The sequence below is a fragment of the Aegilops tauschii genome, chromosome 7 (assembly GCF_002575655.3).
Source record: "Aegilops tauschii subsp. strangulata cultivar AL8/78 chromosome 7, Aet v6.0, whole genome shotgun sequence".
NCBI classification, from domain to species: Eukaryota; Viridiplantae; Streptophyta; class Magnoliopsida; order Poales; family Poaceae; genus Aegilops; species Aegilops tauschii.
This window is the reverse complement of record NC_053041.3, coordinates 492,581,850-492,653,678: the sequence shown is the minus strand read 5'-3', so window position 1 is coordinate 492,653,678 and position 71,829 is coordinate 492,581,850. Positions and strand designations below refer to the sequence as shown.

The 71,829-nt window shown below is 47.5% G+C and overlaps 2 protein-coding genes across 2 annotated transcripts; both read right to left on the bottom strand.

The window, feature by feature from the left end:
* Positions 1–47,905: 47,905 nt before the first annotated feature.
* Positions 47,906–54,916, bottom strand: LOC109778986 (C2 and GRAM domain-containing protein At1g03370). Its single transcript, XM_020337567.4, has 10 exons — positions 54,292–54,916; positions 52,722–54,086; positions 51,493–51,675; positions 51,072–51,349; positions 50,877–50,993; positions 50,405–50,664; positions 49,523–49,688; positions 49,156–49,428; positions 48,752–48,944; positions 47,906–48,328 (listed from the first exon to the last, which is right to left on the bottom strand). Exons 1-10 carry the CDS (start codon positions 54,719–54,721, stop codon positions 48,318–48,320), a joined length of 3,276 nt encoding a protein of 1,091 aa, XP_020193156.1. The 5' UTR covers positions 54,722–54,916; the 3' UTR covers positions 47,906–48,317.
* A 954-nt stretch (positions 54,917–55,870) lies between these two features.
* Positions 55,871–60,507, bottom strand: LOC109778985 (26S proteasome regulatory subunit S10B homolog B). The gene is made up of 10 exons (XM_020337566.2): positions 60,242–60,507; positions 58,638–58,757; positions 58,277–58,413; positions 58,008–58,169; positions 57,806–57,892; positions 57,619–57,705; positions 57,093–57,230; positions 56,477–56,668; positions 56,296–56,394; positions 55,871–56,208 (listed from the first exon to the last, which is right to left on the bottom strand). Exons 1-10 carry the CDS (start codon positions 60,345–60,347, stop codon positions 56,134–56,136), a joined length of 1,203 nt encoding a protein of 400 aa, XP_020193155.1. The 5' UTR covers positions 60,348–60,507; the 3' UTR covers positions 55,871–56,133.
* Between the last annotated feature and the right edge of the window lie 11,322 nt (positions 60,508–71,829).

The following is a 71,829-nucleotide window of genomic DNA, read 5'->3' as shown; positions in this document are numbered from 1 at the left end:
CTGTAGAACTTATTGGAGACTTAATATCTCTCAATCCTGGCATTTTCTTGAAATATTAACTTCAACTCCTGGAACATCTCATATGCTCCATGACGTTCAAAATGTCGTTGAAATCCCGGTTCTAAGTCGTAAAGCATGGCACACTGAACTATCGAGTGGTCATCAGCTTTGCTCAGCCAGACGTTCATAACATCTGGAGTTGCTCCTGCAGCGGGTCTTGCTCTTGCACCTAGTGGTGCTTCCAGGACGTAATTCTTCTGTGCAGCAATGAGGATAATCCTCAAGTTAGAACCCAGTCCGTGTAGTTGCTACCATCATCTTTCAACTTAGCTTTCTCTAGGAACGCATTAAAATTCAAAGGAACAGTAGTACAGGCCATTGATCTACTATATGATTCGCGCTCGACCTTTCGGTCCTAGTGTTCCGAGGCCATATCTGCATATACTAGGCTCGTCAAGTTTAACCCGAGTATGCTACGCGTGCAAAACTGGCTTGCACCCGTTGTATGTGAACGTAGAGCTTATCACACCCAATCATCACGTGGTGTCTCGGCACGACGAACTGTAGCAACGGTGCATACTCAGGGAGAACACTTATACCTTGAAATTTAGTGAGAGATCATCTTATAATGCTACCACCGTACTAAGCAAGATAAGATGCATAAAGGATGAACATCACATGCAATCAAATAAGTGATATGATATGGCCATCATCATCTTGTGCCTTTGATCTCCATATCCAAAGCACCGTCATGATCACCATCGTCACCGGCTTGACACCTTGATCTCCATCGTAGCATCGTTGTCGTCTCGCAACCTATTGCTTCTATGACTATCACTACCGCTTAGTGATAAAGTAAAGCAATTACATGGCGATTGCATTTCATACAATAAAGCGACAACCATAAGGCTCCTGCCAGTTGCCGATAACTTTTACAAAACATGATCATCTCATACAACAATTTATATATCATCAGGTCTTGACCATATCACATCACAGCAAGCCCTGCAAAAACAAGTTAGACGTTCTCTACTTTGTTGTTGCAAGTTTCACGTGGCTGCTACGGGCTTCTAGCAAGAACTGTTCTTACCTACGCATCAAAACCACAACGATTTTTCGTCAGGTGTGCTATTTTAACCTTCAACAAGGACCGGGCGTAGTCAAACTTGATTCAACTAAAGTTGGAGACACAGACACCCACTAGCCACCTGTGTGCGAAGCACGTCGGTAGAACCAGTCTCATGAACGCGGTCATGTAATGTCGGTCTGGGCCGCTTCATCCAACAATGCTGCCAAATCAAAGTAAGGCGTTGCTGGTAAGCAGTATGACTATTATCGCCCACAACTCATTGTGTTCTACTCGTGCATCCAACATCTACGCATAGACCTGGCTCGGATTCCACTGTTGGGGAACGTAGTATTTTAAAAAAAATCCTACGATCACTCAAGATATATCTAGGAGAAGCATAGCGACGAGTGGGGAGAGTGTGTCCACATACCCTCGTAGACCAAAAGCAGAAGCGTTTAGTAATGCGGTTGATGTAGTCGAACGTCTTCGCGATCCAACCGATCCAAGCACCGAACGTACGGCACCTCCGCCTTCAGCACACGTTTAGCTCGATGACGTCCCTCGAACTCTTGATCCAGTTGAGACCGAGGGTGAGTTCCGTCAGCATGACGGCGTGGCAACAGTGATGATGAAGTTGCCGGCACTGGGCTTCGCCTAAGCACTACGATGATATGACCGAGGTGTGTAACTGTGGAGGGGGGCACCGCACACGGTTAAGAGGAACTTGTGTGTTCTAGGGTGCCCCCTGCCCCCGTATATAAAGGAGGGGAGGGGAGGCCGGCCAGCCCTCCTAGGGCGTGCCAGGAGAGGGGAATCCTACTAGGACTCGAAGTCCGAGTAGGTTTCCACCAAAGGAAGAGGGGGAGAATGAAGGAAGAGGGGGAAGGGAAGGAAAGGGGGTGCCGCCCCTGTAACACCCCGCATGTAACTTTCCATATTTGTAACTCCGACTCTTGCCATTTTCGGCTATGTGTTATGATATTCCCTCCGTGGTCGGGTTTTTTCTTTCGTTTTGCTTTTTGTCCATGTCATGCATTTCATATCATGTCATCATGTGCATTGCATATGCTTACGTGTTCGTCTCTTGCATCCGAACATTTTCCCCGTTGTCCGTTTTGCAATCCGGCGCTCCTATCTCCTCCGGTGCACCCCTCTTGTTTTCTTTCGTGAGCGGGTGTCAAACATTCTCGGAATGGACCGAGGCTTGTCAAGTGGCCTTAATATACCACCGGTAGGCCACCGGTCAAGTTTCGTTCCATTTCGAGGTCGTTTGGTACTCCAACGGTTAACCGGGTATCCGCAAAGTCCATTTGTGTGTTGCAGCAAAACCCCCTCAAAAACCAGCCCAAAACCCACCAAACTCTTTTCCATGCTCTAGGTCGTTCGATCACGATCATGCGGGCGAAAACCGCACCTCATTTGGAGCCTCCTAGCTCTCTCTAGCTATAAAAGAGCATCCCCTCCCGAAACGAAACGCAGACAAACCCTAGCAACTTCCCTCGCGCCGCGCCGGACGTGTCCGTTCGCACCGTACACATCTCCACCGACGGTCGCAGCGAATCCGGCGCCGCCACGTGGCAGCCCGGGCGCCCGCCGCCGCCCGTATCGCGTCGGCCCGCCGGGCCCGTGGCCGGCCCCCTCGACCCGCTCCCCGCCCGCGGCTCCGCCCGCCGGCGTGCCTCTCCCCGCCGCGCCGCCTCGCCGCACCACCGCATCACCGCCATTGCGCGCCGCCACTCCGCCGCGTCTCCTCCACCGCGCCGGCGTGCCCTCCGGCCCTCCTCGTCCCCGCCGTCCTCTCCCTCCTCCGCCGCCTCCCCGTACTCCGGCGGCCGAGCCGGCGAACTCCCTCGAGGACAGCCCCGATCCAGATCTGGTACTGTAGCACGTTGACCTTCTCCCCCCCCCCCCCCCCCCGAAACTGCTGTCTGATATTTCTACAGCATATGCTCATGTTCAACAATGCATAACTCCTTGCATGTAGCTCCATTTTGCGCGTGTAATATGTCAAATTGTTCGTCTTGTGATGCTCTACATTTTGTTCAATTGCACCATGTTCATTAGAGGTCATCTTGATGCCCAAATATCTGTTGCAAGAGTGCTAGTTGTTTTTATCTGCTGGTTATCAGAACTTGGAGATTTGTCATTTTTGTATCATTTAATCTGTGCATCCTATGGGCATGAGCTCTACATGTGTTTTGTTGTATGCCATGCCATCTTTCCGGTGGTGTATGCCATGTATTTTTGTGATCTTGGTGGTGACTAGCACAAGCATGCAAACTAGGCCCCGTAATGTTTCTGATTTCAGGGACGGTGATTTCTCTGTCTTTGTCTGCTGTTATTTTGTTGTCATGTAAACTTGATGCTACAGAGAGATCCATGCATATTTTGGAGATGTTCAGTAAGGATGTTTTGTAGCTGTAGTTGTAATTGATCCATTACTGCCCTTTTTTGCAATTATGGAGTAACATAGCATGACTCAATCTTGCTCTACTTTTGCTATAAAATATTTCTGGCTGATTCTTAACATGATGTTCATTTTTGCCAAGCTTATTGTAGTTGAGCCATACATGCTATGCATTTGTTCTTGCCATGATTAGCTTCATAAACATGCCATTTTGCTGTAGGTATGCTATTTTTGTCATTAATTGCCTTGTGGTGAGTGCATCAAGCTCACAAACATGCCTTCATATTATTGTTTCTGCCATACTGTTTTTCTACCAAGTCTGAAACCTAATAACGAAACTTGCTATGTTCACATGCTTGCCATCATATCTTCTAGACCTTTTTGGCTTATGGTCAGTAAGGGACTTTTGTTATATGCATTTAGTAGAATATTGCCATGCCCTGTTTTTCTATGCTAAGTTCTTGTAGCATGTTGTTTTCGTGCTCTGAACATTGCTACCTGATGCTGTTTTCTGCCATGTCCAGTAATTTCACAAAGTCTGTGATCCTGTTATCTTTTGCACTTTTGCCATGCTTGTTTGAGCTTGATAGGTTGTGATCTAGCCGTAGCTCAGTGTTCATCTTTTGTCAAGCATCTCCTGTAGATTACTGTCATATGTTTGTTTGCTATGTTGAAGTGCTGTAGCATCATTGTTTGTTGCATTTTAAGTGCTATCATACTGTTAATCGCAGATCCGTGTCATTCTTGTTTTGCTTGCCATTTGCAAACCGTGCATCCGTTTCCGGTGATCTTTATATCGATTTCGACCGAAATCATCTCATCTTTCCAGTGGCATGCTTGGTTTGCCAAGTTACTGCCTTGTTCATCATTTTCCTTCCGGAGCACGCATATGCATCGCATATCATATCTCGCATATCATACATGTTTTGCATCATGTTGCTTGTGCATTTCTCGTGGTTGATTGTGGTTCCATTGCTTGTGTTCTTGTCTTGGGTAGAGCCGGGAGACGATTTCGTGAATGAGGAACCTGTTGAGTACGCTTACGAGGATCAAGCTTTCGACAACTCTGAGAACCTTGCAGGCAAGATGACCACCCCTCGAAATCACTTCTATCTTTGCTTTGCTAGTTGTTCGCTCTATTGCCATGCCGCGCTTCCTATCACTTGCTATATTATGTCTCCCATATTGCCATGTCAGCCTCTAACCATCCTTTCCTAGCAAACCGTTGTTTGGCTAAGTTACCGCTTTTGCTCAGCCCTTCTTATAGCGTTGCTAGTTGCAGGTGAAGTTGAAGTTTGTTCCATGTTGGAACATGGATATGTTGGGATATCACAATATCTCTTATTTAATTAATGCATATATATACTTGGTAAAGGGTGGAAGGCTCGGCCTTATGCCTGGTGTTTTGTTCCACTCTTGCCGCCCTAGTTTCTGTTATACCGGGATTATGTTCCTTGAGTTTGCGTTCCTTACGCGGTTGGGTGATTTATGGGACCCCCTTGACAGTTTGCCTTGAATAAAACTCCTCCAGCAAGGCCCAACCTTGGTTTTACCATATGCCGCCTAAGCCTTTTTCCCCCGGGTTTTCTAGAGCCCGAGGGTCATCTTTATTTTAAACCCCCGGGCCAGTGCTCCTCGGAGTATTGGTCCAACCTGTCAGTCGCCGGTGGCCACCAGGGGCAACTCTGGTCTGGCCTATCGGAAGCTTGGACAATCCGGTGTGCCCTGAGAACAAGATATGTGCAGCTCCTATCGGGATTTGTCGGCACATTCGGGTGGCTTTGCTGGTCTTGTTTTACCATTGTCGAAATGTCTTGTAAACCGGGATTCCGAGACTGATCGGGTCTTTCCGGGAGAAGGTTTATCCTTCGTTGACCGTGAGAGCTTATGATGGGCTAAGTTGGGACACCCCTGCAGGGTATTATCTTTCGAAAGTCGTGCCCGCGGTTATGAGGCAGATGGGAATTTGTTAATGTCCGGTTGTAGAGAACTTGTCACTTGACCCAGTTAAAAGACATCAACTGCGTGTGTAGCCGTGATGGTCTCTTCTCGGCGGAGTCCGGGAAGTGAACACGGTTTGAGTTATGTATGACATAAGTAGGAGTTCAGGATCACTTCTTGGTCATTGCTAGATGACGACCATTCCGTTGCTTCTCTTCTCGCTCTCTCTTGCGTATGTTAGCCACCATATATGCTTATTGCCGCTGCAGCTCCACCTCATTACACCATCCTTTCCTATAAGCTTAAATAGTCTTGATCTCGCGGGCGTGAGATTGCTGAGTCCCCGTGACTCACAGATTCTACCAAAACAGTTGCAGGTGCCGACGATGCCAGTGCAGATGATGGAGTCGATCTCAAGTGGGAGTTCGACGAGGAACGTGGTCGTTACTATGTGTCTTTTCCTGATGATCAGTAGTGGAGCCCAGTTGGGACGATCGGGGATCTAGCATTTGGGGTTATCTTATTTTCATTTGGTTCTTGGCCGTAGTCGGTCCATATGTGTGTATTTTTGGATGATGTATGAATTATATTTATGTATTGTGTGAAGTGGCGATTGTAAGCCAACTCTTTATCCCATTCTTTTTCATTACATGGGATTGTGTGAAGATGACCCTTCTTGCGACAAAACCACTATGCGGTTATGCCTCTAAGTCGTGCCTCGACATGTGGGAGATATAGCCGCATCGTGGGCGTTACAAGTTGGTAATCAGAGCCATCCCCGACTTAGGAGCCCCCTGGTTGATCGAATCGCTGGCGTTGTTCAGTCTAGAACAAAAATGTTTTGAGTCTTAGGATTATATATATCGGAGAGTAGGATTCTTTTTACTCCTCAGTCCCTTCGTCGCTCTGGTGAGCTCTCCTGATGTAGAAGTTTTGTCTATTCTCTCCTCAAATTTCACTAAAAAAAAATTAGGATCACGCGGGTATCTTGGAATCGTTCCGATGGTTTTCTGACGAGAACATTGTTCTTGGTGCCTCCTGACATTTAGAGGTTGTGGCAGTGTCCCGGGGAGTTGAGCTCCGAGGTGTTGTCGTCACAATTTTATCGTTGCAGTTCTGGAATACCTGAGTTTCGCTGAGATCGAAATCTCTTTTATGTAGTTGTTGGTGAGATCACCTCGACGCCACCCGGTACTGGGGCGGGAGTTCGAGAGTATTGCCATAACTTGTATAACGGATGTTTTTCGAAGGTTGAGGTAAACGATTTCCGAAGGTTTCTTGGTTATGTGTTGACGGATGGATACAGCTGGATCTAGGTATTGTTAGTTTGGGTGATATATTTTGTGTCCCCTGTATCCCCAACACCAGATTGCATAACCAGAAAGTTTCGGGAGTTTATAAGTGGGAATTCTAGTAGCCTTAGGATATCTTCTCGACAGACGCATGATATGAGATTGGGGTTCGACGTCTAGTGGTCCGCCTATACACGGTTGGTTTTACAGTGGTCTCGTAGTGTCTTAAAGAGTCCTTGGCTATGCCGACTCGGGGATGCTTCGTATGTCATGTGCACAGCCTTGTACATGATGGTGCTGTACGATTGAGCCCGTGTGGGCCCCACCACGAAAACTTCGGACGAAATCTCTATCATATGTTTGTTCCGGCTTATTCTGCAAGCCAATACTTTGTTTTGTTTTGATTTGTGGTATTCGAGTTGCTTCGAAGTCATATGTTGATTCCATATCTTTTTCAAGTGGCTTCTCAACTTATGGAAGTGTGATGATTTACTACGGAATTCATTCGTTCATCCTCGTTCGAATGTTTATTGTGAAGACTATATGTTGCAATTTCTATCCGTTGATTCTACTTATCTATTTGTCTATCAAGATACTAACGGATGTCACCCTCTTCAGGATGGCTCCGCCAACGCATCAGAATCCGGAACGCAATGAAGGGAGTCAAGCGAACCCTCCGCCACCACCTCCACCTCCGGAGGCATGGCAAGCTATCATGGAAGCCACCAACGCCAATGCTGAGATGATTCTGCAACTCTTGCAAGAACGTACTCAAGGGCAAGGCAATCAAGGCAATCAAGGTCAAGGCAACAATCAGCCTAACTTCGCTACACTCAACCAGTTTCTCGCAAATCAGCCCAAGTCTTTCAGCTACTGTGCCGAGGCCACGGATGCCGATGATTGGCTCGTGGACATCAACAAGCATTTTGAATGTAGCAATGTCAGGCCTGAGGACTATGTCAAGTTCGCTTCTTTCCAGCTCAAGGACCAAGCTGCTGATTGGTATCAACAATACAAAGATTCCAGAGGAGGTCGTGTGATCACTTGGACTGACTTCTGTCGGGACTTCAAAGTGCACCACATTCCACAAAGTGTTGTTGAGAGCAAGCGTGAGGAGTTCCGCAATCTCAAGCAAGGCAACATGTCTGTGTATCAATACAACATCCAGTTTCAGAAACTTGCTCGCTTCGCTAAACAAGACGTTCCTGATGAAAAGAGCATGATCTATCACTTCAGAGGTGGCCTTAAAGAGGATCTACAATTAGCTCTCGTTCTTGTTGAGCCTACTCAGTTTGATCAATTCTATAACATGGCACTGAAGCAAGAGGCTGCTCAGCTCAAGTGTGAGGCTTCTAAGAAGAGAGTCAGAGACGCGGTTCAGTCTTCTTCTTCCTCACTGGTGACAGCTAAGCAACAGAAGTTCTGGTTGCCTCCTCCTCCTCCGTTTCGTCAGCCTTATCAACAGAAGAACAAAGGTGGCCATGGTTCTTCCAACTCTTCCAACTCTGGCTATCAGAACAAGTCTCAGAATCAAGCTCCAATGTCCAATGCTCCTTATCACCGTCCACTCTCAGAGGTGACTTGCAACAAGTGTTAGCAGAAAGGTCACTATGCTAACAAGTGCTTCAACCAAAGGCGTCTTCCGCCTCCTCCTCCTGTCAGATCTTCCAGCAATGCAGTGGTCAAGCATAATCCAAAGTTTGCAAAGGTGAACATGATGAATGCAGCTCAGGCGGAGGAATCTACTGATGTGATAATGAGTAATCTTCCTGTTAATGATATTCCTGCAAAAGTTCTTTTTGATACTGGTGCATCCCTTTCTTTCATATCAAGACCATTTGCATCTAAGCATGAATTGCATTTCCAAGGATTGCCTAGACCGTTAGCAGTTGTCTCTCCGGGCAAATGCATGAATGCAAGTTCCATGGTTCCGGATGTTTCCATCAAGATGGGCGACTATAAATTTCTGTCTTCTCCAGTTGTTCTTGGTGACTCGGATATTGATCTAATTCTCGGGATGGACTGGCTTTCTAAGCACAAGGCTCAACTTGATTGTGCTGCCAGGGAAATTCAATTGACACACTCTTCTGAGGATGTGATTATTTATGCCGCTCATGATGAAACCATTCGGTTTTTCTCTCTCAATGAGAAGGGCGAATTGAATGCCATCTCTCAAATTCCAGTCGTTTGTGAGTATCAAGATGTCTTTCCAGAAGAGCTTCCGGGTATGCCTCCTCATCGGCCAGTTGATTTCGTTATCGAACTAGAGCCTGGCACTGAACCCGTTTGCAAGCGTCCATACAAGCTTGGACCCAACGAGCTGAAGGAATTGAAGAAACAGCTCGATGAACAAGAGCGTCTGGGTTTGATCAGACCGAGTTCTTCTCCATGGGGTTGTGGTGTTCTTTTTGTCAAGAAGAAGGATGGCACGGACCGACTTTGTGTCGATTACCGTCCATTGAACAAGAAGACAATCAAGAACAAGTATCCACTTCCCAACATCAATGAGCTATTCGAGCAACTCAAAGGTGCTAAAGTATTCTCGAAGCTTGACCTTCGTATGGGTTATCATCAGATTCGCATTCGTGAAGAAGATATTCCCAAGACAGCATTCAGAACAAGCTTTGGTTCTTATGAATATACTGTCGTGTCTTTCGGCCTTGTCAATGCTCCTCCAGTTTTCTCTCGGATGATGAATTTCATATTCAACCCCTACACCAATGAATTCGTTCTGGTGTATCTCGATGATATCTTGGTCTTCTCCAAGAATAAGCAGGATCATGCCAAACATTTGCGATTGGTGCTCGACAAGCTCAGAGAGTATCAATTCTATGCGAAGTTCTCAAAATGTGAGTTTTGGCTTGATGAAGTTCTTTTCCTTGGTCACATCATCTCTGCCAAGGGCATCACTGTTAACCCCGAGAAGGTGTCCGCAATTGTGAATTGGGAACCTCCTCAGAATGTCAAGCAGCTTCGCAGTTTTCTTGGTCTTGCAAGCTATTGCCGAAGATTCGTTGAGAATTTCTCCAAGATTGCAAAGCCTCTTTCCAACCTCCTCCAGAAGCATGTGAAGTATGTCTGGTCTCCTGAGTGTGACGTTGCTTTCAACACTCTCAAAGAGAAACTTGTCACCGCTCCTGTCTTAACTCCTCCTGATGAATCCAAGCCATTTGAAGTTTTCTGTGATGCTTCTCTCCAAGGTCTCGGTGCTGTGTTAATGCAAGAGAAGAAAGTTGTGGCCTATACCTCTCGTCAGTTGAAGCCCAACGAGAAGAACTACCCCACTCACAATCTTGAGTTGGCGGCAGTTGTCCATGCATTAATAACATGGAGACATCTCTTGTTGGGAAGACAAGTGGACATTTTCACCAATCACAAGAGTCTCAAGTATATTTTTACTCAGCCCAACCTCAACCTCAGGCAGACTCGATGGGTCGAAATGATTCAAGAGTACAATCCGAGTATTGAATATACTCCAGGCAAGGCCAATGTCATTGCAGATGCTTTAAGCAGGAAGGCTTATTGCAACAGCTTAATTCTCAAGCCATTTCAACCGGATCTTTGTGAAGCTTTCCGCAAGCTGAATCTCCAAGTTGTTCCTCAAGGCTTTCTTGCCAACCTCATAGTCTCTCCTACTTTGGAAGATCAAATTCATGAGGCACAACTCCTGGATACCATGGTGAAGAAGGTGAAACGTGGTATCGACAAGGGTCTTTCCAAATACAAGTGCTATGGCATTAATGACAGAGACACTTTATTCTTCGAGGACCGGATTGTGGTTCCTAAAGGTGATCTAAGGAAAGGCATAATGGACGAGGCGCACAATTCTCTTCTTTCCATTCATCCTGGAAGTACGAAGATGTACCATGACCTCAAGCAGTCGTTTTGGTGGACTCGAATGAAGCGAGAAATCGCTCAATTCGTGAATGAATGTGATGTCTGTCGAAGAGTGAAAGCAGAACACCAACGACCAGCTGGTCTCCTCCAACCTCTTGCTATCCCAGAGTGGAAGTTTGATCATATCGAAATGGACTTCGTGACTGGTTTTCCAAAGTCTAAGCGCAGAAATGATGCTATCTTCGTTGTCATTGACAAGCTTTCTAAAGTGGCTCATTTCCTTCCAATCAAAGAATCTATCACAGAAGCTCAGTTGGCAGAGCTATACACATCCAGAATTGTCTCCTTGCACGGCATTCCACAATTGATTTCTTCTGATCGTGGAAGCATCTTTACCTCTAAGTTCTGGGACTCCTTCCAGAAGGCCATGGGCACAAACATTCGCTTCAGCACAGCTTTCCATCCTCAAAGTAGTGGCCAAGTCGAGCGAGTCAGTCAAATTCTTGAAGATATGCTCAGGGCTTGTGTCATTTCCTTTGGCATGAAATGGGAAGATTGTCTTCCATATGCTGAATTCTCCTACAACAACAGCTTCCAAGCGAGTTCGGGCAAGGCCCCATTCGAGATTCTCTATGGCAGAAAGTGCCGTACTCCTCTCAATTGGTCAGAGACTGGTGAACGCCAACTTCTTGGCAATGACTTAATCACTGAAGCTGAAGAAATGTGTAAAGTCATCCGTGATAATCTCAAAGCCGCGCAATCGTGCCAGAAGAGTTACTATGATAGTAAGCACCGTGATTTGGCTTTCGAGATCGGAGACCGTGTCTACCTCCGCGTCTCTCCAATGAAAGGCACTCGTCGCTTCGGTATCAAAGGGAAGCTTGCCCCTAGATACGTGGGTCCTTTCAAGATCATTGGCAAAAGAGGCGACCTCGCCTATCAACTTGAGCTTCCTTCCAACTTCGCAAACGTACACGATGTGTTCCACGTGTCACAGCTCCGCAAGTGCTTCAAGACGCCTGAGCGCACTATCAACTTCGAAGAGATTGACCTCCAAGAAGATTTGTCTTATCATGAGCACCCTGTTGCCATTCTTGAAGAAACTGAGCGCAAGACTCGCAACAAGTCAATCAAATTCCTGAAAGTGAAGTGGTCGCACCATTCCGACCGGGAAGCCACCTGGGAACGCGAGGACCATCTCCGTTCCGAATATCCGGAGTTCTTTCAGTCCTAGTGTCGTGGAATTGTCACGGCAGATGTCCTTGAGCTAGGACTTAGTCGTGGAGCCATCGCAGCTAGGAAGCTTGAAGGGGTTAAGCGGGACAAGGAACACGAGGGTTTATACTGGTTTGGCCCCTTACGGAGAAGGTAAAAGCCTACGTCCAGTTGAGGTGGTATTGATTAGGGTTTCGATGACCAGGGAGCTAAACTGCTATGCCTGGCTCTCGATGAGATCTTTCTTGTCCCTAAACCGCTGCCGGGTCGTCCCTTTATATATGGAGGCTGACGCCCAGCAGCTCTCAGAGTCCCGGCCGGCTCATAAGAGTGTCCGGCTCGGACTCTCAACTATTCTTGCCTTACACTACAAGTTCTACCATGATAATGATTGTAACTACGGGCCTTAAGCCATATCCGGGTCTTAAGCCCATCTTTGGCCCACCGTCTTCAAGCTTGGCACCGGGCTTCTGGCAATGACCATATGAGTAACCCGGCCCCTCCTGGCGAGTGACTCTAAGGTCTATATCCTCAACATTAGGCCCCAGATTGATTTGAGCCGGCTCATGTCAATCTTCAATTCTTTCGACAGAAAAAAATCTCCGGCTTACCATTTGTGTGAAGGCCATAACCCGACGTGACGTCATTCTCTGGACTCCGGGTAATCCGCCGTGACGTCATCTTCCATTAAGCCCGTTTTTTACTCCACCAGATCCGCAACGGATCTATTCTTTACTGCCATCCCAAAAATCGAGGCGTTTCATGGGGAGATAACCACGCCGTGGTCTCCTCGTTTCTCGCGCCCACTTATGAGCTCGCCCTTATAAATAGGCCGGCCCGACGGGCCTTCAGCCACTCTTCTTCCTCCTCGCGCCATTGTTCCTCCGCCCGAGCTCGAACTCCGCCGTCGCCGCCGCGCCCCCGGTCTTCGTCAACCTTGGCCGCTGCCTCACCCTGACTCGGTCCAGACAAACGGCGGCAACCTCCGCATCTCTCCAGCACCGGTGAGTCCTCGCTACTCCATAGGGCAGATCCGTACTAGGGCTCCGTAGTTCTTCCTCTGTTCTTCGTAGTTCATCGCGGCCCTCAGTAGATTTGATTTTTACTGCCTCTTTTTGATCTTAGTATAGTATAGAACTAGTGCGGCGGCTATTTAGTACTCATTTCAAATGCAAGTAGGTCTCTTTTCACTGCATAAAGGCCTCGTTCAAGCTCAAGAACTCCCCTGCGTCTGTTTTTAGGTCTAGAAACCTTTCTTTTGCCCGACCATTTTGATCCAAAATATTTACCGCAATGTGTGAAACCTGTTTTCACCACACTTAGTAAAAAACTGCACTCATGGAGCCATGGCGGGTTACATTTCCGGTTTAAAGAAACCACGCGCCGTAGAATCTTCCGACTCAAAGGAGACCATGCGCCATAGAATTTGCCGGCTCATCTGTGATAGGGCCGTAGACAATCGAATTACTCTCAATACTTCAGGCGGCTTAAATAGCCTGGCGCACTTAGATATATGTCATTAGTCCCCTCCGTAAGCCGCCACTTAACACTGAACTATAACTTTCCTCCGGCTTATACTTAAACCGGACGTTTCCTTTCATCATAGGCTGCCGACTTTCACCATGCCTCCCAAAGCTCCTAAAGCCTCCATCACTTGCAATTGGATGAGGTCCAATGTCACCAACGAGACGCTAGCAGATTTTGTCAAGTCAGGCTACCTGCCCAAGAAGGATGTCATGTCCTACCGTGCCCCTGACCCGTCAGAGGAGAGACCACAGCCAAAGGACGGGGAGGTGGTCATTTTTGCGGATCACATGAGCCGGGGCTTCGCACCGCCCGGCTCAAAGTTTTTTAGAGACGTGCTGAACTTCTTTGACCTGCGGCCACAAGATATAGGACCCAACTCAGTGTCCAACATCTGCAACTTCCAAGTGTTCTGCGAGGTCTACCTTGGAGAGGAGCCCAGCCTGCTGCTCTTCAGAGAGCTCTTCTACTTGAACCGCCAGAACGAGTGCGCCAACGGGCCAAGTCTGGAGCTTGGTGGCATCTCCATTCAGCGGCGGAGGGACTGCCTTTTCCCTTACACAGAGCCGCCAAGCCACCCCAAAGACTGGAATCTGACGTGGTTCTACTACCAAGACACGTCACCGGCTGATGAGAGTCCGTTGCCCGGCTTTCGCCCCTCGCGTCTGGAGCCAACACACCCACTGTCAGACAAGCTGACCCAAGCGGAGCGCCAACCTCTGCTCCCCACCATAAACAAGATCAAGGCTCTCCTGGGCAATGGTCTCAACGGAATCGATCTGGTCCGGGTCTGGATCTCCTGGCGGGTGATCCCATTGAGCCGCCGCCCCGGCTTAATGTGCGAGTACACGGGCCGAAAGGATGACCCCCAGAGACACAGCCGCAGCGATCTTCCTGAAGATGTTGCAGAGGATATGACCAAGGCTCTCTTGAACGAGAGCCTAGCAGACTGCGGGAGGACCGGGTTAGCCCCCTTCTGCAAGACCAACCCAGCCCCAGCGGTAAGCCGTTGATCTGAACATCTTCCTCTGTATATAACTTTCATCTGAATCATTTTAAGAAATCATCATTGTATTTTTCAAGCTGATGATAAGTTCTGGCGGGTCAAATATGACCATGAGGCGGCCAAGAAGGCCAGAAAGGTGAAGAAAGCCGCCAAGAAAGCCGCCCCTCGCAAGAAAGGAAGTAGGCCTACTGCTTCAGAGCTGATCCAACTAAGCGACAGCTCCGAGTCAGAGGTAACCCCTGAACCTGTAAGTCCTTGTTGTATTTGTTGTTTATTTCTGTCCGCCTTATCAATACTTGTTCATCAATAGGACGACACCGGAGCAAGTAACCCGGTGGTTGAAGAGGTAACGATACTTTCCTCCGACTCGGAGCCCTTGCCAAGGCTGAAAATCCGAAGAGTAACCCGGAAAGTAAGCTTTTCACATCCTTTAGCTTATCAAGACCCTCAATTTATTTTGAAGCGACAGGTGCATGAGAGCCGGCGGCACACCTGGACCGACAAAAGCACTAATCTCTCCTCCGGGTTACCTGACGCATCGAGGAAACGCCGGACCGAGGTGATCTCAAAATTGTACCCTTTTCATCCTTTGGCAGGTGTTATACGTCAACCGCTCAACTCTGCTGACTCAAATTATCAGGAAACTTCCCCCTCTTCAGGCGACTCTATGCAGTCAAGCCTGCCGGCGTTCAAGACCGTGCCCGGGTAACGATAATCATCTCATGTTATACTTTGTCCTTACTCACACTATTGTGTTTAACCTTTCTGTCTTTTCAGTGCCCAGGCCAAGCTCACCAAGAGGGCAAAGAAGACCAAGCCGGTCGAAGAGCCGGATTTGCCTGAGCCGGAGGCAGCCGCTCAAGAACCGCCAGCTGCCTCTGCTCCTGAGGCCGCTGCTCCAACCAACAAGCCCGTAGCAGAAGCTTCTGTTAACCCGGAGGCCTCCAGCTCGGCTCAACCAGCAGATGACCCGGACGTGGTAATCACCCGGAAGGAATTTGTTGAGCCGGGGAGGCCTACTGCGCTGGCCAAGTGCTCCGCCAAGGGGGAGTTGCTACAGCCCCGTCGGGTTAATCTGGACCTTACTGACTACACCAACCTGAACATCGGAGAGATCGTCTCCAGCTTCGTCAGTCAAGTGCACAAGAGCCGGGATGCAGAGATCGGCATGGTGAACCAAAATCAGCAGAAGTCTGAGGTACTACTCTTCTATCCTCTTACTTATTGCATAGTTACCTTTACCATGCTAGCCCCCAAGTCGACGACTTATGATCGAGTATGTTGTAGACTTAGGTTCCGGCTTACTCAATTGAGCCGGCAATTTGTAGATAGAAACGTTCAATATGCATTAGCCCCCAAGTGCCAAGTGTCTTTGCTTGGAAAGTGCTTGGGACTTTTAAAAATGCACAATAACTGTTCATCCTATAACCCGGAAATTATGCAGGCTGCTTGTAAAAAGTTTGAAGCTGACATCTCCGATCTGAAGAGCCGGCTGAAGACACAAGAAATGGAGACCCGGAAAGCAAACGCTAAATTTGTGTCCAGCATCGCTGCACAAGAACAGCTGAAAACAAACTTTGATGTCGAACGGAGAGCCTGGGCCGAAGAGAAGGCCACTCTGGTGAACCGGGCCGAACAGGCAGAGAAGGCTCTCTCAGAGAAGACCGCCGAACTCTCCGGCTTAAAGCGCCAGGTGTCCCAAATGGTTGCCGCAATCTTCGGTAAGTCATCTCACCGGCTTTCATCAAGTTTAGAATCTTTATATCTCATAACTCATCCTCGTCGGCGGCTTATCTGATTCTGTTAAACAGGTCCCAGAAGTGCCAACCTCAACCAGAGTGTGGTAACCAAGCTTAAGGTCGTGTACACCCTGGTGGAGCAGCTCTACACCGGGTCACAGCGTGCCTTGGCTGTGGTGGCCCTATCCAACGAGGTGCCGACTCACCTGGCGGAAGTTCTTCGCCGGCTCGCCGTTCTGCCTCAACGTATCCAAGAGCTGCGATGGGCCTCTGCAAGAGCCGGAGCGATCGCCGCGCTGAGCTGGGCCAAGGCGTTCCTTCCAGAGTTAGACCCGGCAGACATCGCCCTCGGCTATCCAAGCTTAAAGGAAGACGGCTCCGCCTTTGACCAGAAGGACTTCGCGGGTTGCGTGAAGATCGTACGCCTGGTGGCCACTCTGATTGGCAATGATATAGATCTGACTAAGTATCAGCCGGGTTACAATGCGGAAAATCAGAGGATCCCGACCCCTCACTATGAAGCCCTCAGCTTAATCCCGCCGGCTCGTCAGCACACCTTCGCCCCGGAGATTGACCCGGCCGGGTTAATTGACGAGGAAGCTCAATTCGAAGCTCTGAGCGGCATCGATTGGAAGTCGTCGACTTTCCAGACCTTGGGAACAGCCGGAGGAGAAGAGAGGGACGAGCCGGAGACTTCAACCCAGCAAGCGTCGTAATTCTGCTGGCGGTTTATCAAACAATGCCTCACCCTTTTGGACTCAACGAGTCTTGTAATAGAGTAGGACCAACACTTTATCTTTGCCGTGTCATCGTGCACGCCTTGAATGCTTGAAGTTTATTGAAGTTGTCTCCTTTATATGTCTCTGGGTCATAATTAATCATTCATTTTCCTTAAGCTCAAAATAATTGCCTTTAACTATCCTGCATAAAAGGACAAATCACAAGTCTCTAGGCGGCTTACCGCCCTGAGAATCATATGTTTTAGATATATAACCTGGAATATGAATCAAAAAAGACTGGTCCTCAATTATATCCTTAATGCAGCCGTAATAACACACTTAGCGGCCTGCAAGCATATTTCCGGTTTAGATAACCCGGGTAATAAGATTGGTACCTTAATTCTGATTTACTTGTCTTAATGACACCCGTTGTGTTCAACTAACACTGTAAATCAAAGTTAAGCCGGCAAAGTGAGACCCGGCCGTACACACTTTGAAATAATCAGAAGAAACTTGCTATAAAGCAGAAGAACTTAGGGGCTTCCGGTTCGAATACAACCAGAGACCCGGCCCAAAGGGGTTATGCTAGGATTCGAATACGATCATATAGCCCCCAGTGGGTGTGGCGATGCCAATCAAGAGGGTACCGACAGCTATGTTCTCTTTGGTTCGAATACGACCCATGTTTGAACAGGAAGCCCCCAAATTATTTTAAGAATTGTTTAACGACGCTGATTCGAATACGATCCACGTCGGTTCCCAAAGGGGTTAAACTATGATTCAAATATGATCAAAGAAAGCTCCCCAATGAGCTCGGCACTTTGCCAATCAAATGGGTATCGATAGTTATGTTCTCTTTGGTTCGAATACAACCTATGTTTGAACAGGAAGCCCCCAAGTGACCTTATTGCCTACGGCTAGATTCAAATACGATCATAAGCCGGATCCTCCTTCAAATTATCATGTAATCTTGCAATGAAAACAACACGTGCACATTTGGAGGAGAAAAAAGGACAGAGGTCCTGCTTTATTGCTTATCATAATATATACATGGCTTAGAGGAATATGTACATCATGAGAGCCGGTGGCTCAAGTGTAGTAAGGCCGAAGCTGAGCTATGTTCCACGGCCGACGGGTCTCTTCCTCCGACTTACGTGAATCTTTGTGCTCCCGAATGTCAATGAGGTAATATGACCCGTTGTGCAAATTCTTGCTGACCACAAAGGGCCCTTCCCAAGGCGGGGATAGCTTGTGCGCGTCTGTTTGATCTTGGATGAGCCGGAGCACCAATCGCCTTCCTGGAAGACCCGGGATTTAACCCGGCGACTATGATAACGGCGCAGGTCCTGTTGGTAAATTGCTGAGCGAGCTACTGCCACATCACGCTGTTCGTCCAACAAGTCAGAGCATCTTGGCGCGCCTGTTCATTATCCGCCTCAACGTAAGCCGCCACTCGAGGCGAGTCATGACGGATGTCACTAGGGAGGACTGCTTCTGCCCCATAAACCATGAAGAAAGGCGTGAAACCTGTAGATCTGTTAGGAGTAGTGTTGATGCTCCATAACACGGAGGGAAACTCCTCCACCCAACAACCCGGCGTCCGTTGCAAAGGGACCAAAAGCCGGGGCTTAATGCCCTTCAGAATCTCCTGATTAGCTCTCTCAGCTTGACCATTGGATTGAGGATGAGCCACTGAGGAGACATCAAGTCGGATATGCTCTCGTTGACAAAACTCCTCCATGGCACCTTTGGATAAATTGGTGCCATTGTCAGTTATAATACTGTGTGGAAAACCAAAGCGAAAGATCACCTCTTTCATAAACTGAACCGCCGTGGCTGCATCACACTTGCTAACTGGCTCCGCTTCAACCCACTTGGTAAATTTATCAACTGCCACCAAAAGGTGGGTCTTCTTATCCTTGGACCTTTTAAAAGGCCCTACCATATCAAGCCCCCAGACCGCAAAGGGCCAAGTAATTGGGATCATCCTCAGCTCTTGAGCCGGCACATGAGCCCGTCGTGAGAACCTTTGGCAACCATCACATTTACTGACCAAGTCCTCCGCATCAGCATGAGCCGTCAGCCAATAAAAACCATGACGAAAAGCCTTGGCCACAAGAGACTTTGAGCCGGCGTGATGGCCACAATCCCCCTCATGAATCTCACGCAAGATCTCTTGACCTTCCTTAGGGGAAACACAACGCTGAAACGCTCCCGTAACACTGCGGTGATGCAACTCGCCATTGATAACAATCATTGACTTAGCCCGCCGGGTTATTTGTCTGGCCAAAGTTTCATCCTCAGGCAACTCTCCCCGGGTCATGTAAGCCAGATAGGGCATTGTCCAGTCCGGTATGATATGGAGAGCCGCCACCAGTCGTGCCTCCGGGTCAGGGACAGCCAAGTCTTCTTCTGTAGGCAACTTAACAGAAGGGTTATACAGGACATCCAGGAAAGTATTAGGCGGCACCGGCTTTCGCTGAGAGCCCAGCCGGCTTAGGGCATCAGCCGCCTCGTTCTTCCTGCGATCAATGTGCTCTACTTGGTAGCCCTGAAAGTACCCAGCAATGGCATCAACTTCGCGGCGATAAGCCGCCATGAGAGGATCCTTGGAATCCCACTTTCCTGATACTTGTTGAGCCACCAAGTCTGAGTCGCCGAAGCACCTTACCCGGCTCAAGCTCATCTCTTTAGCCATCCGAAGACCATGGAGCAAGGCCTCGTACTCAGCCGCGTTGTTAGTGCAAGGAAACATCAACTGTAGCACATAATGGAACTTGTCACCTTTAGGGGAAGCCAACACGACTCAAGCCCCCGAGCCCTCCAATTGCCTGGACCCATCAAAGTGTATAGTCCAGTATGTGTTATCTGGCTTTTGCTCGGGCACTTGTGACTCTGTCCAATCATTGATGAAATCCACCAAGGCCTGAGACTTAACAGCAGTGCGTGGCATATATTTCAGACCATGAGGTCCAAGCTCTATAGCCCACTTAGCCACTCTCCCTGTGGCCTCTCTGTTTTGAATGATATCACCAAGAGGGGCAGAGCTGACCACAATGATGGGATGACCCTGGAAATAATGCTTAAGTTTCCGGCTCGCCATGAACACACCGTAAACAAGCTTCTGCCAATGCGGATACCGCTGCTTGGACTCAATGAGCACTTCGCTGACATAATAAACCGGCCGCTGAACCAAATGCTCCTTACCCACTTCCTTGCGCTCCACCACCACGGCCACGCTGACGGCTCGTGTATTAGCAGCCACATACAGTAATAAAGGCTCCTTGTCAACTGGAGCAGCAAGGACTGGGGGCTCTGCCAGCTGCTTCTTCAAATCCTCAAAGGCAGTATCAGCTGCATCATTCCAGACAAAGTTATCAGTTTTCTTAATTAACTGATATAATGGCATGGCCTTCTCACCCAAACGGCTTATAAACCGGCTTAACGCAGCGATGCGACCCGCCAAGCGCTGAACATCATTTATACATGCCGGCTTAGCCAGGGAGATGATGGCCTTGATCTTCTCCGGGTTAGCTTCAATGCCTCTGTCAGAAACCAAGAAACCCAAGAGTTTGCCTGCAGGAACACCAAACACGCACTTGGCCAGGTTAAGCATCATCTTGTAAACCCGGAGATTATCAAAGGTTTCCCTCAAATCATCTATCAGGGTTTTCTCCTTTATAGATTTAACCACAATATCGTCCACATAAGCATGAACATTGCGCCCAATCTGGTTATGAAGACAGTTCTGCACGCAACGCTGATAAGTTGCCTGTGCACACTTGAGCCCAAAGGGCATAGATACATAGCAGAAGGCTCCAAAGGGAGTGATGAACGCCGTCTTCTCCTGGTCCTTAACTTCCATTTTAATCTGATGATATCCGGAATAAGCATCCAAGAAACTTAAGCGCGCACAACCCACCGTAGCATCAATAATTTGATCAATACGGGGAAGGGCAAAAGGATCAGCCGGACACGCCTTGTTTAAGTCCGTGTAGTCCACACACATCCGCCAAGTGCCGTTCTTCTTGAGCACGAGCACCAGGTTAGCTAACCACTCTGGGTGAAAGACTTCAACAATAAACCCGGCCACCAAGAGCCGGGCCACCTCTTCACCAATAGCTTTCCGCCTCTCCTCATTGAACCGCCGAAGGAACTACCTGACCGGCTTAAATTTCGGATCAATATTGAGAGTGTGCTCAGCGAGTTCTCTAGGTACACCCGGCATGTCAGAAGGTTTTCATGCGAAGATGTCCCTATTCTCACGGATGAACTCGATGAGCGCGCTTTCCTATTTTGGATCCAGATTGGCACTGATGCTAAACTGCTGAGATGAATCTCCTGGAACGAAATCAACAAGTTTAGTCTCATCAGCCGACTTAAATTTCATTGCCGGCTCATGCCCCATAGTCGGCTTTTTCAGAGAGGTCATATCTGTTGGGTCAACGTTGTCTTTATAAAACTTCAACTCCTCTGTTGCACAAACAGATTCTGCATAAGCTGCATCGCCTTCCTCACATTCCAAAGCCACCTTCCGGCTGCCGTGAACCGTAATGGTCCCATTATGACCCGGCATCTTGAGCTGTAAATATACGTAACACGGCCGTGCCATGAACTTGGCATAAGCCGGCCGCCCGAATATGGCATGGTACGGACTTCTTATCTTGACCACCTCAAAGGTCAATTTTCCACCCTGTAGTTGTTCTCATCTCCAAAGGCCACCTCCAACTCAATCTTGCTGATTGGATAAGCCGACTTGCCAGGCACCACACCATGGAAGATAGTATTTGACTGGCTGAGGTTCTTATCAATCAACCCCATACGACGGAACGTCTCATAATAGAGGATGTTGATGCTGCTGCCTCCATCCATGAGCACCTTAGTGAACTTATATCCTCCCACCTGAGGAGCCACCACCAAGGCCAAGTGACCCGGATTATCCACCCGGGGAGGGTGATCCTCTCTACTCCACACTATAGGCTGCTCAGACCACCACAAGTAGCGTGGAACCACCGGCTCAACAGCATTCACAGCCCTCTTATGAAGCTTCTGATCTCGCTTACATAGACTGGTGGTAAACACATGATACTGTCCACCGCTGAGCTGCTTTGGATTGGTCTGATAACCTCCCTGCTGCTGTTGATGACCCTGGCCAAACTGCTGATTAAAGCCCCCTTGACCGTTCTGAGAGTTAAAATTTGAGCCGCCGCCCGGGCCATGAAAGCCGCCGGCGCCTGAGCCGCCGCCCGGGCCATTGTAATTCTTAAAGGCCTTCATGATTGCACAATCCTTCCATAGATGAGTTGCTGGCTTCTCTCTAGAACCATGCCTTGGACAAGGCTCATTCAACAGTTGCTCCAGCGTCGGGCCTGACCCGCCGCCTTGTGGAGGGGGCCTCCCCTTGCGTCGCTGGTTATTACCTTGTGAGCTGGCATTGGCTACAAACTCTAGGCTGCCATCGGCCTTGCGCTTGCCTCCTCCTTGGTTTCCCGGGTTATGCTGAGGACCCTTGCCATTGCCGTTCTTCTTTCCCTTCCCTGTCCTTTCATCATCTGAAGCGGGGTCCTTGGTACCATCAGAATCGGCGTACTTGACAAGAGCCGCCATCAGTGTACCCATATCATTGCAGTCGCGCTTAAGCCGCCCGAGTTTCATCTTCAGGGGCACAAAACGACAATTCTGCTCCAACATTAAGACTGCAGAGCCGGCATCCATCTTATCCGAGGAATGTATTATCTCCTTAACCCGGCGAACCCAATGTGTCGTAGACTCACCCTCCTGCTGCTTGCAGTTAGTCAAATCCACAATTGACATAGACTGCCTACAGGTATCCTTGAAGTTTTGGATGAACCGGGCCTTCAGCTCAGCCCAAGACCCAATGGAATTTGGTGGTAGCCCTTTCAACCAAGTGCGGGCAGTCCCATCTAACATCATGGTGAAGTACTTAGCCATGGCCGCTTCACTGACCTCCAGCAGCTCCATGGCCATCTCATAACTCTCGATCCAGGCTGCGGGTTGTAAGTCTGCCGTGTGATTAGGCACCTTCCTAGGGCCTTTGAAGTCCTTGGGTAGACGTTCATTGCGGATAGCTGGCACTAAACAAGGGACACCCCCAGTCCTGGTAGGAATACCCACGTCGACGGAAGCCGTCAGATAAGCTGGGGGAGTCTGGTAAGCCGTCAGCTGGGGCACCTGCTCCGCCTCTTGCCGTGCTCTGTCTTGGTCTGCTGCGTGAAAGGCTCCGTTATGAGCCGGGCCATGGCCAGGGGGCGGGTCATGGCGTCGGACGTTACTTGAGCCGGTCGCTGAGACCATGTGCCTGCTGTAACTCGGGCTCCGGCCTGGACGAGGGGTCGAGTGGATCCTGTCCCGGCTGTAGGAGTACGCCTCTTGCTGCGCCAGTGCTGTCTGAAGGAGTTCCCTGACCCGGCGGGTTTCAATAGCCGTCGGAGAGTCGCCATCTACTGGGAGAGCCGCCAGCCGTGCTGCCGCGGCGACCATGTTCTCCAGCGGGTTATTATAATGACCCGGGGGTATTGGCACGTACTGAGGCGGGGCAGGGGCACCTGGGGAGGCCCCATCACTTGTGGCTGAATAGGGGTCCCAGACCCGGGCACTATGACCCCTGGCGGGTTACTAGACCCTGCACCTGGCGTGTTGAAGAGGTTGCGTGGATCGTAAACCGGAGGGAGTCGAGATTGGGCCTTTTGATGCCTCCTTCTCATGACCTCATTGGACGCGTTCTGATCCATCGTGAGCCGGAAGGACTGCGCCTGGATCAACTGAGTTTGGGCATCGAGAGCCGCCCTCTCCGCAGCCATCCTGATCCCTTCCGCTGCCAGATCCTCCTTAGCTTTCACTAGATCCAACTTTAACTGTGCTACCTCCGCATCATGCTGAGCTTGATCCACCGGGTCAACCGTGGCGGTTAACAGGGCCGTCATCTTGTCCGTGAGATCCATTAGCACCTGAGCCGGCGAGGGCACCGGGTTTCCCGCTCCAGCAGCAGGATTCTGAACGGGCTGTGCACCGGCCATAAAGACTCCAACCTGACTTGGCGGCTCAAACGGGTCCGGAATACTGTCACCATCGGAACAACCCATGAGCCTGCCATCTTGAAGTTGATACAATGAGTTTGACTCATCGGTGGACGACTCGCCGTCAGAGCCGGCGGCCGCCTCGTCACCAGATCCAGATCGATCAGAGGGCCCTCCATGGATACATCCCACAAAAGCATGCCTTAAGGCAGGCCGGGCCCGGGCGGGTCGTGCACGCTGAGCCGTCTCGATGATATCGGCACAGAGATCCGGCTCAGGGCCCGGCTCACCAATCTTGCCAATGAAAACATGAATTCCGCCGAAGGGGACCCGGTACCCGTACTCAACTGAGCCGGCGTCGGGGCCCCAGTTTGCATCGTCGATGTAGAGCTTGCCGCGACGACTCTTGGTCATCCGGCCCACAGCGTATCCCTTGAGCCCTTCGAAGCTGCCCTTCAAGAACTCAAATCCACCGTGCGCTGGCCCCACGGTGGGCGCCAACTGTCGTGAAATTGTCACGGCAGATGTCCTTGAGCTAGGACTTAGTCGTGGAGCCATCGCAGCTAGGAAGCTTGAAGGGGTTAAGCGGGACAAGGAACACGAGGGTTTATACTGGTTCGGCCCCTTACGGTGAAGGTAAAAGCCTACGTCCAGTTGAGGTGGTATTGATTAGGGTTTCGATGACCAGGGAGCTAAACTGCTATGCCTGGCTCTTGATGAGATCTTTCTTGTCCCTAAACCGTTGCTGGGTCGTCCCTTTATATATGGAGGCTGACGCCCAGCAGCTCTCAGAGTCCCGGCCGGCTCATAAGAGTGTCCGGCTCGGACTCTCAACTATTCTTGCCTTACACTACAAGTTCTACCATGATAATGATTGTAACTACGGGCCTTAAGCCATATCCGGGTCTTAAGCCCATCTTTGGCCCACCGTCTTCAAGCTTGGCGCCGGGCTTCTGGCAATGACCATATGAGTAACCCGGCCCCTCCTGGAGGGTGACTCTAAGGTCTATATCCTCAACACCTAGATCTCGGGACGAGATCCTCTCGTAGTGGTGGAGTATTGTAACACCCCGCATGTAACTTTCCATATTTGTAACTCCGACTCTTGCCATTTTCGGCTATGTGTTATGATATTCCCTCCGTGGTCGGGTTTTGTCTTTCGTTTTGCTTTTTGTCCATGTCATGCATTTCATATCATGTCATCATGTGCATTGCATTTGCTTACGTGTTCGTCTCTTGCATCCGAACATTTTCCCCGTTGTCCGTTTTGCAATCCGGCGCTCCTATCTCCTCCGGTGCACCCCTCTTGTTTTCTTTCGTGAGCGGGTCTTAAACATTCTCGGAATGGACCGAGGCTTGTCAAGTGGCCTTAATATACCACCGGTAGGCCACCGGTCAAGTTTCGTTCCATTTCGAGGTCGTTTGGTACTCCAACGGTTAACCGGGCATCCGCAAAGTCCATTTGTGTGTTACAGCAAAACCCCCTCAAAAACCAGCCCAAAACCCACCAAACTCTTTTCCATGCTCTAGGTCGTTCGATCACGATCGTGTGGGCGAAAACCGCACCTCATTTGGAGCCTCCTAGCTCTCTCTAGCTATAAAAGAGCATCCCCTCCCGAAACGAAACGCAGACAAACCCTAGCAACTTCCCTCGCGCCGCGCCTGACGTGTCCATCCGCGCCGGACACATCTCCACCGACGGCCGCAGCGAATCGGGCGCCGCCACGTGGCAGCCCGGGCGCCCGCCGCCGCCCGTACCGCGCCGGCCCACCGGGCCCGTGGCTGGCCCCCTCGGCCCGCTCCCCGCCCGCTGCTCCGCCCGCCGGCGTGCCTCTCCCCGCCTCGCCGCACTACCGCATCACCGCCGCCGCACGCCGCCACTCCGCCGCCTCTCCTCCACCGCGCCGGCGTGCCCTCCGGCCCTCCTCGTCCCCGCCGTCCTCTCCCTCCTCCGTCGCCTCCCCGTACACCGGCTGCCGAGCCGGCGAACTCCCTCGAGGACAGCCCCGATCCAGATCTGGTACTGTAGCACGTTGACCTTCTCTCCCCCCCCCCCCCCCCCCCCGAAACTGCTGTCTGATATTTCTACAGCATATGCTCATGTTCAACAGTGCATAACTCCTTGCATGTAGCTCCGTTTTGCGCTTGTAATATGTCAAATTGTTCGCCTCGTGATGCTCTACATTTTGTTCAATTGCACCATGTTCATTAGTGGTCATCTTGATGCCCAAATAACTGTTGCAAGAGTGCTAGTTGTTGTTATCTGCTGGTTCTTATCAGAACTTGGAGATTTGTCATTTTTGTATCATTTAATCTGTGCATCCTATGGGCATGAGCTCTACATGTGTTTTGTTGTATGCCATGCCATCTTTCCAGTGGTGTATGCTATATATTTTTGTGATCTCTGTGGTGACTAGCACAAGCATGCAAACTAGGCCCCGTAATGTTTGTGATTTCAGGGACTTGGTGATTTCTGTCTTTGTGTGCTGTTATTTTGTTGCCATGTAAACTTGATGCTACAGAGAGATCCATGCATATTTTGGAGATGTTCAGTAAGGATGTTTTGTAGCTGTAGTTGTAATTGATATATTTCTGCCCTTGTTTGCAATTATGGAGTAACATAGCATGACTCAATCTTTCTCTACTTTTGCTATAAAATATTTCTGGCTGATTCTTAACATGATGTTCATTTTTGCCAAGCTTATTGTAGTTGATCCATACATGCTATGCATTTGATCTTGCCATGATTAGCTTCATAAACATGCCATCTTGCTGTAGGTATGCTAGTTTTGTCATGCATTGCCTTGTGGTGAGTGCATCAAGCTCACAAACATGCCTTCATATTATTGTTTCTGCCATACTCTGTTTTTCTACCAAGTCTGAAACCTGATAACGAAACTTGCTATGTTCACATGCTTGCCATCATATCTTCTGGACCTTGTTGGCTTATGGTCAGTAAGCGACTTTTATCGTATGAATTTAGTAGAACACTGCTATGCCTTGTTTTGCTATTTTAAGTTCCTGTAGCATGTTGTTTTCGTGCTCTGAACATTGCTACCTGATGCTGCTTTCTGCCATGTCCACTAATTTCACTAAGTCTGTGATCCTGTTATCTTTTGCACTTTTGCCATGCTTGTTTGAGCTTGATACGTTGTGATCTAGCCATATCTCAGTGTTCATCTTTTGTCAAGCATCTCCTGTAGCTTACTGTCATATGTTTTGTTGCTATGTTGGAGTGCTGTAGCACTGTTGTTTGTTGCATTTTAAGTGCTATCATGCTGTTAATCGCAGATTCGTGTCATTCTTGTTTTGCTTGCCATTTGCAAACCGTGCATCCGTTTCCGGTGATCTTTATATCGATTTCGACCGAAATCATCTCATCTTTCCAGTGGCATGCTTGGTTTGCCAAGTTACTGCCTTGTTCATCATTTTCCTTCCGAAGCACGCATATGCATCGCATATCATATCTCGCATATCATACATGTTTTGCATCATGTTGCTTGTGCATTTCTCGTGGTTGATTGTGGTTCCGTTGCTTGTGTTCTTGTCTTGGGTAGAGCCGGGAGACGAGTTCGTGAACGAGGAACCTGTTGAGTACGCTTACGAGGATCAAGCTTTCGACAACTCTGAGAACCTTGCAGGGAAGATGACCACCCCTCGAAATCACTTCTATCTTTGCTTTGCTAGTTGTTCGCTCTATTGCCATGCCGCGCTTCCTATCACTTGCTATATCATGTCTCCCATATTGCCATGTCAGCCTCTAACCATCCTTTCCTAGCAAACCGTTGTTTGGCTAAGTTACCGCTTTTGCTCAGCCCTTCTTATAGCGTTGCTAGTTGCAGGTGAAGTTGAAGTTTGTTCCATGTTGGAACATGGATATGTTGGGATATCACAATATCTCTTATTTAATTAATGCATCTATATATATTTGGTAAAGGGTGGAAGGCTTGGCCTTATGCCTGGTGTTTTGTTCCACTCTTGCCGCCCTAGTTTCTGTTATACCGGGATTATGTTCCTTGAGTTTGCGTTCCTTACGCGGTTGGGTGATTTATGGGACCCCCTTGACAGTTCGCCTTGAATAAAACTCCTCCAGCAAGGCCCAACCTTGGTTTTACCATTTGTCGCCTAAGCCTTTTTCCCCCGGGTTTTCTAGAGCCCGAGGGTCATCTTTATTTTAAACCCCCGGGCCAGTGCTCCTCGGAGTATTGGTCCAACCTGTCAGTCGCCGGTGGCCACCAGGGGCAACTCTGGTCTGGCCTATCGGAAGCTTGGACAATCCGGTGTGCCCTGAGAACGAGATATGTGCAGCTCCTATCGGGATTTGTCGGCACATTCGGGTGGCTTTGCTGGTCTTGTTTTACCATTGTCGAAATGTCTTGTAAACCGGGATTCCGAGACTGATCGGGTCTTTCCGGGAGAAGGTTTATCCTTCGTTGACCGTGAGAGCTTATGATGGGCTAAGTTGGGACACCCCTGCAGGGTATTATTTTTCGAAAGCCGTGCCCACGGTTATGAGGCAGATGGGAATTTGTTAATGTCCGGTTGTAGAGAACTTGTCACTTGACCCAGTTAAAATACATCAACTGCGTGTGTAGCCGTGATGGTCTCTTCTCGGCGGAGTCCGGGAAGTGAACACGGTTTGAGTTATGTATGACGTAAGTAGGAGTTCAGGATCACTTCTTGGTCATTGCTAGATGACGACCGTTCCGTTGCTTCTCTTCTTGCTCTCTCTTGCGTATGTTAGCCACCATATATGCTTATTGACGCTGCAGCTCCACCTCATTACACCATCCTTTCCTATAAGCTTAAATAGTCTTGATCTCGCGGGCGTGAGATTGCTGAGTCCCCGTGACTCACAGATTCTACCAAAACAGTTGCAGGTGCCGACGATGCCAGTGCAGATGATGGAGTCGATCTCAAGTGGGAGTTCGACGAGGAACGTGGTCGTTACTATGTGTCTTTTCCTGATGATCAGTAGTGGAGCCCAGTTGGGACGATCGGGGATCTAGCATTTGGGGTTATCTTATTTTCATTTGGTTCTTGGCCGTAGTCGGTCCATATGTGTGTATTTTTGGATGATGTATGAATTATATTTATGTATTGTGTGAAGTGGCGATTGTAAGCCAACTCTTTATCCCATTCTTGTTCATTACATGGGATTGTGTGAAGATGACCCTTCTTGCGACAAAACCACTATGCGGTTATGCCTCTAAGTCGTGCCTCGACACGTGGGAGATATAGCCGCATCGTGGGCGTTACAGCCCCCCTCACCTAGTCCAATTCATACCCAAGGGGGGGCGCGGCCAGCCCCTCTTGGCCCTTCCTCTCTTCCCACTAAGGCCCATCGAGGCCCATTAGTTCCCCTGGGGGTTCCGATAACCCTCCGGCACTCCGATAATTATCCGGTACCTCTCGGAACTCATCCGGTGTCCGAATAACATCGTCCAATATATCAATATTTATGTCTCGGCCATTTCGAGACTCCTCGTCATGTCCGTGATCTCATCCGGGACTCCGAACAAACTTCGGTTATCAAATCACATAACTCATAATACAAATCGTCATCGAACGTTAAGCGTGCAGACCCTACGGGTTCGAGAACTATGTAGACATGACTGAGACACATCTCTGGTCAATAACCAATAGTGGAACTTGGATGCTCATATTGGCTCCTACATATTCTACGAAGATCTTTATCGGTCAAACAGCATAACAACATATGTTGTTCCCTTTGTCATTGGTATGTTACTTGCCCGAGATTCGACCGTCGGTATCATCATACCTAGTTCAATCTCGTTACCGGCAAGTCTCTTTACTTGTTCCGTAATGCATCATCCCGCAACTAACTCATTAGGCACATTGCTTGCAAGGCTTATAGTGATGTGCATTACCGAGAGGGCCCAGAGATACCTCTCCGATACACGGAGTGACAAATCCTAATCTTGATCTATGCCAACTCAACAAACACCATCGGAGACACCTGTAGAGCATCTTTATAATCACCCAGTTATGTTGTGACGTTTGATAGCACACTAAGTGTTCCTCTGGTATTCGGGAGTTGCATAATCTCATAGTCAGAGGAACATGTATAAGTCATGAAGAAAGCAATAGCAATAAACTAAACGATCATAGTGCTAAGCTAATAGATGGGTCTTGTCCATCACATCATTCTCTAATGATGTGATCTCGTTCATCAAATGACAACACATGTCTATGGCTAGGAAACTTAACCATCTTTGATTAACGAGCTAGTCAAGTAGAGGCATAGTAGGGACACTCTGTTTGTCTATATATTCACACATGTACTAAGTTTCCGGTTAATACAATTCTAGCATGAATAATAAACATTTATCATGATATAAGGAAATATAAATAACAACTTTATTATTGCCTCTAGGGCATATTTCCTTCAATGCTATCGTTGGTTCGCCATGCAGTATTGTAGGGATTCTCTCCCTCATAATGCTAGTACACGTGACATTGCTATTTGGAAGGGCTTCAAGGACTGCATCCCTCTGGTCATTTCTTCCTCACGATGCTCTGTCGGTAATGGCCCTCTGCCGTGGAACATAGCTCAGCTTTGGCCTTATTACACTTGAGCCACCGGCTCTCGTAATGTACATATTTCTATAAGCCATGTATATATTATGATAAGCAATAAAGCAGGACCTCTGTCCTTTTTCTCCTCCAAAGGTAAATATGTTGTTTCCATTACAAGATCACATAGTAACTTGGAGGTGGATCCGGCTTATGATCGTATTCGAATCTAGCCGTACGCAATAAAGTCACTTGGGGGCTTCCTGTTCAAACATAGGTCGTATTCGAACCAAAGAGAACATAGCTGTCGATACCCATTTGATTGGCAAAGTGCCGACCTCATTGGGGAGTTTTCTTTGATCATATTTGAATCATGGCTCAACCCCCTTTGGGAACCGACGTGGATCGTATTCGAATCAGCGTCGTTGAACAACTCTCAAGGTCATTTGGGGGCTTCCTGTTCAAACATGGGTTGTATTCGAACCAAAGAGAACATAGCTGTCGGTACGCTCTTGATCGGCATCGCCAAACCCACTAGGGGCTATGTGATCGCATTCGAATCTTAGCTTAACCCCTTTGGGACGGGTCTCTGGTCGTATTCGAACCGGAAGCCCCTAAGTTTGATTTTCCGGCTTACAACAAGTTCTTCTGGTTGTATCAACAGTGTACACGGCGGTTCTTATTCCGCCGACTTAACTTTGATTCACAAGGTTAGTTACACACAATCAGCATTATCAAGACAGGTAAACCGGAGTTGAGGTACCAACCTTATTATCCGGGTTACACAAACCGGAAGCGGACTTGAAAGCCTGTAAGTATGTTATTACGGTTATATCAAGGATATAATTGAGGACCGGTCTTGGGTGACTTAGATTCATATTCCGGGTTATATATATGAGACTATGATTTCTCAGTGCGGTAAGCCGCCTAGCGACTTGTGACTTGTTTTACTATGCAGGATAGTTAAAGACAGCTATTTAAGCTTAAGGAAAATAAATGGTCAATTATGACCCGGAAGAATATAAGGAAGCCACTTCAATGGAGTTAAGCATTCAACAGGTGCACGATGGCACGACAAAGTTAAAATGTTGATCCTACTCTATTACAGGACTCCCCGAGTCCAAAAGATGAGGCATTGTTTTCAGATGTAGTCATGAGCCGCCTACAAGTTAAGATGCTTGTCGAGTTGAAGCTTTCGGCTCATCCCTCTCCGCTCCTCCGGCTATTCCCATGACCTGGAAGGTTGACGATTTCCAGTCAATGCCGCTCAAAGCTTCGAATTGAGCCTCCTCGTCGATTAACCCGGCCGGGTTAATGTCTGGGGCAAAAGTGTGCTTACGAGTCGGCGGGACCAAGCTGACGGCTTCGTAACGCGGAGTAGGGATCCTCTGATTCTCTGCATCGTAGCCCGGCTGGTACTTGGTCAGATCAGTGTCATTCCCAATCAGGGTGGCCACCGGGCGCACGATCTTCACACAGGCAGCAAAGTCCTTTTGGTCGAAAGGGGTGCCGTCTTCCTTCAAGCTGGGGTAACCAAGGGCAATGTCCGCCGGGTCTAGCTCTGGAAGGAAAGCCTTGGCCCGGCTTAGAGCAGCTATGGCTCCGGCTCTTGCAGAGGCCCGTCGCAGCTCTTGAACACGCTGAGGAAGAACGGCCAGCCGGCGAAGTACTTCCGCCAGGTGAGTCGGAACCTCATTGGATAGGGCCACCATGGCCAAGGCGCGCTGTGACCCGGTGTAGAGTTGCTCCACCAGAGTGTACACGGCCTTCAACTTGGTCAGCACATTTTGATTGAGGTTGGCGCTTCTTGCACCTGTTTAACAAAGTAAGATAAGCCGCTGGCAATGATGGGAGTTATGAGACATAAAGACTGTAAACTTGCTCAAAGCCGGCAGAAGGACTTACCGAAGATTGCGGCAACCATTTGTGACACATGGCGTTTTAAGCCGGAGAGTTCGGCGGTTCTCTCCGACAGAGTCTTCTCCGCCTGTTCGGCCCGGCTTACAAGAGCAGCCTTCTCTTCGGCCCAAGTCTTCCTTTCAGCTTCAAACTTTTTCTTCAGCATCTCTTGAGCCGCAATGCTGGATTCAAATTTGGCGTTGGCCTTCCGGGTCTCAGTTTCCTGAGTCTTTAGGCGGCTCTTCAGATCAGAGATATCAGCCTCAAACTTCTTGCAAGCAGCCTGCACAATTTCCGGGTTATAGTATGAACAGTTATCATGCAATTTTAAAGTCCCAAGCACTTTCCAAGCAAAGACACCTGGCACTTGGGGGCTAATGCATGTTGAAAGTTTCTGTCTACAAAATTATCGGTTCATGAGAGTAAGCCGGAAGATAAGTCTACAACATATTCTATCATAAGTAGTAGACTTGGGGGCTAGAGTATGTAAAGATAACTATGCAGTAAGCAATAGAGTGGTACCTCAGACTTCTGTTGTATCTGATTCACCATGTTGATCTCCAAATCCCGGCTGTTGCGCACCTGACTGACATAGCCGGAGACGATCTCTCTGATGCTCAGGTTAGCATAGTTGGTGAGGTCCAGCTTGGCCCGGCGGCGCTTTAGCAACTCTTCCTTGGTGGAGCACTTGGCCAGCGCAGTGGGTCTCCCCGGCTCAACAAACTCCGTCCGAGTGATTACCACGTCCGGGTCATCGGCCGGCTGAGCCGGGCTGGAGGTCTCCGGATTAGCAGAAGTCTCTGTGATTGGCTCATCGGTTGGAGTGGTGGCTTCAGGAGCAGAGGCGGCTGGCGGTTCTTGAGCTGCAACCTCTGGCTCAGGCAAGACCGGCTCTTTGACCGGCTTATTCTTCTTCGCCCTCTTGCTGAGCTTTGCCTGGGCACTGAAAGGACAAAAAGGTTAGTACAAAAGTATGAGTAAAGATAAGCACAACAAGAGATGATCATCATTACCCGGGTACGGTCTTGAAGGCCGGCAGGTTTGATTGCATCGAGTCACCAGAGGAAGGTGAAGTTTCCTGATAGTTTGAATCAGAAGAATTGAGCGGTTGACGTATAACACCCGCCAAAGGATGAAAAGGATACAAGTGGGAGATAACCTCGGTCCGACGTTTCCTCGACGCTTCAGGTAACCCGGAGGAGAGGTCAGCATCCTTGTTGGTCCGGGTGTGCCGCCGGCTCTCATGAATCTGTCGCTTCAAAAGAAATTGAGGATCTTGATAAGCTAAAGGATGTGAAAATTTTACTTTCCGGGTTACTCTTCGGACTTTCAGCCTTGGCAAGGGCTCCGAGTCGGAGGAAAGTGTCATTACCTCTTCAGTCACCGGGTTACTTGCTCCGGTGTCATCCTGTGGATAATCAAGTTAATAAGGTGGCCAAAAGACAGCAGAAAAGCGGAATACAACAAGAGCTTACAGATTCAGGGGTTACCTCTGACTCGGAGCTGTCACTTAGTTGAAGCAGCTCTGAGGCAGTAGGCCTGCTTCCCTTCTTGCGGGGAGCGGCTCTCCTGGCGGCTTTCTTAACCTTCCTGGCCTTCTTGGCCGCCTCATGGTCATACTTGACCTTCCAGAATTTATCATCAGCCTGAAAAATACAATGAAGATTTCTTAAGGTTCAGATGAAAACTATTTAAAGGAGAAAATAAGATGTTCAGATCAGCGGCTTACCGCTGGGGCCGGGTTGGTCTTGCAGAAGGGGCTTAAGCCGGTCCTCCCGCAGTCTGCCAAGCTCTCATTCAAGAGGTCCTTGGTCATGTCTTCAGCAACGTCTTCAGGAAGATCGTTGCGGCTGTGTTGCAGGGGGTCATCTTTCCGGCCCGTGTAATCACACATTAAGCCGGGGCGGCGGCTCAAGGGGATCACCCGCCACGAGATCCAGACCCGGACCAGATCAATGCCATTGAGGCCATTTCCCAGGAGAGCCTTGATTTTGTTGATGGTGGGGATCAGAGGTTGGCGCTCCGCCTGAGATAGCTTGTCTGACAGAGGGTGAGTTGGTTCCAGACGCGAGGGACGAAAGCCGGGCAGCGGGCTCTCGTCAGCCGGCGAAGTGTCCTGGCAGTAGAACCACGTCTGGTTCCAGTCCTTTGGGTGGCTTGGCGGCTCGGCGTAAGGAAAAAGGCAGTCTCTCCGGCGTTGAATAGAGATTCCACCAAGTTCCAGGCTCGGTCCGTTGGCGCACTCATTCTGGCGGTTCAAATAGAATAGCTCTCTAAAGAGCAGAAGGCTGGGCTCTTCTCCAAGGTAGACTTCGCAGAATACTTGGAAGTTGCATATGTTTGACACGGAATTGGGTCCTATGTCTTGTGGCCGCAGATCAAAGAAATTCAGCACATCTCTAAAGAACTTTGAGCCGGGCGGTGCGAAGCCCCGGCTCATGTGATCAGCAAAAATCACTACCTCACCCTCCCTTGGTTGCGGTCTCTCCTCTGACGGGTCAGGGGCACGGTAAGACATGACATCCTTTTTGGGTAGGTAGCCCGTCTTCACAAAGTCCGCTAAGGTTTCATCAGTGACGTTGGACCTCAGCCAGTTGCACGTGATGGGGGCTTTGGGAGCTTTGGGAGGCATGGTGAAAGTCGGAAGCCTATGATAACAGGAAATGTCCGGTTCAATTATAAGCCGGAGGAAATTTACAGTTCAATGTTCAGAGTGGCGGCTTATGAAGGGGCCTAATGACATATGGTTAAGTACATCGGGTTATCTAAGCCGCTAGAAGTATCGAGAGTAATTCAAATTGTCTACAGCTTTATCATAAATGAGCCGGAGGATTTTACGGCGTGTGGTTTCTTTTGAGCTGGAAAATTTTACGGCGCGCGGCTTCTTTAAGCCGGAAATGTAAGCCGCCATGACTCAGCAGATGCAGTTTTTTACTAAGTGTGGTGAAAACAGGTTTCACACATCGCAGTAACTAATTTGGATCAAAATGGTCGACTAAAGAGGAAAGTTTCTAGACCTAAAACAGACGCAGAAGAAGTTCGCGGGTTCGAACGGAGACTCTATGCAGTAAAAGGGGATTTATGTACATTGGGAATGGAAGTGAAATAGCTACCGCAGCAGTTTTGTATAGTCTAAAGATCAAGAAAGGTGGTAAAAATGAAATCTACCGAGGGCTCGCGATGAACGGCGACGAACACGGGAAGAACAGCAAGAACCCTAATGCGGATCTATTCTACGGAGTAACAGGGACTTACGGGTGCTGGAGAGTTGCGGAGATCGCCGCCGTTTATCTGGTCACGTCAGGTTGATGCAGCGGCCGGAGTTGGTGAAGACGAGAAGACCCGCGGTGGCGGCGGTGGTGGAGCTCGAGCACAGCACAGTGGCGAGAGGAAGAAGATGGAGGTGACGAAGTGACTGGAGGCTCATTGGGCCGGGATATTTATAAGGCGAGGCTCATAAGTGGGCGCGAGAAACGAGGAGGCCACGGCGTGGTTATCTCGCCATAAAAACGCCTCGATTTTCGGGACGGCAGTTAAAGATAAGATCCGTTGCGGATATGGTGGAGTAAAAATGGACTTAATGGAAGATGACGTCATGACGGGTTACCCGGAATCCAGAAGATGACGTCACGACGGGTTATAGCCTTCACACAATTGTAAGCCGGAGATTTTCTGTTGAAAGGATTGAAGATTGACATGAGCCGGCTCAAATCAATCTGGGGCCTAATGTTGAGGATATAAACCTTAGAGTCACCCGTCAGGAGGGGCCGGGTTACTCATAATGGTCACCACGTGAAGCCCGGCGCCAAGCTTGAAGACAGCGGGCCAAAGATGGGCTTAAGACCCGGACGTGGCTTAAGGCCCGTAGTTACAACCGCTATTATGGTAGAACTTGTAGTGTAAGGCAAGAATAGTTGAGAGTCCGAGCCGGACACTCTTATGAGCCGGCCGGGACTCTGAGAGCTGCGGGGCGTCAACCTCTCTATATAAAGGGACGACCCGGCGGCGGTTCAGGGGACGAGAAAGATCTCATCGAGAGCCAGGCATAGCAATCAAGCTCCCTGCTCATCGAAACCATAAGCAATACCACCTCAACTGGACGTAGGCTTTTACCTTCACCGTAAGGGGCCGAACCAGCATAACCCTCGTGTTCCTTGTCCCGTTAACCCCTTTAAGCTTCCTAGCTGCGATGGCTCCGCGACTAAGTCCTAGCACGAGGACATCTGCCGTGACAATTCCACGACAGCGCTCTTGTTTCTTTCTGGCACGATCAGTGGCTCCAGGATGGCAGGTTGAGGCACTTGTTTCCAGTTTTGTACTCGTTCGCTCGCAACTCTTTCTGCTTGGTTCAATCACAGTATGCGGCCGGGAGCTGGAATTTGTCTTTGCACCCCAACTTGTCACAGTCTGCGGTTGAACAGCTACTCCAGTTCAATCAGTTAACTGCGCATATGGCTCCTGAAAACTCCAGACCGGATACTCATGTGCCTCTCTTCCTCGGCAGCAAGCTAAACACAGGCCATTTTTATTGTTTGCTCCATTTTAGAGGCGTGCTTTGGGGTCTTGAGCATTGGACTTGGGACCCAATCATCCCGCCCAAATACAGGATTTTCCTCTGGCTACTCTTCTGGGGCCGCCTCAACACTCGAGACCTCATGGCCAGGAAGGGCTGGATAGCGGTGGCTCCTTCTGCTTGCTGTGATCTCTGTCCGGACTTGGAAACGGTCGAGCACATAGTGCTCCGCTGTCGGTCAATTAACGCAATTTAGGACATGTTGCTATTGGCTTCCCTCGCTTGCACCTCTCCGGATATTCAGTTCTTCATCCACAAGGCGGCTGATCAACTTCACTTCAAGAGGAAATGGAATATCACCTTTGCGGCGTCTGCTGTTGCACTATGGCATGCTAGGAATGATCGCACTTTCAATAACAAATGTTGGACCGAGCCTCGGATCAGATTCTACGCTGCTAGCTTGATCCGTTTGTGGGCCAATAGAGCTTCGAAACAGAGAGATAAGGTGGACCTGTGGACCTGGGCCACGATGATCGAAGGATAGCCGCTATGCTTTTTCTTGTATCACGTTTCCTCCTCTTCTTTTACTTTCTTCTCCCACGCTCTTCTAGGCTGCTTGCGGCCATGCACCTTGGTGCATCTAGCAAGACTTTGTAATCAACTCCAGGCTTCTGCCTGTTTTGAAATATAAAGTTGGCCTCGAGCCATCTTTTCTTTTCAAAAAAAATTATTTCTCAATTAAAAAAATGATTTACAAGGTTCTATCGAAAAGTAGATCAGAAAAACAAGAGAAAATCAGAAAAACGAGAAACAATGTAGGTGGGATGAGAAGGAAGAAGTTGGACGAAAGAAAGTAATGTAGGACAAAACCTTAGGTATTTTTTAAGTCGGAGAGGTTTACATGCCTATAATATCTTTTGCAAAAAAAGTTTGATTTACATTATATTCCAAAAATTGCTTTTATTTTGACAAGATATTTAAATTGAGCGTAATTATCTGATACCACTAGGGCGCTGCACCAACCCCATCCACCCATGGCTCGGCCACCATTCGGGCTATACCCTAGGCATCATTAGGCACGTATGATTTCCTATCGTACAAGTACAAAAGGCAAAAACTGGACTCGCCGCTGCCACCGTCGTTGTGTTTGTTGTGTGTGTCGTGCGCTGGTGTTGGGCTTGTTGTGCTGTGTCCACAGCTGAACCTGGGTTTCGTCTGTGTGTGTTCGTCGGACCTGCCTGCGTTGGCTTTGTGTGTGTGTGTTTGTTGGGTTGGTACCTTGATAACTTTGTGCTCGGTGGTTGCTTTATTTATAAAGCGGGGCGAAAGCCTTTTTCGGTAACCCCATCCATCAGAAGGGTACTAGTCTCATGTTGTTATATGAGAGCATTACCAATGTACATATAGAGGCAATCCAGGTTGGTTTCATATAGCTTGCCTCTAACCTGAGTACATGCATGAGCAGGACCATGCATGCAGGAGCTCTGGTTAACGCATGTGATAAAATGACGAATTTTCAGTGATGGGCACCACCTAATAAGTTACCTAAAGTTAACTCTTTATGGTGAAACCAGCCCACACTATGGTTCAAATTATAAACGTGACACTAGTGTTCATTTTTTTTTTAATTTATTTTAGAATTTTCAACGATATTCATTCGGTGGGAGATGTTTTTGTCACTATGGGACGTATGCGATGACTTCAATCTCAAAATGTTTTGCCGGCTCAGTATCTCAAAAATGCTCATATGAGTAGGATATGTGTGCGAACGTTTATAGGGATGACTGTATGTGAACATATGCGGTTGTAATACTGTGCTACAAAAAAGTTACCTAACAGTGGGGTGCCCAAACCATGTGTAGATGACAGGCACGCAGGGCTACATAGTTGGCCTAATGACGGAGTACGATACTGGAAACAGGGGCCAAATCATTAACTCACAAGTCAGAACGTACAATCATGCATTGAGGACGTACAGACAAAATGATTAATCAAAATTTTCTAACTTTTAGCTGCTAACACCAGAGAAAAAACTTTAACACCAGACAAGTACAGATAAGATAAAAAATAGTACCATTGGATTTGTTATGAAAATGACTCTCTGATTCATATTGATTGTCGCAGATTTAGTACAACTTTAGGATCGGAGGGAGTACCATTGGATTTGTTATGAAAATGTATATTTATAATTGTGTAGAATGTCATACTCCCTTTGTTCTTAAATATAAGTCTTTTTAAATATTCCAATATGAACTATATACGAAACAAAATGAGTGAATTTATCCTCTAAACTATGTCTGTATACACCCGTATATAGCCCATATTAAAATCTTTAAAAAGACTTATATTTAGGGAACAGAGGCAGTGTATTTCATTTAAACTATAAAATGTTGTACATTTAGCAATTTGGAGGGGCGTTCTGCATGCGCTAAATTGCAGGTGGTGCGGTAGACATCCTATCCTGCAACAAGAGAGGGGTCAGGGTGAGGACAGAGGACAACTCAGCGTACAGCGCGGACTACATGATCGTGTCCACAGGCTTGGGTGTCCTGCAAAGCGATCTACAGTTCAAGCCTCAACAAGAGAGGTGGTCCCCTCTCAAAAAGAAAGAGATTTTACTATGGAACGTGGCAGGTGACAATAACAATGCACGACCGTACGGAAGGTTGCTTGGCGGCAATAACGATGGACACCGGGCTTAATCACGCAGAAGTACAGTCGCAAAAGGGAAAACTGAGCTATACCAATTAGGACGTACTCTTTTCCTTTTTTTTTGCGATCAAGGACGTAGTCACTTGTTATTTCAAAAAGATAGGGACATTCCAACACGCACGCCATACACACATTTCCAAGCGGAGGAAATTATCCTGCTAAAAATTCCACTGCCTCCCAAGAAAAGAGTATCTCTAGTAAACAACGTCGCTGGTGTTATTTTCCAGTCGTTCGAGCAGGAGCACCCGGGAGCGGATGTGCTGCTGGTGACTGACCAGGAGTTGCGGTGGACCGAGCAGCAGCCGGACCAACACCACAATGGCGGAGGCCATGGGCATGTTCCCCGGCCAGGACGTCCCCCGCCGCCGCCGTCGATATCTACGCGCCACGGTGGTGCTGGCCGGCATCGACAACCTCTTGGAATGAGACCAGCTCCGGGTAATTTGGTTGAGACCAAGATCTCAACCACACCGACGATCGATGCAAGACAGCATGAGGCATACTCCTACTGCATCACGGAATTAATGGCCGGTCCTGGCGTGTCCCGCCTTGACTATCTCTGTTTTTTTTCGGAAGAGTGACCATCTCTGCTTGCAGATGCCGGTTGGCGGGCGGGCCTACTTCACCTGGGCGCTACAATGGCTACATTCATGCTGCTTATTTTGCCGGTATGAACTCCACTTATACTCTGATGAACAACGTCTTCAACAACGTGGAGTAGTGGAGTTCAAAGTCCGTCCCAAGTATGACGGCCAGCACATCGCAGAGGTACATATCCTCTTTGACTCACAGGATTTCAAAAGCATAGGAATAGGAAAAACCAAGGATTTGTCTGTTTAAATCTAACAAGAGTCTGTTTTGTTTGATTGCATCACACGATAAACATAGTATTAGAGGTATGGGCGTATGCTAAAAATCCTGAAGGAATGCAGTGCAAATGATTCTTTCCAAAAAGTTTGAGTGGATGCTAAAACAACTCTACTCAATAATTGTACATGAACTTTTCAGTACCACCTGGACATGAAGCGGTATGGCTTGGCTAGGGATGCAATAGTAATGGCAAGGTCAGAGCTTTGAAACAAGAAAGGCTTGTTTGTTTGTTTCAAATGCGGCATCTATCAAAGCAGTTATCGGCTTCATGCGGCTGGTCTTAGGATCCTGATGGATGGCAATTTCTTTGCGAATTTAGGTGGAAGAAACAAGGTTAACTCTAAAAGCCAGACATTATCCCAACCCGCTTCTCAGCTAAAGTAAGTTCGGAGAGGTCCTTTAGTCATAACACTGCAAACAACTTCGAGCTGTGAGGTCACAACAGATGCAAAATAGTTGTTTGTTTGCGTTTATTTTATTTTTCCATCCAAAGTTGCTCCTGAAGCCCAAACTAATAGAGCCGAACATGGCTTTTTTTTTTAGACAAACCAACAAAGCTTTATTCAGCCGTCACACAGTTTACAGGGACGAACAAAAGATCTCGAGGGTGACCCAACCAGACATGGCGGCCAACCCCAAGCGTTAACGCGTGCTTTGCTAGTCTGTGAGCCTCGACATTCGAGGTTCTAAATTCATGGCTAAATAAACAAGAAAGTAAAGAAGTAGATTGTGCTTTAATTTCCAGCACAATTGCCGCATAGGATGAAGCTGTTCCTCCTTTAATGGCTTCGACGGCCTGCTTGCAATCAGACGCCACATGAACTTGCTGAATGTACAGGTCATTCGCCAGTGCTAACGCCTCTCTGATCGCTAGAGTTTCCAGAACTTCGGGATCATCAATATTTCTGAAAATTACTGCAAAAGCTCCCTGATAGATTCCGTCAGAATTACGTGCAACAGCGCTCACCGCACCAAAACCTCCCGCTCTAGGAGTAGCTGCATCAACATTGATCTTCACATGTCCGGTCGTCGGTGGTATCCAGGAGGTGGGCCTCGCATGCTCACGCGTCGATCTCAGAATCGGCTTCTTCAACATTTGGAGTTCGGATAGATAAACTGTAATGAAGCTGTGAGTCGCAAAAGGTGTTTGGAAAATTCCCTCGTGGATTACCTTGCGCCGTGCATGCCAAATTGCCCACATAGTAGCAATAAGTTCCGTGAAATCTTCAGCTGGTAAAGAATCACTCATTGTGAAAAGCCAACCCTTTGCACTATCCTCTCTATTCGCGCACATGTGTTCAACCAGCTCCTCTTTGCTCAAGGCCCAAACACTTCTCGCCATGGTGCAATCAAGCAACGAGTGTCTCCAGCTATCTTCAACTCCGCACAGTGCACATACATGAGTTGTTCGACATGTTCCGATGGTATAGTACATCCCCCGTCGGCAACGAATGTTGAGCCAACCTCCATGTGAACACCTTGAGTTTTGAAGGGACTCGCATAGACCAGATGGAGGTCCATCCCTTCTTCTCGATGGCACTGTTGGAAACATCATGCCCTTCCTCCAGCCATGCTTCTCTGCTCACCTTGATACGTGAGATCATCCTGTAAGCGGAAGAAATAGAGAACCGGCCTCGAGGATCTTCTGACCATGGCCAAAAATCACCAATCTGTCTCGTGCATAGAGGGATCTTGAGGATTGTTTCAGCATCCAGGGGTACGAACACATCCCGCACTACATCCTCTCGCCATGATGCCGTAGTGGCGTTGATAAGTTCTGAAACATATTGCGGAGGGTTTGCAACCCTTGAAGAAATAGGCCTCATAAGCCCGTCCCTGGGCAGCCAGTTATGCTCCCAAATATGTGTTGTAGTTCCATCGCCTACCCTCCGAATAATTCCGTTCAGCATGATGTCTCGCCCATCCACGATGAAGTGCCAAATCTGCGAGGGTGATGATCCAAGTTCAGCCTCAATAATGCTAGTGTTCGGGAAGTAGATAGCTTTCAGCAAGCGCGCACTCAAGGACCCCGGATCTTGAAGTAGTCGCCATGCTTGACGAGATAGCAGAGCTAGGTTGAACAGTTCCATGTCCCGGAAACCAAGACCACCCAAATTTTTAGGATTAGTCATAACATCCCAAGATACCCAACACGGCTTTCTTTTTCCACGTTTGCTGCCCCACCAGAATTGACGAATGAGTGAAGTTATGCTCTCACAGAGACCCCTTAGCAATCGAAAGCAAGACATTGAAAACACAGGGATAGCTTGTGCTACTGATTTAATCAGAACCTCCTTCCCCGCAGCAGACAAGAGCTTCTCCATCCAACCCTTGATCCTTTCCCATACCCTATCACGAAGGTATTTGAATGTACCATTCTTTGACTGACCGACCTCCGTTGGTATCCCTAGATACCTTTCACTCAAGGACTCATTTTGCACATTAAGAACATCCTTTACCTCCTGTCTTTGAGGGACAGGGCACCCCTTGCTGAAAAAGATAGAGGATTTTTCATTATTTACCTTCTGTCCCGAGGCTCCACAATAAATATCCAGCAGGTTTGATACCCTAGTTGCACCCTCCACACTAGACTTAAAAAGCAGCAGGCTGTCATCTGCAAACAACAGGTGGTTAACAGCAGGAGTGTCGGTGCCACCTTGACACCACTGAGCACTGATGACTGAGAATTAGATTTTAAAAGGCACGAAAGGCCCTCCGCTGCTAGCAAGAATAGATAGGGGGAGATGGGATCTCCCTGTCGAATACCTCTTGTAGGTTTGAATTGTTCCAACTTCTCTCCATTGAATAAGACTGAAAAAGATACATACCTGACCATGGACATCACTACATCAACCCAGGCTGGAGAAAAACCGAGTTTCAACATGATCATCTGTAAATAATCCCACTCGAGCCTGTCGTAGGCCTTCATCATATCCAGCTTCAAAGCACAAAAACCAGAAGTTCTTGATCTATTCCTCTTCATGAAGTGCAGACATTCATAGGCACATATGATGTTGTCCGTGATAAGTCTCCCAGGTACAAAGGCCGATTGTTCTTCTGAGATGACTTCAGGCAGTATTTGTTTCAATCTGTTCGCTACCACCTTGGAAGCAATCTTATACAAAACATTGCAAAGACTGATAGGCCTAAACTGAGATAGTAATGTGGGGTTTGTTACCTTAGGGATCAAAACCAGTATCGTGTCATTGATATGTTCAGCACTCTCTTCTCCCCTGATTATGCGCAGTACAAACTTAGTAATTTCCTCGCCACATAGATCCCAGTGCCTCTGATAGAAATGAGCTGGGAACCCGTCAGGGCCCGGGGCCTTAGTTGGGAACATCTGGAATAATGCATGCTTAACTTCCTCATTTGTATAAGGGGCACATAACATATCGTTCATTGTCGGGGTTACTTTCTGGGGGACGTGCTGCAACACTTCCTCGACACCGTTAACACCCTCGGATGTGTACAGTGCCTCATAAAACTCACGAACCATGATGCGTAGCGCGGCTGGGTCTTCGGTGTGGACACCCAGCGAATTATACAATGCCTTGATCATGTTCTTCTTCCTCCTCATAGTAGCACGCATATGGAAAAACTTAGTGTTTCTGTCGCCCGCTGCAAGCCATTCCAGTCTGGACCTCTGTCGCCACATTATCTCCTCCCGATGGTACAGCTCCACCAGCTTTTCATTCATCTTGATCTCTATGTGCGTCGGTCCAGTTCGGGCTGGGTCGCTACGCAACCTCTCAAGCGAGGCCTTTAGCTCCTTTATCTCCTTCCGGACACTACCGAAAGTGTCTCTGCTCCAAACTGTTATTTGCTGAGATATGGAAAGAAGCTTGTCTCTGAAATCTCCTACGCCATAGCCCGGAGACACATCGTTCCATCTTGACTCGATAGTACCTCTCCAGTCCTCATGTGACTCCCACATAACCTCATATTTGAAGTCCTTTACGTTTCCCATCTGTTGCGGAGCTTCTTCAAAGTTAAGAAGGATTGGGCCATGATCCGAGCTAGCTAACGTTAGATGTCTCAGGGTCGCTGTTGGGAACAAGTCCATCCAACCAGTGGACGCCAGAGCCCTGTCCAGTCGCACCCTGGCATAAGAACCCCCCGCCACCTTCTTCTCAAAAGTCCAAAATCTCCCCTGATACCCAATATCCAACAACATGCAAACATCCACAGCATCCCGGAAGGCTTGAATTTGTGCATTACTTCTATTAGCTACACCCTGGTGTTCTTCCTGACGTAGCACTTCGTTAAAATCTCCCACACAGACCCAAGGCAGATCATTTAAAGCTGCCAAGTTTTCCATTAGATCCCAGGTTTGGTGCCTCAGACTAGTTTGAGCCTCCCCATAAAAACATGATAGTCTCCATGGCTCCTGCCCCGCCTCCTGTATTTTTGCATCAATGTGATAAACAAAGTCGCCCAAAATCTCAACATCGATTGTATTATTCCAAAACATGCCAATACCACCGCTTCTACCCTGACTATTTATCGCATATGAGTTATCATACCCTAAAGTGCTAGCAAAAGCTTCTACTCGTACTCCGCTGATTTGTGTCTCGACAATACAGAGTACAGTAGGGGCAAACTTCAACGCGAAATCGCGAAGTTCGCGAACTGCCGCAGGTTTGCCCGCGCCACGGCAGTTCCAACAGAAGACACTCATTGGGCCGGGCGGCGCCCCACTTGGGAGCCCGCCAAACTGTTTTTCGGAGCAACTTCTTTTTCTTCTGCAGCATGTTTGTTCCTCTTTGGGTCCCTCTTCGGTGGAGGACTGAGTGGCGATGGGAGGTGAGGGACAATCGCCAAGTGGTTTGATCCGGCCTGCGCGCTGTTCTGGTCATTTAGTCCCCCTTTAACTATCTGTTGAGTCTGCAAAGAGTTTGAACTGGATGGGTTGGATCTCTTCCTATTTTGCTCAGTCATGTCCACATCAACCAACGGCGCTGATCCATCCCCATTGTCCTGACGAAAATCCTCTTGGGTTGCTCCTTCATCGCCTCTTGCTCGGCCACCAGCGCGGCCACCAGTACGGCCTCCCCGTCGGCCACCTCGACGTCCACTGCCCTCACCAGGTCCACGCCCAGCGCGCATGAACCATGTAGCACGCAGGTCCTTGAAAACCAACGCCGAGGGGGGGGTGTATTCCATTGCCATGCTCTTTGTAAAGGTGCCCCAACATGCCACACACGGCACACCAGTCAGGAAGCCGCTCGTACTTAACCCTGTAGATTTGCCTCTGCCCATCTCTGACCATTGATACTGCATTCTTCAAGGGTTTGGTTACATTGATGCGAACCCACACACGATAAAAGTTTCCAGCAAAATCATTGGAGCCCGTTTCAGCATACAGAACCTCTCCTACCTTCTTCGTCATAGCACCAACTAAGTGAGCATACAAGTCAGGCACATCATGGATTTGAATCCATATGTCAATAGTTTCCAACTTGATCGTTGATGGCTTAGTGACTCCATCATACGGCATTATGAGCACCGCATCTCCCCTGAAGTTCCACGGACCATCCTGCATGACTCTCTCCCAATCCCCAAGGCACGAAAACTTTACTGTATAGAGATTATCTTCCAGAGGTTTGAACTTCACCTCCTGTGCTGCATCCCATGCCGAGTGCATGTTTCTGAAAAACCATGTCTGACTATAGGTTTTACTCGTGTTAACCCTAGCCAAAGCCATCCACCGTACCGCCTCCCGCGGCGCCTCCTTCTCGTCGAAGACGACGTCATCGAGGTCCTCCTCACGCAGGCCAAGATCCTCCATCATCTTCTCCACCTCGCTAAGACCAGACGAGCTCGGGACTCCATCAGATGCCATATGTATCTCTAACCCGAGAGACGATCTCAAAACGGGTTTTGTGTGGAACCCCAGATCCGCCGCACCCCGCAGCCCCTTCCAGACAAACAGGCAGCGACCCCCGGCCGCCCCTATCTCTCTCGGGTAACAGCAGGGCGGAGATCGGCAGCAGGGAAACAGGGGAACTCAACGGCGGCGTTGTCGCCCCGAGAGGAGGAAGAAACCCTAACTTTAGAGCCGAACATGGCTGGATCATCCAGCAAACGCAATGCTGGCCACCCGGCCTCTTGTCATCGTGACCCCTGGCTAAATGACCCTCAAGGCCTGTTGGCCCGACGTCGCCATCCCCAGCCGGATGGCCTTCTCCAACCACCTGACGCGCGTCACATAGAGCCGTGTGTTCGCGCAGGCCCGGCTCGTGCTAGCCAACCAGCCCGACGTGGGGCGAGCGACGCTGAGAGGCAGACCCGGCCTCCTCGTCGCGCGTGGGGTGGCACATGAGGGAAGACGCGGATGCGGCCGAAAATAAGACGATGACATGCGGTCCCGACCTCCATGTCATGCGTAGGGGGAGTTGGCGCGACCTAAAGCACCGCATGATGGTGGCCCTGGCCGCGCCCGTGGTCAACCCATCATGGACCCCCGAGGCAAGCCGACCGGGTGCATGCTATCCGAGAAGATCAGACGGCGCGGAGAGCCCTAGGGAGCCAACCACGGGAGGTCAGCACCAAATGGATGGTGCGGAGAGCCCCCTGGCCCACATAGGCTCCCAGGAGGCAGGTACCCCAAGATCCTTCACAGGAGTAATTGTGTTTCGCGCTAACAATATATGCATCCAAGATAGCCCTATTTGTCTTTTGTTGTATTGGGAGGTGCATGGAGGAGGTTTGACAAGTCATTTTGGCGTGAAGAAGACGAAGGAGATGCTCGTTGAACACTTCTTTTGGCCGAGGATGCGATGGGATGTTGAGAGGTTCATTGTTGGATGCACTACATCCTAAAAAGCTAAGTCGTGACTTAATCCTCATGTTTATATGTCTCTTCCTGTTCCTAGGGCACATTGGGAGGATATATCCATATACTTTGCGTTAGGATTACCTCAAACAAAGAAGGGAGTAATAGTATTTCCGTAGTCGTGGACACATTTTCCAAGATGGCAAGTTTTATACCTTGTCACAAGAGTGATGATGCTACACATGTTGCTGATTTATTCTTTTTGTGAAATTGTTCGTTTGCGTGGTATGTCAACTACATATGTTTCATATCGTGGTACCAAATTTTTAACCATTTTTGGAGATGTTTATGAGTTAAGTTGTACTTTGTTATATTTCGTGCACCCATTAATTTGTTAAGGAGAAGGTTAATTTTGATGCGATTCTAAAAAAAAGGGGGGGGGTGTTGATGCTACGGAACATGCTGAACTGATGTTAAAGATGCATGAGATGATGAAGAAAAACATAGAGTGGATGAATGCTAAGTACAAACTTGTGGGTGATAAGGATAGAAAGCATGTTGTGTTCAATTTATTTGGGTGCATTTACGTAAAGATAGAATATCTAAGTTGCGCAAGTGTAAACTAATGCCACTGGATGATGGTCCATTTAAGGTCTTAGAAAAAAGATAAATGATAATGCATACAAACTTGAGTTGCGGCATAAAAGAGTGCACGCAGGAGGGGGATAACAAAACATTCGATACGTAGGCCTATATAGATGATGTTCGTTATATAGAAGCTCTTAGATCAAGGCATACGAGTATAGCAAATTGAACAACAAAATACTAGATATACCACATATTTGCTTGATTGTTTTACAGTACAGCACACGACTCCGACAAGACCTCTATGGATCAAAATTAGCTTCCTTTCACTATATCACTTGTGTTATACATATACAGGTCAGCTGTGCATATACAACTCTACTTGACTTCCTATGAGGGTAAATGGGTAAGGCCGTATCAGAAATGTTTTTTTTTTAACGAACTGCTTCTGAAACAATCTATTCACATAGTTCACTTTCAGGCTCTGCTGTCTGTGTAAGAACAGCAAACTGTTGGCAGCAGCTAAAGCATGTCTCACCACAAGCAGATGGCAACAGATCATGCCGGTTCCCCTCTGCTTGGGCTCTTCAAACACATTTTGATGGAATGAGTAATCTACTGTCATACTGTACAGAGGTTAGCTTCCACCTACAAATTTTTCGCACACAGAAAAATCAGCGTCATTCTTTCCCGTGGCAAAACAAATAGCGCTGATTCATACAGAGCAATAAAAACAGTTTGCTTTCTGACAGTGCCACATAAAAAGTTATACCAGATTCATTGCATTTAGTTTCCACTTGGCGGTAATAATTCATTTGACACGGAAGCAATGAAATGCATCATACTCCCTCCGTCCGAAAAAACTTGTCCCTTAAATGAATGTATCTAGCACGAAGTTAGTGCTAAATACATCCATTTGAGAGACAAGCTTGGGACAAGCTTTTTCGGACGGAGGGAGTATAAACTTACTTTCCTGGCATTGGTTTGATGTGAACTCTGCTATATGTTAACATGACATTAGAAATCACAATAACGAACACTAAGGATCAATAGCTGCATTGAAAAGGGTACCGTTTCTTGACGTCAGATCCTTTTCGACTAAGGAAAAGAGCTCCTTCAATCTATTTGAGGTGTTGGACATGATATTTTTTGTGACCTTCTTTTGTTGCTTGGTGCTTTTTAACCAGGCAATCCCCAACAAAACCTGCACGTTGCAGGTGTTTGGTTTTGATGGTATGTTCGCCATATAATACTTTAGCTGGAGCTGCAAGTTAAGAACCATTGTGATCAACATTATTCTATGTACCAGTTCAGCAAAAAGATTGACAGAACAAGCATACAGTAATACCACTTCAATTCTTATGTTTTTTAGCTCAGAGCTAAGGTTACAACTATTCGGAATGGTCACAAACTCTTGATAATGGTTAGCATAGTACAGACCATTTAAGAATAAATGTGGGAAGGGGGAGTCTTACATTAAAGTAGTCCCCAAGTAGAACACCTTGGAGGGTCATCACCTCTTCAATGGCCCAGCCATCTTGGTTCACTAGGGTATACTTCTGCTGAGTGGTGCTTGCTTCTCCTCCATATCGAGACAATGCTTTGTCAAACTTGTAGCTGATTTGCCGCTTGTATATATTTCTGCCTACAAGTTCCCATTCTGTTGATGAGTAGTCCAGACAGCCAGTCTTTTGCATCACTTTGTGTTCCAACTGACCTCCTGAAAACATCTCCATCAAGGACTCAACCTGAAAATTTAGATATATGTAAGGAATCCCAAAACAAATTTTAGTGCGAAAACGAATTGTGACAAGCTCATGCGAAAATAAAAGTGGCACTCACGTCCACAGAAAGAACTGATGAGAATATTTCGGACATTTTGACATCCTCATGGGTAAATAAGGATCCGCATTCTTCCGCCTGGAGTTCTTTTGGTTCAGACTCCTCAATTACCTCTCCCTTCTGTTCTTGACCCGGTGATCGCATTTTCCAAATCCCCATGATTATTCTGTCAGATAAAGATTTCTTGGTGTGATACATTCATATGCAAACTAGCAGAATAGCTTAGTACATGATGGGATAGCAAGATCCGATCAACTATCTGCAGAACTATAATCAGTAGAAAATAGAAACCTATTGTTACTACATTTTCTTACTTGTATACCGTGAGGTTGTGCGTCTATAGAAGAACCTGAATACAGTGGGCCAGCCTTGGGCAGATTCCTTTTTTTCTTTTGGAAACAGTGGGCCAATTTTGACTTGCTTGGCTCAAGGGACTAGACTAGTCAAGATTAGTCAGCGACTAGTTAACGAGTCGCTCGGCTGTGCCAACCAATAGAGTCGAGGTGCCCAGTTAACACCCAGGTTACGACTGGTACACTTGTCAACGCGACTAATCGCTCGACGCTTAATATTGGGTTCAAATCTCCCAAAAGACTAAAATGTTAAAGTTGTCCTATCTTATAATGGGAATTATGCTGAATGTGTCCATTAGTTTTCGACCTTTAGTCACTGCAGGTCAAGCCGGCTTTGGGCTTGTAATCTGCAAACCAAAGCCACATCAGGCCAGCATACCATGAACATGTTATCCTTGAACTTCACAAAATAAGATCTAGAGTTATCTTATTTTATTTAGAAATTTTGATCTGAAGTTCTGAAGCATAAAATATATGCTTGGCCTAGATGTCTCACTGGACCTCAAAAACAAACAAATGAGAAAGGTACCTGTGAGCATCATTGAACGAAACAAAGGACTGAAAATGGAACTTGAGTCTTCCATGATGATCTGTTGCCTTGGCACCATGTTTTGCTTCTGACCCTCTATCCTTTCTAAGGATAACCATCAAGGATGGGCTGCCAATTGACAGTGTAGGAGGGATAACCTGGATATCATCAACGTCTTCCCACAGAAAGAAAAACTTGGTCTTATGACCAAATATATTAGAGTAGAATCCAATTATTCTTGGAGAGAAAAATACGCGTCCCTGTAAAAGAGTCAATTCTCTGTAAATATTGACAGAACAAAATGGAGAAAGTACAAAATATTGGCAAATGTCCAGTGAGTCACAAACGAATGCAAAACTATAGCGGTGATTCTCCTTGGTAGTATGGTACATACATGTATAGGTCTACTTGGTACAATTAAAATAATAGTAGCATCTTTGACACATAAGTAAACAATCAGAAAAGTAAATACCTGAAGTGGCATCTTCCGTTTTAGATGACAGGTGAAATCATCAATGAGGAACTCTTCAGGAGGGAGGTTAAAGAGCTTTCGGAATGCTAAATTTGTTTGTGCTGACCGCAAATTTATCTACACATTATGTCATATGTAATTTCAGAAATAGAAGAGATGATGAAAAACAAATCAGACAAAAAGTTAGGTCCTTACCTTCTTACCGACTTCATTCCCCATCTTTGCCAGATAATTCAGAACAACTTCAGTTCCTCTCGAGTTGTTCAAAAATATTCTCAAATGTAGCTTAGGGTTGCTTGCTGGATCACACTGCCCATCAAGAGGAACCCATATGTCCATTAAATCTGACAAATTGCTCTTCAGGAAGTTCACTTCGGCGTGACCAATGGGAGCTTCATCTAATTGATTCGAATCATGAATAGCTACATCCATCCTTGATGGTGGATCATCCATTGCATCAAATTCGAATATCTCTAGAAATTCAAGCATCAAATGGGTCAGCTACACTATGCATATGCGAAGGTCAGTACCGTCAGTTCATGCAATACTGTAGCACAAAGGATCAGCTGCTCTTCCCAGCTGAGAACAAAGCAACATGAAGGGGAAAGAAACTAACCGTTCCATTTTGGATCAGATGTGTGGAATTTAATTGAGCTTGTTTTCCTCTTCGTGTTGCAGGTAAAAACAGCATATAGGTCAAATGGTTGAGATGAACCAGCAGATAGTATACCAGTACCCTCAATAAGTGCAACAGTCAGTAACCAGCCATCTCCATGAGCCTTGACTCCATGATCACTACCTAATACAGGAAAAAGAGAAGACGAATATTGCTCAACTGTTACCGAAATTTAAAGCAAATCAAGTAGCACTACAATACCAGAACATATGTGTAGAGCGAAATGTCCATTGGTTGCAGTAGAAGACAATTCACCTCATCTCCTTTTAGAATAACACTTTCACTCTTAGAGCATATCTATATCTATACCATCTATTTCTATTCCATTATATAGTGTATGAATAGCTATGAATATCGTCCGCTGGATAAAGTCAATCTGACGTGAGAGAGATGGCAAATCCGAGCACTTGTGGCCGTCGGATTTCCTCTTTACTACACCGGATTCTGCCACGTATACTATCTAGAAGATTCTATGGTTGTACTTAAGCCCAATGGATATTATGCACAAATCACGAAACACACTTCTACTTTATTCTAGACTCTTCTATAATTAAACACTCCTAAGTTCTTCTTTTCTAACAGAACTGTCATTGATTTTTACTTTTGTGAAAAAAACGTTGTGTTCAAGGCTACGGCCGTATATCATAAACCACATTTATCTTTGTGATGCAGCATTAGGTATTCACGTTATTTTCTATTGAAAATTCAATACGAAGTAATTAAAAGAGACTGCCTAGAGAAAACGTGCTCGATATATTTTACCCGAGTTTTGTGTAGTATATACCATGCAGTTTTCAAGTATTTTGTAGCTATAATTTGATTAATTTTTTTATGGAATGGACTAAGAGAATTAAATATGCATCTTATACTTGATGCATGTGCCTCAAAATTTCATTTGACTATTACAGTTCAGTATGTCGATCTTTGGTCGTACTTTGATTATCTAAGCTCTCACGTGCAATGCACGTATTACTTACTAGATACTTCCTCCGTCCGGAATTACTTGTCGCTCAAACGGATGTATCTACGCTAGATACATCCGTTTGAGCGACAAGTAATTCCAGGCGCAAGGAGTACAACAGAAAGAGAACATAAAACTAATCAAGAATATACAGATTCATGTGCGACAGTTTTGGAGTAGATAATAACATAGTGACTGAGATATCTACCTCTTTGTCTCCATGCATTCAAGAAGCGCTTTATTACTTTCAGGATGGTCTGTCCCTGAAGGATCAAGACAGCACAAACCACAACCTCTCCAATTGAATCTGGAAGGTCAATGCCAAAATATTCAAGCCCATTCATCACTTTGGGCCTTGATAAATGAAGGTGAACTATAACATATATCCCTATGATAACAGAGAATATGAATGTGAAGTTCCCAAGGAAGCGGACAATCAACCTCCAGCTTGGTTCTTTATGTGCTTGTAGTGAGGCTAAAATCTTTGCTTTGTTTGAATTGGCATCATCAAGCTCAGCTACTTTAAACCTTTGGGACAGTACTTCAGAAAATTGTGCATAACCTTCCGACATGCCTTGTTTTGCACCACTCTCAATCATTCCTTTCATCATTGTGCTCTGAAGAAAGTTGATCCGCCAACTTACAGTAAGATGTGCTGTTTGCTCTTCAGATGATAGCTGGGGACCTGGCGTTATACAGTACAATATCTCTATCTTGAAACAACTGCCGTAAGGAACATCAGGTGTGCTAACAATAGACAAAACAGCGAAAGAATTCCCAGCTGCCTTTAAGTATTTCTGCTCTTCTGTGGCTTTGCAAGCTTTAACCAGCTTACTAGCGGCTTTTATGTAACTTAATGTTCTTCGCAAACAACCATCGTTGCTATCGATCTTCCATGGTTCAATCTGAAATCCACTTGTTCCTTGAAGCTCTGCTACTGCTGGCCAGAAATCTGAATTTGGAGTAAACAAGAGGGAATTCAGTCCAGCTGGTGCGATAACATAAGATTCGTCAACTAGAACGCCGTTAGACAATTTTGCTGGCATTTCACAGCCTTGATCTTTGGACTCCATGATTTTCAGTAGCTCATCAAGGTTTGACTCGGATGGCGTGCCATTCTCGGGACTTTCACGGTCTACAGAGCAAACTTTTGGCTCTTCGGACTGCTCCACCACCGACTCGGCGTCAGAGGCAACGATGGAAGGCAGATTAGTATCAGCAGGTTTCCCAAAGAAATAGCGAGAGAAGACCTCTACCACCGACGACGTATTCGCCATCGCATCATTACAAACAGCGGTTCCAGGTTCAGTGACTGCTTGGTCAATGCTGGTCCCGGGCGGTTGGTCCACAGCACCATCCCCCAATCGTTCCATACTTCCCTGCGATGATCGGTCCAAACTGGCAAGGGCTGACATGTCAATGTAGCTATTGCTGGTTGACAAAGCTCCATCTTTGTTCCCAATTGACCTGTCTGAACTGGATGCTGCGCCATCCGAAGTGGGTTGTGGTAGCTGGTGCAATTCTTCGGACACGTGCGCGCGTGTAGACAAGGATATGCGCAGGCAAATTTCCCCTGCACATGGAAGAAATTCAAATTAAATGGTGCCAAGATTACAACATATCTTAGAATATGATATCTAAGACATCTTATATACTTGTGCGTGCATGTCACAATTGCTTAGTGCTTACACAAATTCAAAACAAAACCATAGGAGAGGAGAGGGGGGAACGTGGAGGAGATGAATGCGGTGATGGGCAAGGCAATAATAATAGCATACCGCGTTCTTTCTTCTTGGACTTCTTGCTCTTGGGCTGGAGCTGGTACCAGGCGGTGCCGAGGGAGAGGTCCGGGGCCTCCATGACCATGGAGAGCGGCACCTTGACCTTGCCGAGGAGGTCGTTGGTGAAGTACTTGTCCTCGTTGAGCACGGAGACGGAGAGCTCCTCGGTGACGTCGCCGACGAGGAAGCTGAACTCCTCGTCCCAGGCGGGGGTGAGGCTCTTCTTGACGATGGCCGTCTTGGCGCGGCGCTTGCCGAGCTGCAGCTTGACGAAGGGGTCGCTGGAGCCGTTGAGGTGCACCGGCAGCAGGCCCCGCGCCTCGACGACGCGCACCAGCAGCTTCATCGGCGACCCGGCAATCTGCCGAGCGCTCCCCGCGCACTCCCCCTTCCCCACCGACGACGTTAGGCTCTTGAGCTTCGTCATGCGCGGATCGCGGCGGCAACCATCAACTCAAAATGCAAACAGACATGTACGATCGATCTTTCCAAATCTTTTGCGCTGACAATTCGCGGACGAATCGAGGGAGGGAGAGATCAGAGTTCTTGGGTCGCCATGTCTGTTTGGTTCCTTCCTTGCGCCGAAACGGGGGGGGAGGGTGGGGGTGGGGGTGGTTTCCCCGCGTCCGCCCGGGTGCTCGCTAATTTTGGTTTTGGGCGCTCACGTGCGCTTCGAGATTGGTGCTGGCCGTTGGATCGGAGAGAACCCTGGGGAAGGAGCGGCGTTTCGGCCGAACACGTGGCTTCAAGGTTTCCTTTTTGTCCATTTCAAAAAAAAAAAAGGTTTCCTCTTTGTCCGTGTAAAAATAGAACATTTTGCCGATCAGTTTAGCGTGGGGGAAAAAGCAAAGGCTTGCCTCAAATAGAGGACAAGCAGCCTAATATATACTCCCTCCATTCCTAAATATATATGTGTACTTTTAGAGATTTCAAAACAAACTACATACAAATGTATACAATATATTTTAGTGGAGATTCACTCATTTTACTCTGTATGTGGTCCGCATTGAATTTTTTTTATATCAGTACAAACACAAGCACTCATATATATACGCACATACACTGACCCCATGACGCGCGCACACACACCCTACCCCTAAGAACGATATTGCCGAAAATCCTGAAATAAATCCAGAATAAATGCGGTTGAGAATACCACCATCCAACCAACTTTCTTCTAACCATCCAACCACAAGTTGGTTTTCCCCTAAAAAAAGATATTGCCGAAAATCCTGAAATAAATCCAGAATAAATGCGGTTGAGAATACCACCATCCAACCAACTTTCTTCTAACCATCCAACCACAAGTTGGTTTTCCCCTCAAAAAAAAACCACAAGTTGGTTCACATCCACATTGGAATATATTTAGGAGTACTCCGTATTCGTTAACCACGGCCATGTGCAATTCCACGTGAATCAGGTCGTTTTCAGCAGGAAACGGAATGCGTCCCCAATATAGCAAAGTACCACTGCACATTTCTTGATTCCCTCCCACAGGCAGAAGCACACGCTGCAAACGTTCCTTTCCGCACATTCATTTATTCCCAGCTAGAGTAACACGAGAGACAGGAAGAAATCGCGAATGTTTCCACATTTTTTTGATTCCACAATCAAGGCACAGTAACTTGAAGGAAACAATTTTGTAAATCTAAGAAACCAGTCGGTTTCAGACCTGTTTCAACTTTTCATTACATCAACTTGCGCGGCAAAGGCAGTCGTCCCACAACATATAAAAGGTAGAAACACATGATGTTCTATATCGTCGGGGTCGGTGTGACAAACTCCGCCATGGTACAAGAAAACAGACAGCGCGTCGCCTGATAGTCTCCTACTCTCATCTTAGTCCTTGCCAAAGTCGGCGCTGTAGTGTGCGCTGGACTCGAGCTTCTTGGCGTCATTCAACTTCCGAACTGCCTGCAACCATTTTGCCAGACATTGTAGTGAGTGCCGACTCAACTGTATTAGGATGAACAGGTAGAAAGAAAGCAAATGACACCCCACCTTCATGAAGTCTTCGTGGATGACGTAGTCACGCTCTGCTCGAATGGCGGCCATGCCAGCCTCAGTGCAGACATTGCGAAGATCAGCGCCATTGAAGCCCTGGAACCATACAGAGTTATTAAGGCTTCAGAAACACCAGCATGATGAGGTGGTGAATATAGGTTAACGAAGAGTAACTCACCTCGGCCAGCTTAACCACAGCCTCGTAATCAATTTCGCCATGCTTGGCGATACCAGCTGCATGGATTTTCAGGACCTCCGTCCTGGATTGCTCATTCGGCAGCGGAATCTCTATCTTCCGGTCTAGGCGTCCAGGACGAAGGAGCGCAGGGTCCAAGACATCAGGCCGGTTCGTCGCCATGATCATCTTCACCTGTATGTGGCACGCATGATTCACATAAGCACATATTCAGCAACTCACAACACATGTACACACCATAATAATAATTTAAGACAATCAATCAGGGACAACCAGCATATCTTCAACTTTCGAGTTCTTTTTTCTAATAAATATCTTTCTCAGGTTTCTACACAACAATTCCCTCCCCAAGATTAACACTGACCTAATCAACTACTCGATACAACCAACAACTTTATGATGTAGGAAAGGCGGGTAGTTAATAGGGCAACTAAAGATAGATTGACTGTAACTAGAATGCAGTGCGGTGCACATTAAGAATTCAGCATTCAATTGATCAGTATTCAGTAAGCATTGTATCACTGTCCAATACCTACTCTTATTCAATAAACATATGTTTCACCATAGCTGCCACAAAACAGAAAAAAAAAATGTGTACCTTTCCGAGCTCATCGAATCCATCCAACTGATTTAGGAGCTCCATCAATGTCCGTTGTATTTCACGATCTGCACTAGTGCCCTCACTGAATCTTCGGCCACCAATGGCATCAATCTCATCCATGAAAATAATACATGGCTAAACAAAAGGATCAGAAAAAAAAAATTGTTAATGAGCAATATTAGTACAAAATAGAAGAGAAACAAACATATAACTTAAAATGCATTCACAGATGTGCATAGTAGCAACTTAAAATGTGAAGATCTTCTCCATGGACTTTTCTGGCAGAGTAAACCTAGAGTTTGGGTGCTCTGTATTGCAGACTGCTAGCAACTTTTGCTCCCCTAATGATCTACAGCTAATTCGCGCAAAAACTTAAAATAACAAATGGAGCAGAATATATTTGGCCACGAGGGAACAAATGTAATAGCTTACATTATTATGATTTTAACAGCTTTCAAATAATAGACGGAATATTAAGGATTACTAGTAGATGTACAAAGAAACAGAACATAATGAGACTTACTTGATGCTCACGTGCATAGTTAAACATTTCTCTTATAAGACGTGCACTTTCACCAATATATTTGTCAATGATAGCACTTGAAACAATCTGCATTAGCAGAACACATTAGTTCAACATAGTACCATAATGATATATCCAGATAAAAGGTTGCTAATAAATAACAGCATTAAAGAAAAGAAAAGCAGACCTTTAAAAAGTTAGCATCGATGTTGCTAGCAATGGCTCTAGCAAGCAATGTCTTTCCCGTTCCAGGTGGGCCATAGAGCAGAACGCCCTTGAATGAGTAAAGTAGCAGTTAGTACATCTCAGGATGGTGATAATTGTATCATTATTTGTCTAAGCTAACTGCATAATATGGTATTTCACAGCACATCTTTTCTTCAAACTACCTTTGGTGGTTTAATCCCAACACGAAGAAACAATTCTGGATTCATAAGAGGTAACTCGATGGACTCCCGCAGCTCCCTTATTTGATCCGACAGTCCACCTACAGCTGAGTAACTGACATTGCCGGGGTCTTCGTGTAGCATGTTATAGACCACGGGATCAACCTAAGCAAAGGAAATTAGTACAATCTTAGTTTAACCCCTCACATTAGAAACAGAATTTCAAAACTGTGCTGAACTGAAACATAAACGAAAAATCAACAATCACATACCTCACGTGGTAGAGTGCGCATTATTGTTAATGTTGTCATGTCAAGGACAACTCGTGTTGCAGCTGTCAGCTTTTCTTTGTCAACTTTGCTTCTGCAGCCAACCACATAACGTGGGCCACTACTGGCTTTGACGATAACTACAACAAAAACAAGTTTCAGTTGCTTTGCTAAAACTAAGTACATTGTTGCTGAATTGAGAAGGAAAGGTTTACTGCCATGAGCAAACATATTACAACAACTTAGGGAGAAAAACAAGCAATGTAATGATGAAATTAATGGCCAAAAAGAGAATGGATATTATCATTGTTTGTACAGAGATAAATCTGTTCTAAAACCAACAAAAGTAAGTCTTTTCACTTACATCTTTCACTGTCCAATGGTCGAAGTACTTCACCAATGATTTGGCCCACACTCTGCAAGGACTTCAAATCATCTTCAGTTTTATCGTAATCTTTCTTCGCCTTCTTTAGGTTTTCCCTACCTGCATATAAATAAGTAGATTTATCAAACAAAAGCCATCTAATAAAACCATGAGTACTGCTGTCCATAGTTCAACATAATCTTCATTAAAAAGAAGTTGCATCAAACATTGAACCTGGGGACAACAGGACAAGAGAAACAAGATATTATGTATGTGCCAGATCGAGTACATAATTTGTATATCAAAATGTCAGGTCAGGTTATCAATCCCAGTCAGTCCAATTGACAAGGATTAAATCCAGGTTCTAGGTAAATTACACACATAGCATGAGCTATAGACGTTACTCGTTTTATTTATTTTTACTGTCGGTTGGAAACTGGCATCATCTCCAACACATGTGTTTAACCATCATTTTCACAAATTACATGTTTGCAAATATTAGTACAAATATAACAATACCAAAGCTATTAATCTATCACACCTTTAAGTTGTAAAGGCTCTGAGCCTCACCCAAACCATGTTGCATCAAAACCAAATCATATAAGGCAGACGCATACAAGACCAAGCATAACCACAAGAAAGAGTGAAAGGTCGTCCACTGATGGAACATAAACAAGGAAAGGACGAATCCATGGAAGCTCATGTTCATCACCATATCACCAGCAACACAATTCAAGGTGTGAAGGATATAAAGTAGAAAAATGAACAGGCACATAAACTTGGATACATGTAGCTTTTGGGCCTTTCCGCGTATGATACTTAATAGGGCTGGTCCCAAATATATATATCAAAAGAAACGAAACATGTGCACCAAATCTGAGCTCCTTGACACATTAACAGCACAGAGTTATAGGACCTTATGGAAAGAAGAGTGATCACCCAGCATCTCAATCACTCGAACTAATAACTACTGCAGTTGCCTTTGCCTCACCACGATGGAAAACACTATTATGAACTGCCAAACCAGATAATAATCAATTACATCACGACCACAAATAAAGCCAAATGACTAGCTAAATGTTACTATGATATTCATGTTTAGCACTCAACGCCAATTACCGAATTCACATCCTAAACAAAACGCAAATGGTGGACCAAACCTATCTAGGAACTGACCGCCCGTCTCACCCTAATCTACGTGTTGAATGCTCAACGAGAATAACACTTCATCCCAAATTCCTGTTGTTCGCATCTTGCAAAATAAACCAAATCTCACCTAAATCAAAGACGGCGCCCTAAGAACCTAAAAACCACATGTTCAGCAGGCCAACCGACCCACTAGCCTCCCTCGTCGAGAACCAACAGCCCAAGCCGTGCTCGAGACAAGCTGAGGCACGCAACTCCTGAACACAAATCGGCCAAACCAAAACCCTAGCCCACAACCCTCCTAATCGCCACGGAAAACCAGATCCCACCCCCCCACAATCGACCAGCACCCACGGATACCTCGGGGCGAGCCAACTAGTCTGAACCCCGTAGATCGAACAAGTAGGATCCACAGCGCATGAGATGGGGGGAGGGAGGGAGGAGGGTCGCCGTGTTACCTGTGCGGACCCTCGTCTCCAGCTCGCGGCAGTTCAGGAGCTTGTTGCGGTACTCCGTGATGACCGTGCGCCGGCGGGCGGCGGCGGCGTCGTCGGCCTCGGCCATATCCTCCTCGGCGGCGCGGCTCTGCTTTGCTTCCTTCCCAAGATGAGCGGAGCGGGGGAGGACCTGACGCTCTCCGTCCGCGGTGTCCTGGTTTTATTATGGTCGCTAACCGTAGTCCGGTGCGACCGTGCTTTCTGGTTTCTTTCTTCTCGGACGGGCAAAATACGAACCTAAACTGAACTGTATTTGGATTCTCTTCTTTCTTTTAGAAAAAATTCCAATTCTTTTTTTTTGCAGGATAGAAAAACTTTCAAGCTATATTCATCTTCAATCATGGCAGTACAAAGGACAACAGAGGTAATAAAAATTACATGTCCGTGGACCAGCTAGCGATAAGTACAAACACTGAAGCGAGCCGAAGGCACACCGCCATCATCGCCTCTTCCTCACCAGAGTCGGACAAACCTTGTAGTAGTAGACAGTCGGGAAGCCGTCGTGCTAAGGCCCCGTAGGAGCAGCGCACCAGAGTAACAACCATCGCTGATGAAAAAAGTCATGGATCAGAAGAATCGAACTTGTAAACACCCAAACGAAAACGAACCAAGATCGGATCCAAACAGATCCACCGAATACCAGCACAAACCGAATCCCGTGAGATCCGATGGAGAAAAACCTCCACATGCCCTTCATCGGGACGGGGATAGAATGTGGGAGGCATTATTCCTACTAAGGGACATCGTCGTTTCCACACAAGCTCACCCAAGACGATGAATCTAACAAGAACGAAACCGGGCTCCCACCCGCCGATGGGGGGCCGAGATCCTCTGCACCTCCATGGCCTAGAGGTCACTGGAGATGGGGTGGACCGGCGGCAACAGTGACGGTGACAGAAGAAGAAGAGCTTTTCTTGTGGAAGAGAAAAAAGATACGTATGTTGATATTCGTCTTTTTTTTCTTTTTTTAGGGACTCTATTTGGATTCGATAACGGACCAAAACTGACATATATTTACATAGGTAATTTTATATAATTTTAATTTAGAATATCGGTTTCTATGAAATCATGATTTCAAATACTTTGATGTGTCTTTTTTATGGTAATATATGTCTCGTTCATATTATAGAGATCATAGTACAAGCAACATAAACACGGACCTGACAAAATTGAAAATACTGTTGAACGCTAGCCTTTACACAAAGGAACATCAGCCTAGAAGGAAAACTACAATCAAGACCGAAGAATCCTCTGAGCTTGATACCAACGTGTGACACTTGTTTCTGGCACCACCACAATAGCCACTAGAGAAAAAAAAAGAATCGTCTCCTCATCAAGCTCGACGCGGCTCCATCGCTGATATGCAGCTTTGCGGACCTCCAAGGTGGCTCATCAAAGGTGAAACCATTACCTTTGAACGAATCAGACCTAGGGCAACACCTCAGACACTGCATCAAACTCCAAATCTAGCACCCCCACATAACCAGGACGTCGGAGGAGGAAACCACACCTGCCATCCACGAACCACGAACCCAGCATATGATCCACCATCTTTCAGATGTCGTCAATGCAGACCACAATATGCATCTGATTCCGGACTACCTCCAAAGCTCCACACCGGCGCAACGACGGAGCCCGAGGACACAAGCCCACCACAAGGATGTCACTGCCACACCATCCTTGCTTGAATTGATTGGTTTTCAAATCCATCCCAAATTTCCTCATTACGGAAGGATCTGCAGAATCTTTATTCAACGCCGCCATCACTGTCGTCGAAGCCAAGACGATGAACAGCCTAAAAACTAAGCTATTATGGCCTAAAACTATCAACAACATAAATTCGGCGACCCCCCTCACCACCGACGATCGAGATCGTCGGTGGAGGGAAGCCGCCGGAGGACATAGGCAGAGAAACTCTCCTGGTGAGAAGTGCTGGCGAGATCGCCTTTTTCCTTCGAGAAGAAGAAAGAAACTGACCCGTTTTAAAACAATACTTTGATGTGTTTGGCATCAAGAAATAAAACGGTTTAACATCAACAAATACAAATGTTCACCCTTGGTTAGTAAAACCAAATCATACACGGTACAATTGTTCCTCCCCCCCCCAGGAGAGGCGACCTCTCCTTTCTCGGTACGTCATTGTTTCCCTTCACCTCCACTGGTTCTATTGGTGTGGAAGTGTGTAAAGTTCTCGGTCTACCGACTGAAGTTGTGCCTTTCCTTGATTTCAAACCCTTAGGTAGGTTTTCGTTGTTTGTCGCTTCACTCCTTCAGGCGACGATTCGTTGGAGGTGGGGGTCTAGCGAATAAGGTTTCCCTGCATTTCCCCATCTCAACGTGTCGTCTACGACGACATTGATGGCTCGATGGCGTATTTTCCTATAGGTTATTCTATAAGCGGTAAGGTTATGGTCTACATGGTTTGTTGGCACGACGGTAGTAGTGGTTTCCATTTACTGTTTGGTCATCTAGCCTCGTGTCTGTCGCATTGTTGCGGCCTCCAATGCTGGTGTGGGGAGAAATAATGAAGGTTTAGCTCTTGGATTCGTGACTCGTCTAGCAGAAATGCTTTCTTCTCCATGACGTTGGTTCATGGGGACTATGGCCTTGATGACTTGGGGACGTAGGGTTTTACTTACTTGAGAGGGCCCGAACCTAGGTAAACAATGTGCCTCATATTACCATCGTGCCAAGGCTACCAAATCGGAACCCCCTACCCGAGATCCATCGAATTTAGCTCCGACAGTACGTGGGACCTCATCTCCGTCAAGGACGAGCACCAGTTCAGTGGTGCGGAGGTAGCTCGCATCCAAAACCGTACCATTCACTATTTTAAGACTTTCGTTGCAAATACTGTCTTTTGTAGGTAGCATCTTGGGAGGCATGTCTAGTTATGACATGTGTGGGCGGCTATTTATAGCCAGGGGCAACCCGACATGAATTGTCATAAATGCCCTTCTCTGATATGACCGTTATCAGGATAAGGATCCACTCGACAGCTGGCCCGCGGTGCAGCAACGATTAGAATTTGAACTCTCAAATCCTAACTCCTCGGCCTGACCAAATTCGTCAGCGACCAGATGAACTTTGTCACTATCGCTAGCAAATTCGTCAGCTGTTCCGGAGATTTCCAAAGGCTTCACTCGAAGTAGCTTGTGTATGTATAGGTTTAGCATCACTTTGGGAATGTGAACTGTGATTCACCTAGGCCCCCTTTAACAGTACGGTTTTTCCCATGACTCAAAGTAAGAAGAAAGAAACTACGAAAACAAAAGTCTTCAAGCTTCATAGTCTTCACATCAATTTCTTCAAAGGTCATACCAATTTCATCACCAAATTCTTCACTTGAAGAAATCCATTTTTAGGGGTCGTCTTCCATATGTTAAACCAAATCTTCATGGACTATATCTCCTGTGTCACTCACAAACACGTTAATCCCTCAACATATTTGTCTTCAATACTCCAAAACTACTAAGGGGTACTTGATGCACTTACAATAAGATAGCTAGCATGATATTTTGCATGGCTTGTCTGTTTTTTGATATTTTTGCTACGCTAGATCATTGCACATCCTGGTACACTGCCAGAGGCATTCATATTATCATATTGTTTCAGTTATTGAGTTGTAATATCGAGTTGTAAGTAAATAAAAGCATTCTAGAGTGTTGCCCTTACCTGTGAGGATATAAAAAAATGAAAAAAGGACAAAAAGAGCCCAAAAAAGAGAAAACAAAAAATGAGAGAAAAGAGAGAGAGGGCACACTACCATCCTTTTACCATACTTGTGCTTCAAAGTAGCACTATGATCTTCATATAGAGAGTCTCCATGATTTGTCACTTTCATATACTAGTGAGAACTTTTTATTATAGAACTTGGCTTGTATGTTCTGATGATGGGTGAAAGATCGTGGATGTCGCCTAGAGGGGGGTGAATAGGCGCTTTAAAAAAATTATGGTTTAGGCTTGAACAAATGTGGAATAAAACTAGTGTTTAATTTGTCAACCACAAAACCTAAAACAACTAGGATCACTGTGACACCCCAAAATTTTGACCTTGTTTTATTTATTAAAATTTTGCCAGGAAATAAAACTTTTCCATTTTGTCAAGATTTACCCTTTGTGATTTTTGGATTTTTGCCTCTAGTGGAAAAACCTTCAGAGAGTATTGTTGGACTTGAATACTCTCTATAATAAAACAATTCTTTATCAGTGGATTTATTTGCATAATTATTTTTCCATGAGCTTTATTCTTTTATAATGAACCCCCATTAATTTGGAGCCCCTTTTGCACTGCAACCATTTGATAAATTCTTTTAAAAATTTCACCAAAATTTGGGGATGTCATGTGAGGTTCCCACATCACTTTTATGCAAAAATATCTTTTGGTCATTGGAGATTTTGAGCTCTACATCAATTTTTCAAATCTGGTCCAGTGGGTGTATTTGCACTACAACCTATTTTAATATTGTTCTAAAAATTCTTTCAAGTGTTTGGGGATGTCAGTTGATGCTCATAACTCAGCCTCATGCAAAAACCCAGTGTTGTTCTTTGAAAAATTTGAGTGAATCATCTTCATTTCTATTCTGGTCCAGTTTGGTGATTTGTACTGCAACCCCATTTTATTTTGCTCTAGTACCTTTGAGCGTTTTCCTACCTATAGTCCTCCCTACCAAACCCTTAAATCCAGGAGATTGGACCCATTGGCATATTTTTGGTGCATGCAATGATAGCCTTTAGTTTCTGCCCAAAACTGGTTTTCTCAAAATCTTGCACTATCAACTTTCTGTTTTTGCCAAACCAACCTTACCACCTTCTTTAGCTCCTAAAGAGACTAGGATCTGGAGAGTTTGGTCACCCCAAGAATTGCCTAGATGCCCATGGCATTCTGTCGAACACCCTGTGTGCAGGGACAGTTTTGGCATGTCTCCTAACTTGCATTGAGGACTTGAGCCCCGGGCCCATCCAGCATGTCCACTAACCTCCCAGATGTCCTTAGCCCTGGCCTGCTAACTACCCGCATCACCCAAGCTCTCTAGAGCGCGCTGGCATTTCGTCGAACACCTGCTGTGCGTGCTCTGGGCGCGCCCAGAGCGCACGTTTTGCACGCGCGCGCACTGAGTCGCCACGCCGCACTGCCACCCTCGACGCATCCCGTCACTGGACCCAGCTCGCCTGCAGAGCCGCGCCACACACTCGCCCTCTCACCAGTACGCTCCAAGCCGCACTGGCGCCCTACAGCGCCGACGCCAGAGCTCCCTTGGCAGCACGCCGGCGTCGGCAGCAGGCTCTGCCGTGGACGGCGCCGCCCAAGCCACCCGCGCACGCCAGCTGCCCCAGGGAACAGCCCGTGCTTATCCTCATGCTCGTCGGCACGCGTTCGTCGCCGCCACGACGCCCTGCAGCTACAGCAACGGCGACCCGTCGTCGATCTTATCCACCGCCGCGGAGCCAGCCCCGTCGTGCTATAAAAGGAGGCCCCGTGCTCCTCCGAGCACTCAGGCAACCCCAGTCCACCCCCGTAGTGCTCCCGCAGCCAGCAATCGTCAGGGAAAGTCCTTTCTTCCTCGTCTCCGGCCAGCTCGGTCGCCGCCGCAATCCAGTGCCATTCGTCGCAACCGGAGCTTCCCCCGCCAAACCAACGCCACCAAGAGCTTCCCCGTAGTCATGCGGAGCTGTCAAGCGCCTCAGCTTCGACCAAGGACTACCGGAGCCCAAAACCCACTCTGTTCCCGAACCTCCGTCCGCCGCGGAGCTCGCCGCCGGTGACCTCCTCCGTCCCCGCCTGCCTAGCGCCCACCAGGAGGACCGCCCCGGCCTGGCGGATCCATCCCCGCCCTCGGGACCCCGTGGGGAGCTGCCGTTCGCCGACGGCGATCGCCGGAGCCCCACGCCGTTCGGGCAGAGAGAAGGGAGGGAGAGGGAGAACGGTCAAACCTGACCAGTGGGCCCCTTGGACCCACTGTCAGTGATCCGCGCGGCCGTTCTCTCTGTTTAAGTGAAAGCGCAAAGATCCGGAGTACGTCACCTCTGCTTTGAAAGCGTATTTTCCCCGAAGCGTTTTCCTTTTTCTGATTTTATTAAAACAGAACTTTGACTGATCTTTGACTGGCTATAACTTTTAAAATAAAACTCCAAATGAGTTGATTCTTTTTCTTACCTCTCTCAAATTTCATCTAGTTTATTTTAAGATTTATTTCAAAAATATTTGAGACAACTTTTTGTACCGTTTTTGAAATGTGTATTGTTTGTATATTTCTCAAAATAGGATTTTTGGAGAAAAAGGCAACCTTCAAAAGTGCACCCCCTCATGCATACACTTGAAGGCAAGCATTTCTGAACTCTGGCATAATATTTTTGTGTGGTGTTTTGATACGGTTTCGACACCACTTTGACGTGGAGTGTATGCTATTTTATGTGACGGTAAGATCATACGCATGAGTGCATAAATGGAGATTTCTTTGCTGTTATAAATGGATATGTTGATGATAGTGACCTTCCTCGTAAGCTTCTCGTGCATACCGGAAGGAAGTTGGGAAAGTCGCGGTCTTGGGTAGACGCGAGCTTGTCCCTAGTCCCTCGTTGAGATGAGTATGTCCGGTATGGCATGGTGGGGCTTGATGAGTGTTAAGCTTATCCGTTATTGGAAATATTTTTGTTATGCTAATCATGCAGGGAACACTTGAACCTCCTGAGTCGGCCTTAGATCGAGTCTTGTCCAGTAACCCCCATACTTGCCTGGTACTACCACTTGTCCCTGCCTTAGGTAGGGTACGGTTCAGTAAGTTGTCAACCCCTTTCTGGCACACACCGTACAGAGAGGCCGTGATGAGGGTCCCATGGCCATGGATTAAAGCCAGTCATCCGGTCCGGGGGCATGGGTGTTTCGGTTGTAGCCGGAGGGGTAGCTCCCCTAGTTTGCGCGCGGTATAAATTTTGTGATCCCATGCTACGTCGAGGTTGTAGCCTCCCCACTTAGAGTTTCGCTTGACAGGTGTCGTGGGTGATTCCAGACACCGGTAAGTTAAGCTGGTGTGTGCAGGTCAGGCGTGTTTTCAATTAAAAGACCGTAGACGGAATTAGTCCCGATGGACTAAAGAAATCCGTTACCCGTGGGTAAAGAGTACACCCTCTGCAGAGATTATACATCTATTCGAATAGCCGTGTCCATGGTTAAGGACTACAGTCTGGGATAGGTCAAGTGTCGGTCTTAGTGTCGGTCTTCGGAGGAAAAACGGCTACACCAGAACCTTGATTATGGACTGTGACATAGGTGGATTATGATCATTATTATTGTGGACTAACCAATTACCTTATTTGTATTTTCGAATATCCCTGGGATGGTTCTAACTCCTGGATACCCATTACAATTATTCTATATAAGCCCTTTATGTGGTGTCGCTCAGACGCCCGACTGTGGCATGCTTGTTATTTCTTTTATTTATAAGCCCTTTATGTGGTGTCGCTCAGACGCCCGACTGTGGCATGCTTGTTATTTCTTTTATTTATAAGCCCTTTATGTGGTGTCGCCCCGACGCCCGACTGCGGCATTATTATTCTTGCAGTTTCCTCTCGAGGAGTCATTCAGACCCTCGTTTGGCACCCAATATTCTATTTTTGGTTATTTTTAACCACATGTGTGCATCATGGTTTTTCGTATATTTCGTGACAGACGTTGTGATCACATAGTAATCCGGAGCATGTTTGATATATTATACCCGTGTTCCTGATGTTTGCGAGTACATTCAAACGTACTCACTGGCTTGTCCCTGGCTATTGTCTTGGCCAGATTTCTTGCGCGGAGAAGAGTGTTTCGACGACGGCCCCGGAACCTACGCAGTGTTGTCAGCAGCCTCGCGAAGATAGGAGTTATCCTGGTCAGCTGTTCTTGTGGGAAATGGAGTCCCATAGACGCAGATGAACCACAAACCGCTTCCGCCATCAAACCATTAGAAACCAAGTGTTGTACTCATAGGCCACAATGGTCTTGTACTACATATTTTGTTCTTGCTTGGATTTTCTTGTATCAAGTTGGTGCCTCATCAGCTAACAGTAATCCTGGGGCTGGTGAGCATACGGGCCATTTTCTGGAGAATTAATATCCCGAAAATCCGGTCCTGACAGACTTGGTATCAGAGCCAGGCTGACCGTTGGCTAATCCTATCTTAGCCAGGTCAATAAACTTAGGATAACCAAACCACCAGACCTTAGCCTAACCCCGGTCAAGCTTCCCGCGTAAGATAGCTCCACAGTGACCCGACGCCTTTCGGCGGACGGTGCCCAACCTATCAGCCTAGCCCGTCGATCACGCGCCAGTGACCGACGCCCAACCCGTCTCCATCGCAAGCGTGCGGAGGAAGACTCCGTCCCCTTTCCCTATAAAAAGGGCACGCTAGCCTCAGCACAGCACAACCTCTTTTCCCCAAACCAAGCCACGATGCCTGGCCCCATTGTTCACAACGAGACCACCGCAACCAATCTCGGAGGTTTTGTGACCGTGCTCGCAAACCTCACCCGACGTGCTTATGCGTTAGAAGAGCCTCCTGAATATGTTGTGTACCAGGGACCCATGTACGGTGAGAGCCGTCAGTACTGGGCCACTGTGCACATCTACGGTAGGGGTCTGTCGCCAGAACGCCCCTACAGGTTCACTGGAAGGACAACTTCCTTTGAGCCACAAGCCATCCAGCTAGCAGCTCGAGAAGCTATAGTTCAACTCCGGCACTTGTCGCCCAGAGTTAACTGTCGCTCGTTCTACTACTACCCCAGTCGTGACGGGTATGGTAGGCCGCCCCAGGTTGCCAACGGAGATCACGAGACGGATCCCGCACTATTGCATCTGGTGCGCTATGTAAGCGCACTAGAGCAACTGTTCGACCAGGTCACCCTTGATCTGATCGCAGCTCGTGGAGAACTGGTTCGCCGAGCCCCGGCGAGAAGAGAAGCAGAGCCCGACGCCGACAACCCAGTCGTGCTGTTCCGACACCCGATCGATCCCTTGAGGTCTGCCCCAGCCATCAACCAGAGTACTTTGGTGTCCGCAGAAGCGCTTCGTCGCCTTTTGGGAACCCATTCCAACGGGATTGTGGCCAACAACCCCCGCGATGGTCATCACCACTACCCTGACTCTGCAGCCCCTCAGCCTCAGCTGGCTAATCCTGACGGAGAAACCCGTGGAGAAGCCTCGGCATCCGCCAGGCCAGCCCACTTAGACATTAACGAGGTAGACTAAGTCGCTCGAGTTGTATCAAGCCTTAGTTTTTCCTACGCTTTGTAATGGTGTGATCTTATATCGCTTTTATTACATGCTGTCTGCTTGAGCGCCCTTATTTTGGAGTAGTAGCTATGCATGTGTACGTTGGCGTACAGTTGCATTTTTTTCAGGCGCAGCTACCAAGACCAACCCCGACGGCACCCACAGTAATGCGTCACATTTATGTGATATGTATATCTGTGGCTTTGACCCGAGAACAGGATCGACAACCAGTTACCCTTCACCCCGGTGGATAACCCAGCCCCAATACTATATAAAGTCCACCTAGTGACCTTGCCAAGTACTCCTCACCTTGTGCACTACCCTCACAACCTTCCCTTGCCATGCCGACCCCCAGTATTTATCTGAGAACCCCAGACGCAACCCCGGGTAGTTTCGTTAAATTATTGTGGGACTTCACCTGCAGTACTATGAGTGCCACCCATCCACCCCAGTACGAGTTGCTCAAATCGAGGATCACCCCATCCACCTCGAAATATTGGGCAGTGGTGCACATCCCTCCTGCATACCCAAACCAAGACCCAACGGAAGTCTCCTTCATGGGGAAATCCCTGCCGACTCCGCATATGGCCATAGAAGCTGCTGCATACCAGGCGTTCACCCGTCTTCGATTCGTGGTACCCTATGCCAGCGAGCGAGGATACTATTATTTTCCGAGTCGTGAGCACCCGGAGAAGTTGCATCTTTTCCCGGTGGACGAATTGAGAGAGATCCAGTACTGGCCAACCTTGCCTAGTACGTTATTGCCCAGGAGCGTTTAACTCAGCGAGTAATGGGTTATCTCCAGAGCCTCGCTGATTTAAATCCTCGGATCGCTATTGGCAGACCTCTGAGGCCTGACCAGGAAGGGTGCATCCATCGACTAGTCAACCCGCTTCCCCCGATAGAAGAGGAGTGTGCCCCAGTACCAGAGGCGTTTTCTCAGGACCCTGTCTTTTTGCCGTTTTCCTTGTAAACGTCTCTGCTGTATTTGTCATCCCAGTATTAATTTTCGTAGTGTAATTTTTTGTGTGCGACGGATCCGATTTTCTTTAGTTCCTATTATGTGAGCAGTTTTACTGCTGTTAGTTTTGTTTTAATTATTTTTTTCTCTCGCATCATGTTTTTGAGGAGATTTCTTTCCCCAAGTCACTGCTGCGTATATATTTTCACGACATAGATTTTTATTCGCGCAGCATCGTAACAGCAGACTCACGGCAACAACCACTCGACCTCGAGCACTATTACAAATCCTTGAGCACATTGTTGCGCCTAGCTAACCACACTCGAGGACACCACAGTCTCAGTGAGAGAGATTCGTGAGTGATCATTCAGGCACGAGTTGCCCCAGCACACCGACGGCAGTTAGCGCTCGGTGCCGCGCTTAATCCCCGTGATCGCCGCCACCGCGAAGAGCTAACACTCGAGCGGCAGCATCACGACGATCATCCAGGATCATCGTGCACAGGAGCACGGAGAACCCCAGCAGCACCGCCAAACCTCCACACACACCAGGACCACATACCAGTCCGGCATCGCCTCCGCCATTAGAGCCTCGTCTCGGGCTCCTGCTAACAGCAATGAAGGAGAAGGAAGGAGGAGTAGGAACGAGGCCAGGTGTGAGGAAGGAGAGAGGAGCCCCACGATCGTTTTATAGCTCGAGATCGGTGTACGGTGGGCGAGGTCCACCAGCGCCACTCGTCGCTCGACCGCCGGTGTTCGGAGGCGAGTCCGCAAGCAGTGCCGACAGCGCACTGGCCCGCGAGGTGAGTGCACGCTGCCCCGGCAGCTAGCACGCCGCGCACTACCACGGTACGGCCTCGATGCCCTACGAGCTAGGCATCGCCGGTGGAGGAACCGCGGGAGAGCGCGCGAGAGAGAAGAGAGGGCCAGAGGTAGAAGAAGAGGCCGACAGTGGGCCCTGGGTCCACCTGTCAGCCAGAGGGAGCACTGTGCTCTCGGGTGCGACCAGCGTATTTCAGTAATTTAGAATTTATTCTAAATTACTGTATCCGCGTGGAAATATCTCGTTTCTTCCCAACCATAGATATTTTCCCACGCTACACCAGTGTATCACACTGTGGTTTTACACCACTTATTGCCCTCTCACTATAGCCGCTTTGTTTTTGTGTAGTTGAATGATTTCTTTTGATAAAAACAGTTTTTGTTCAAAACAACTTTTAACAAATCTCGAGGACGAGATTTTTTTAAGGGGGGTAGTGTTGTGACACCCCAAAATTTTGACCTTGTTTTATTTATTAAAATTTTGCCAGGAAATAAAACTTTTCCATTTTGTCAA

Excerpts from the sequence above, each read along its gene's own strand:
- LOC109778985 (XM_020337566.2), bottom strand. The coding sequence starts at position 60,347 with ATGGCCGAGGCCGACGACGCCGCCGCCGCCCGCCGGCGCACGGTCATC. Across the intron at positions 58,414-58,637 it reads ACCATTGGACAGTGAAAGAT|TTATCGTCAAAGCCAGTAGT; the intron begins GTAAGTGAAAAG and ends TTTTTGTTGTAG. Across the intron at positions 57,893-58,007 it reads TTGGGATTAAACCACCAAAG|GGCGTTCTGCTCTATGGCCC; the intron begins GTAGTTTGAAGA and ends TACTCATTCAAG.
- LOC109778986 (XM_020337567.4), bottom strand. The coding sequence starts at position 54,721 with ATGACGAAGCTCAAGAGCCTAACGTCGTCGGTGGGGAAGGGGGAGTGC. Across the intron at positions 51,350-51,492 it reads ATCTGATCCAAAATGGAACG|AGATATTCGAATTTGATGCA; the intron begins GTTAGTTTCTTT and ends TTGAATTTCTAG. Across the intron at positions 48,945-49,155 it reads TACTTGGGGACTACTTTAAT|CTCCAGCTAAAGTATTATAT; the intron begins GTAAGACTCCCC and ends CTTAACTTGCAG.